Source organism: Coffea arabica, chromosome 3e, assembly GCF_036785885.1.
Source record: "Coffea arabica cultivar ET-39 chromosome 3e, Coffea Arabica ET-39 HiFi, whole genome shotgun sequence".
NCBI classification, from domain to species: domain Eukaryota; kingdom Viridiplantae; phylum Streptophyta; class Magnoliopsida; order Gentianales; family Rubiaceae; genus Coffea; species Coffea arabica.
The window spans coordinates 20,389,745-20,461,833 of NC_092315.1; the positions used below are offsets into that span (position 1 = coordinate 20,389,745).

Sequence of the window (72,089 nt, forward strand, 5' to 3'; positions counted from 1 at the left end):
GAGCTTTTGGTTACTATAGCCAACAAGTGATAATGGGCGACTTATGTCCTAGATTTGGAGAATAGGGATGAAATAGGTCCATTACATTTGAAGTTAACGCAATAACTAATTTGCCAAATCTACCCTTTAAAAGTACGTGGTGGGTCCATGGCTAATTCCAATTAGAATTGGTCAGAAAAGACGTCAGATGACCAAAATCAATCGCTTTTTCTGTGTGAGGAACTAAAATCGCTTGTTTTTATTTTGAGGGGCTAAATTTTAACATTTGTAATATATGAGGAATGATTTATGCAATTTTTCCAAAAAAAAAATGTACGAAATGAATTGAGCATTGAAAGAATTTCTCTCTCTATTAGAGCTCCTTCTCATTCTAGTAGTGAGACTTTTCCCTTTAAGCGGGCGAATGCAACTTTCAAAATTTTTTAAAAAAAAATCTTTTCAAAATTTTGATTTTTTAAAAAAATAAATTATCAATTGTCTAGATCCCACGTATATTTTAGTATCTAGAATGCTTATTTCCAATTATGGGTAGAATCTTGAAGATTGAGCCCCTGTTTGATAACCCAATTCAGCACTTAAACTTTATGAATTCAGATCTTAACATATTCAAACTATTTGATAACCAAAAATTTAACATATGAATTAATTAACTAGCACTGAATTTCTTAGGCAAAACTTGCTCCCAAAATTAAGTGATAAGCTATTTATTTATCACTGAATATGATATGCATTCAAATGTATTAGATTTAATACTTAATAATTTAATAACTTAAAAGATTTCAACTTCAAATTTCAGATTTCAAACTTCAATTTTATCAAACGCACCCTGAGTCTGATTTCCCTATTACTACCATTCTATTCACCAGTTGACACCTCAACATCAACATTGATTGTTCCAAGACACTTGCTTTCAAGATTGGTACTTCAACATCAATATTGTTTTCATTTTCAATTGAGACTAATGATTTCACAAACACATGGAGAATGAGGTGCCAATCTAGCTAGACAGAAACCTATCGCAAGGCAAGTAGCAAATGTATTTACCAAACTCGTAGGTTTAACCATTACAAAGAAATTACAAACACGGTACATTTATTACTTTCATTATTAATACAATGAGTTGAATCTACAGAGCCTACATTTGCTGACTACAACTGGTTTGATCACTCGGATGAATGCTATTGCCTAAGAAGAAGAAATTGAAAGACTCCTATCCATCAATGTTGTTTAACTGCAAAAGGTTGATAATCAAGTATACTCTACATACAAAGTCAGATCCATTGACAATTATCTATAATTGCTAATATCTATCCATCTCACATGAACAAAACATGTATTTGTTCCACCACATAACTCAGGCTATTCAAGACAAGAAATTGCTTTGTTACGTAAAAAAAATGCCCACGTGAAAAAGTAATCAAAGTAATAACTCATACTATAGTTACAAGTTACACCACTGAAGAGCTTGCAATACCATTTTTTGACTTTTCAATTCTTTTACTTTTTTCTTTTCCTGTCCCAGTTTCTTATTTTATTTTTAGGAAAATATCGCAAGATGAATTTGTGACATGATTAATGATTATTAATTGGAATTTGCAACACAAGGCATCATACAAAAAGATCGAAATTAGTTTTTGATACCTATCAAAGTTTCACTTATAAACCCAATTACAATCTCCAGATAAAGTTTCTACTGAGATGAAGTTTTTTGTTAAGAAAGACGGAAGAGAGAAGAAAGAAGAAATAGATAAAGAAGTAAACGAGAGAAAAAAAGGGAAAGAAAAAAGAAAAAAGAAAATTCAAACTAATGGAAGGGTAATTTTGTCGTATTGGGGTTTGAGTGATAAAAATTAAATGTCAGGAGGTAAAGTGAGAAATGGGGTATATTTTAAGAGAATTAATTGTAATTAACCCTTAAAAAATTATCGACAAATTTTCTCCTTTTCCCCCATTTTTCAAATTAATTTCCATTAGGGAAATAATCAAATCGAGTTGAACTTGAATATCACCATACTCAAGCTCGACTCGACATGCAGAAAGAACACTCGAGCTCGTGCGAGTAGCATTATTGGAGCTCGAGTTCGAGTTCAATGCATTGCTCATAGAACTCGAGATCAACTTGCATGGAGTTCGAGTCAATGCTCAAGTAATGCTCGAACTCAATCCCGTGACCTACTACAATTTCTTGTTCAAACCTACAAAAATATCCCTGTCATCGAATCTAACAACCACGAAGTCAAGTAGAATTAATGTATATACCATAATAGAAATAGAAATGTGATGTGATGAGCACAATTATATACTTAAGAAGCTAAAACTACTGCCAAGTTGCCAAATTAACCAAGTTCAAGTTTGGAACAATAGCAATGAGCAAATCACTATTAAAAATTCACTAGGTTTCAAACAAGCTCACTGTTCCAACTACAAGTTGACTAGCCAAATACAACCAGTCCAGAACAAGTTCAATGAGCAGTCACAATCCAAATTTACAAATCAAACAAAGGAAAATGCACACAATAAATCATTGACAAAGTTCTCCATTCTCCAACAATCCAAGCCATCTATTTGCACCATGAGCAAGTCCTAACACCATAGACAAAATAGTATCAATTTTTAATCATTCAATGATGCGGATACGGGTGCGCAACAACTTCAACCTTGGGTCAAGGATCCTTTGGTCGACATTGGCAGTCCGATGACAAGATCAAGATCCAAGAGGGTGAAGGAAGCTTTACGATCCTTGATCATTCACCATACAAGCAAGGAGTAAGCTAAGTTTGAAGATTTGATGGACCATGAATTTACCTTGTTCACTTGTACGTTTGAAGTGAAAGAATGATCTCATACTTGTTAGCTTAGTTAGCAGTTGTTTTAAAGCTGTCTAGTTTAGTAGTTTGTTAATCACACAAAGGACATGTTGTCCTCTAGTTTTAATCCTTTTAGTAGATTTTATTAATTATTGGGCCTTATCGGGAAGCCATAAAGAGCTGGCTCTTTATGTGGGTCGAATTCCTATTTCCTAGTTTAGGTAGGTGAGTTGTCAATCTTTACTCCAAATGGATTTGCCCTCGTTCTAGCCTATAAAAAGGCACCTCTTGTATGAGTAAAGGGACAAAATATTACAACCAGAAATCGTGAGGAATTTTCCTTCAAGTTCTTAATCGAACTTACTCTTGAATTCTTGAGTTCATAGATTAGGATTCAAATCAGACTTTATCGATTAGTTTGTTCCCTAATCGTGGTGTCTCTTCATCCATCATTATTTGCTTAAGGTTGCTGATTACCTTTGTGTGTCAGAGGTCTTGAGTTCATGAGAACAATCGAGTTCAATTTTCATGAGGGAGAAAAGGTCCAACGCTGATATTACAAAGTTGGAAGGTTATAGGAGGGTTTTCCCCTAGGGTTGCTCATCATTCAAAGTAAGACCAAATTAGATCAATAAATAAATATAGTTACAGTAATAATGACCTGATCTTTAATTCTTGAATCACATTTGAATCGGCAATCAAATCTATGGAAGCTCAATTTCCTTGATTGTCCTCATTTGCTGCATACACCAAAGCAACATACACATACGATATATATAACTTAAAAAATATGAAATCTAGAAATGAAGTAGTAAACTTATCAAAAAATGGTAAAATTTAGCCATCTAAAACTTACCTTTGTTTTTTTTTTTATCTCATACATATTTCTACACCAATCTCCAGCACACAACAACACTTGGACCATTTTTGGTGCCAATGCAGCTTGATATAAATCAATCACTCTAGTTCTGACATTGAACATGGCTTCAGATGCTATTGTAGTTATCAAAATAGCCAAGATATCGTAGGCCATCTTAGATAAAATCAGGTATGCGATATTGTTGATTTTCCACCACTCTAAGCAGTCAAATAAATTGGGATATGAGCCAATTGGATGACAATGTTTATTTAGATAATCTAACAATTCAGATTTGCGGAGGGCCGACGTCTGTACTTCCACAATATATTTAGTAAAATCATCTCAATCCTAAGACTTCTGCTACCTTGAATCCCAGCCATCAAATGCCCCACCATGGGACTTAATTGTACTCCCACTTGAACTACTAGTTGCAGTAACATATTCCTCATACAAGTTAAAGAGTGCTTTCTAGACCTTGGTAAGATTTTCTTCTGACTCAAAAGGTGCATAAATCTTGGGAAAGGAAAACTCTATAAGGCACAATTTTTGCCTTAGATCCAAAATGGCACCAATTGCCATCAATAAGTTGCATTCATCCCAATATTTCTCAAATTTGGCTTTCATTTTCTAAACCATTGCCTGGATGAAATCATTTTCATAAAAGACTCTTGAATCCAAGAGTCTTTTCACCTTGACAACCTCTTGGAAGAATAAGTTGCTTGTGGGATAGTCACTATCAAAGATTACATGTGTGTGTGACGCCCCACTTCTCCCAAGGGCGAACCCAAGGGTATCCGCGGGACGCTTGCCCCGCTCTCGTCGAGACTCACTACAATCCATAATTCAAAACTAGAAATACTTCAAATAATTTCAATATATATATAAAGTACTGCAAAACATTTCATGCTTACAATTAGTTAACCTTCAAACTTAAATACAACACAACGGCATATGTATTATAGTCATCTACTATAATAAAACTTAAAGTCTCCAAAAGAAAACAACTGAATACTATTCACGAGCACTCTCAGTCTTGAACCCTGTTAAGGAAAACAAAAATGTAGAATGAGCTAAATAGCCCAGTGAGGTTCCAAGACCCTCTAGCAGTTCTAATAAATTAAGTAATTTGAGCATAACACATGTATGGTTCAAGATTGCACATTGACACATTAACATGAAACAGTTATCATTCTACAAAAATAAACACATATTGAAGGATACGGTGTTCCAGCGGAACCATTTCGATCAACTTCACCTTATAACTTCAGATCCCCTCGGTCTGTTTGGCCATCACCTTATCCCTCCAGTGGTAATACTTGAGTATACCGAAATAGTGTCCCAGGGTTCCAACCTACTCAACCGAGCCCAGTCCTGACTCAAGCAGGCTAGTAACCAAGGGCAGGATCCTATTCAATTTAGAGCTTACAACATGCGTAAGTAATCAAATAAATTTATAAACGGTAAGTAATCAAATAGATCGGTAAACGGTAAGTAGTTCACGGTTAACGGTAGAAATTTGTCATTTTAGTAGGTCGAGTGAGATAAAATACACACTCGCCTTAAAACAGTGGAAAAGTTCATAGGAGCAATTATCGGTAGCACTTAACAATTAAACACATAATGACCATGGAGTAAACATGTCGTAAAACTATTTAAGTCACGTACTCCTGTATGGAACACTCACCAATTCAAAATAGAGTATAAGTGCTCAAACAAACTTTTAGGCGTCCGCTTCGAGATCCTCTTGAAGGTCCTCTTGAGCACCTGAGATAATAATAATTGGCTATAACACACTATTGTTTATAAACCTCTCGTTAACAAGGAAGGTTGTACACTTGTACAATACTAAGAAAATATCATGAAAGAGAGCCTTAATTACTCATAAATCGAGACTCAAAAGTGGGGTTTAATAACACAAGGGAAACTGATTTTCTTCATGAAATCAAGTTTAAAACAGTCGTTCAATATCGAAGGGTAGCGAAAAGTTTCTAAAAACTCATTTCCCAACAAGTTCGAAAATTTCAGTTTTAAGGAGCAATCTTTGAAAAATCGGATCTTGCACTCAATAGGTCCAAAATTGAAAAACTTAGTACCGTTGGAAACTAGTTCCAAAGTACTAAAAATTCCTAGAAGACACTTTTCCAAGATTCTAAATGGAACGCATTCAATTTTCAGCTCAATGTAGCTGATCTAAGTCAGCAAAGCAGATTCAGTTTTAGTTTTCGGTAAATTTTGGAAATTCGGCAAAATTCACAGAACGTGAACTAGCCCATGAAATTTGTAACACAATATGAATTCCAATCAAGGTTTCAAACACAACAAAAGGAATGAATTCGGAGTTTTGAGCATCAGGATATAATAGCTCAAAATCGGCTGAAAATTACTCACTAACCAAGAGTTTCCAGATTTGAAAAACTATCTTTGAAGTATCATTTGGCCATTGAGATGGCATTAAAAATACACCAAATTTGATAAACTAAATCTTCCATATGCGAGCTATATCTCTACCAAAATTTAGGCAAAAACTCGTACGGAAAGATGGTTAACGAAATAACCAAAGTTTGTGAAACTCTTAAGGCTAATCTGCCTATTCGAGTTTCTCTTTCCTTTTAAAAGTTTTGTCCCACACAATCAACCTCAATTCACTCAAATGTTGAAATCAATGTTCCATAAACATCCAATGAGAAATTTAGGGGTAATTGACATCAAAGTTTTCGAAACAAAACATTACAAAACAAGTTTGACCATTCGGCTAAGAGAAAAAGAAAAGTTTTCCAAATTTGAAAAGCAAATTTTAGGACATCATTTGGGTATCGAAAGGTTGTTGAAATAACACCAAATTTTGTACACTTAAACCTCTATATGTGGACGACCCCTGTATCAAACTTCACGCAAAAAATTACGTGGAAGGCAGTTAACAAAACGACTGAATTTCGTAAAATGTTTCAAAGCAAATCTGTCTTCTTGCTTACCTTTCTTTTCAAAACATTTTGCACCATGAAATCAGTCTCATTTTGGTTCATTTTTGAAACCAAGGTCCAAGAAACATTTAACAAGTAATTGGTAGTCAATTGACATCAAAATTTACAAAGCAAAGCATCCCTCAATTAGCCTAACCATTCGGCCAACACAAGAATGGGGTTTCCAGCTCTGCTGCAGTTTACAAATTGTACCATATCTCACTCAATACAACTTGGAATTGAGAATGGTCAGTGGCGTTGGAAACTAGGTTCAATATACTTCATTTCATCAGAAGAAAACATTACGAAAATCAGTTCACAAGTAGTTTGAATTCAAGCCAAAAGTTATAGCTTCTCATGTCCATTCGAATGGGACTGGCAGAACAGAACAGCTGACTTTATCAGTTCACTGCAGTTCACACAAAACGAACTAGACAATGATTTTTATACCGTTTTAAACCTAAGAATGTCTAGTTTCAAATTTCGCAAATGGCACTCGATTTCGACTTTTGTACAAAAAGTTATGTTCAACCAAAGATACACTATTCAGGCCTTCGGATGACCATTTCCAGATTTCTTGCAGTTTCGAAAATTCTAGTTTTGATTAACCAAATGACATGATTTTCGGACAACACTTTGTACACACAATATACCACATATAACCATCAATTTCACAGCAAAATAAGTACCAAAAATTCGAAATGAAAACAAAGCAACAATGGACAGAATTTCGGCCATCTTGTTTCTCACGGTTTGCCAACATATCATATCTACTATCCAGATAAATCATTGTAACCCAATAGATTTATGCATTTTTCCTACAGTCAAAGATATGATTAAAAACTGGTTCAACTTCAAAGAGAAGTTTAGATCCAATAATAATAAATGGAAAAATTGCAAATTTTAGAAACTAGATCTACAAAATCTCAAATTTCACAGAAAATGACAAAAACTGAAAAAAAAAACCTCATAAGGAAAAAAACTTAGGAGAGAATAAAACTTTTATTAAAACAATTTAGGGAAGAAGAAACTCTCACTAGGAGATTTTATGAGAGAAGAATCTATCATTAGAAAATTCTACAAAAGAAACTAAAAAAATTAAAGAGAGGACTCCCTTTTATGGAAAAAGACCAAATTTGTCTGATCTCTCTTCCATGAAAAAGGCAGAGAAGATTTTGATTAGAGAAGTTTTAGAGAGAACAAGGAAAATAGTTCAATTTCCTTCAACTCTAATTCCCAAATCAACAACTTTCATGCATCAATGACTTGTACTATCATCATCATAGTTTATGGGAAGTGTATCCAATTTAGATGAATGTTTTCGATTAAAGCAAACTCACTGCTGAGCAATTTCAAAAAAAACTGTCAATAAGAAAGATGTATACTTACCGCTGCCGCCAAGTGTCCGTCCAGAGAGAGCGGGTTGGACTAAAATGATGGAAATTATCAAAAGCCAGAAGAAGATGAACATAGGAGAAGCAAAAGTCTTGCTCGTCATTGTTTATTTCTATGTGGCTGTCTCAAAACTTGTACAAGCTCTAGTGTTACATATATGATTGAGATTCGGAGAAAGATTTGAAAGGATAAGGCTACGTGAACCTTGTGAAAAAGTCTTGTGTAGCTGCTGTTTTATTTGACCCCATATATCAGAAATGAAATTAGACTTTAAAGACTTGCATGGGTCTTCTACTCTTTTCTGTGGCGTCCTTCTGTCACACCATATTAGACGCCTGTGGACTAGAAGTCCTAATTCCTTATTCTGGAGTCTTGTGCTTGAAAGAGACTTGAGTGAAAATTTTTGAGGTAAGCTCAATTCGTCATGAAATAAAAATTGTTGTCACTTCTCTTATAAACTTTGCAAGTGTCAAGTGTAATCTAAGAGGACGAGTGAATTAAGTTGTATAAAAACTAGATAAGTTATGGCAGATTTTATCTAATTTTAACTAACCAAATTTATCTAAATGATCACAAACTAAAGCGACTAAGTAGAAAACAATAAAGATGAGGCAAGTATAGCACCTAAATGAGCAAACAATGAGCAATATATTAAAATAAAGTAAACCAAATGAAATTGATACAAGCTTCTCCAAGATTGAAGTTGATCCATTAAAAAAGTTCTTCAAAATTGGTGAAACAATATGCCACTTTGTACAAATAAATGATTACCTTTACTCGCATTAATTTCTCCTTAGTTGAGTCAAAAGTTTTACACTTCCTATATATCTAACCTTTCCAAGGTAAAATTGAATTGCTCACAATTACAATGAAGAATTTTACAAGCTTTTCAACCTCATAAAAAACTACAAGTGAACAAGAAAGAGTATTTTTTTTTACCAAAATTACTCTAGAGAGCTTATAATTGATATAGACAAAATTTCTGAATAAGTTTAGACTTTATGGTATTTATAGGACCCCAAAAATTGGTCCAAAATGCCCTCTAATAATCAAGCATTTAATGCAGGAAAAACTAGCTGTTGAAACTATCACATTTCTGTTCGTTATGCTAGCGTTCGATACAATCGTTCAATCAAGGATGAGAAGCTTTGTTGTGTAGATGTTCGGATGGCCAATGCAAGTTCTCCTTTGTCCAAGAGTCCATCTGACGGATGACCAGAGTATAGCCCTTTGTCCGAGAGATTCGTTCAATCAATATTGATATTTGCTCTTCCATGTTTGGACAGCCGATCCTTGTTTCTTGTGTTCAAAAGTGTGTCCGAAGATGGATGTAGTTCCTTGAAAGGTTGCTTTGTACGTCCAATCCTCGAAGGTCTGTTTGAAGCTGCGTCCAACAGATTGCGACACCGTTCCTTTATTCTTGCTTTTGTTTTGTTTTCTTTTCTTTTTTCCCTAGTGATTGAGCACCTGTTCTATCAGAATTCTCATTGGAAAATATTAGTTCAAATCATCATTTTGACTTGTTAATCATCGTAACAAAGGATTGAGGGACTGAAGTCTTCAAAGTTATTGGGGATTTTGTATTCTTAATTTCTTAGTAGACATATATTTGGCTATTCGATGTAAACCCATTGGGTTGAAAAATAAGATGTGCTCCAGCATCCCGTATTTGTTCATGGTAATTAGGAGTTGTGGGATCATACCGGTGATGGTATTGAGGTATAAGACGTATTAAATATCTTTTACTTATTGTTTTAGACGTTTTATCTACTGTAATTCCTCAGTTGATAAAACTTGAACATTTCACTTAAAAAGACGCTTGGCTTCAATTCACTAGCACAAATTTTGGCCTAATTTCCAAGGATGATATACCTCCGAAATGGATAAATTAAGCGGTCCATTTAGTGAAAAACTCGTACGACTTTCATGACGTTCGTGGATGGCTAACCTTTCTAAATCCAAATCTAGCGCTTTCAACTAAATGAAACTTGTGCGGTCTCTGCCAAAATGAAGGTACCAATAATCTTTAAAGTGAGGCTGGGATCATTTTATTTTTCATTGGTTACTTAAAAAAAAAAAGAATTAAAGTTTGAAGTTTCGACTAGAGGATGGTTGTCCACTTTCCACTGCTAGTTTGTTTTAGACGTTTTATCTACTGTAATTCCTCAGTTGATAAAACTTGGATATTTCACTTAAAAAGACGCTTGGATTCAATTCGCTAGCACAAATTTTGGCATAATTTCCAAGGAAAGAACTAATCAAGTGTAAAGTTATAAGCTAAACAACATGATTAGAGGTTGGCTCTGATACCACATATAAAACTAATTATTTACACATGAATGTACTAGGCAGCAGAAATCTAAATAACCTTACCTCCAACGATTGTCATCAAGTACAAATTAATCCCGTATGCCTCCTTTTCTCCTTGCCTCCTTATCTATTTTAACAACATAAAATATGTAAAGAAGAATTTGGAATGAAGGAACTTCTAACCTATGTCTAATCAAAGAGACTGTATTGTAGATGGAATATCACGGGCTTTTTTTAGGTTAGGTTAGGAACCCTTATTGGTAAATATCAAATCCTTGGGGTTTCCTTCTATCAAGGAAATGTTACTATAAATCATAATTTTAGAATAATATATATGACTAATTGATGGATTTGATTAATTGCAATATTAATTAACATAAGATATTAATCAATCATCTTATATTACTAATCCCTTACAAGAAAAATGAAACAACGAGGCTACTGATTCTTCAAACTAAAACGAATGTAGAGGTAACAATACTAACCCCTTACTGGCTGACTTAAGTTACTAACATTATGGGCCGAATCCAATGTGGCCAACCTCACTAATTCACAATGCAACTTATTATACTAACCAATATATTAATGATGCATGGCCTCAACTAACATATAACCAAATAAACAAATTACTAAGTTTGGTTTATATTATCCCACAATGCCTCCCTTAAACCAAACTCCTATAATCTTGATATATCCAACATCTTCGTCAACTTGACAAAAGTCTCCATCTTCAACGCCTTGGTGAAAATGTCAGCCATTTGCTCTTTAGTTCTGCAATAATCAACTTGAAGCTCCTTTCGAACCAACTCACGCGTGATGTGATATTTGATATCTAAGTGTTTACTGTGCTCACGGAGAACCGAATTCTTAGACAATTCAACAGCCAACTTACTATCACAATAAATGTTCGTAGGACCAATTTGCTTTTGCTGTAGAATGCTAACTATGCGATGTAACCATAAAACTTGAGTTGCACTATTAGCTACTGCAATATACTCCGCCTCTGTAGCAGACAATGCAATTATCTGTTGTTTCTTAGAACTCCAAGAAAACACTCTTGAGTCAATAAAAATGCATGCCCTGAAGTACTCTTCCTCTCAACTGTATCACCTACCTAATTACTATCTGTATAGCCAAACAACTCAATTGGATCATTTCCTGAATAAAAATACTATCACTCTGAGTGCCTTCAATTCACCCCAAAATCCTCTTAGCCGCCTGCAAATATGATTGACTTGGATATTCCATGAATTTGCTAATTAATCAACCCAACAACAAAATTGGTCTTTGGTCTCGTAGATGTCAGATACCTCAAACTCCCTACCAAACTTTTAAAGTAGGTAGGATTCACATATCCACCAACATTCTTCTTGGTCAAGCTCATGGAGTTAGAATTGGCTTAACTGCATCCAACTTGAACTTCTTTATGATATCACTTGCATATTTCTTTTGAGAAATAAAAATCCCACTATTAGACTTAAAAACTTCAATTCCCAAGAAATATGACATAAGTCCCACTATTAGACTGAACTGTGCAATCGTTTTCAAATTATTTTTTGTAAAATCATAGCATTTACATATAAGCACATAATAAGAATATCACTACCGCAGAAGATTAAAAATATAAAATGTGCTCATGTAGACATTTCTAAAAATCACGAGCAAGAAAATAAGAGTCAATCCTCGTATACCATTGGATTTAAACTTTGTCTTGTATACCGACTTCACTCTAATGATTTTTTTACCAGTTGAAAGAAAAGTAAGTTTTCAAGTATCATTCCTCTTAATTACATGAATTTCTTTCTCCATTGCTTTCATCCAACGATCATCATGGGCTACCTCCTCATACATCATAGGATCACAATTTGCAAACAAAGCAAAATTAACTATATTTTCATCAGAAGGAATATCGTCTGGTATAATCACATAATCTTGCAAATGATCCGGCATCTGTAGCTGACACTGTGGAAGTCCAATTAACTCAGTCTTTGGACCCCGAGCAACTGGTAATGGCTGAATATCATTATTAACCTCCTCTTATTGATAATTTAGTGTTACTGTGACGCCTCCACTTCTGCCAAGAGCGAACCCATGGGTATCAATGGAACGCCTGCCTAGCTCTCGCTAGGACTCAATACGAATCCAATTCAAACTTAAGGATAACAACCAAAGAATAAAAGTCGAAATAAAGAAAGGTCACTTCTTTAAATAAACTTTCAAGTTTTACAACACAAGTTCTCAAAAGTACAACAGCTTTCCCAAAATACAACCATTATCAGTCGACTAGTCAATTACACCCCAAGATTTTTAATCAAAATAGTCAAGTCGGCTTCCTCAAAAATTCTTTCCAATACGAGCTCTTGCTTAGGAAAACAAAATTAATGGGGTGAGCGAAACGCTCAGTGAGGCCAAGAAAACATGCAAACACATAGTTCCAATAACAATAACACTTACATGGAAAGTAAATCAATAAAGTTCAAGTAATTCATAATTTAATAATAAACACATTTAATAAGGATACAGGAGTTCTCAGTAGCTATATTCCACTTGCTTTGCTGATACTCGATCTAATACCTCCACGTGATGACACTCCGTCAACCGGGTAGGTATTAAGTCCATAGAACTCCGCTTATTTCGTACGCCCGTTCACCGTTACACCCCCTGCTCCGGGCCTGCACTTCTTTTATATAAGGCGATACTACTCGAGTATGCCAAGCAAGATCTCTCAAATAGATCAAGCTTATGATTTTTTTCTCATGGCTCACCAAGTTTCACGACCAAACCCATGCCGGCTCGAGTCGTAAGATCGGCCAATGAGTTTGGGGGTCCCCCACTATTATAATATAAGTCGATGAGATTCACTTCAATCGACATATGCAAACATAGCATAATTCACTATTGTAACACTTCACTTAGCAAATTCACTTCATATAATTCAAATATAATTCACTTAAAAAAGAACGAGTGCGATAAAGTACAAACTCATCTCGATAATTCCAAAATACTCAATTAATGAGAAACAATTTATGCACTTAGCAATACTTCATATACTTGACACTCACCAATTCAAAACAAATGAGTAAAGAAAGTCTTTAGTGATCTACTCCGAGATTCTCCTCAAGACCCTCTTGATCGCCTGAAGAAAAATGACCAATAATCATTCTCATACATTCATAATCCCTTATCAAACAAGGAAGAATGTACACTTGCTTAAAATTAAGATAACGTCTTAAAAGAGCTTCACTCTACTGAAATTCAAGATTCAACTCTTAAGAAATCAGAAAATTTCAGCTTTCCGCGACAAAACTTAGAAAATCAGATCTCTTGTTTGGTATGTCCAAAAATGGAAAACTTTACACCGTTGAAAATTAGATCCAAACAACTAAAAGTTCGCAGAAGAAACTTTTCCAAGATTCCAAACAAAAAGCATTCATTTTTCAGCTCAAAGTTGCTGATTCATAAAGACAAGACAGAACCAGTCTTGGTTTTCAGTGGTGTTTGGAAATTCGGCAAAATTCACAGAAAGTGAATCAGCCTCTGAAATTTGTAACACAATAAGAGTCCCATACAAAGTTTCAAAACAAGCGGAACTAAATTCGGAGTTTTGAGTAACAAGATATAGCTGTTTGAAGTAGGTTGGTTTTTGTAATCTGATCAGTGAATTTTCAGATTTGAAGAGAAATCTTTGAGGCATTATTTGAGCATCGAAATGGTATTGGAATTACACCAAATTTTGCACACTTGAACTTCCATACATGGACTGCTTCTCTAAAAAAAATTTAGGTAAAAACTCACATGGGAAGGCAGTTAACGAAACGACCAAAATTTGTGAAATATTTCAAAGCTAATCTACCATCCTACTTCTCTTTCTTTTTCAAAAGTTTGGTCCAATGAAATCAGTCCCAATTCACTCCATTTTTTACAGAAAGATTCCAAAAACATTTAATAAGCAATTGACACTAAAATTTTTGAAGTATAACATCCCAAAACATATTTGACCATTCGGCCAACAAGGAAGAGAAAATTTTCCAGTTTCCAGCTTTGTCACATTTTTGAAATCAAACTATATCTAGCTCTATACAACTCCAAATTGGGAATGGTTTATGGTGTTGGAAACTAGATTCAAAATTTACAATTCATCAGAAGGCATCGTTTTGATAATCTTTTCACAAGTAGAACAAAATAGAGTTACAAGGTGCAGCTTCCCAGTTTCATTCGAATAAACAGTCAAAACAGAACAGCCAACTTTGCCGACTCGCTACGGTTCACTCAAAATGAACTAGCAGGGAATTTTTATACCGTTGAAAAGCTATGAATGTCTAGTTTTGAATGCTACCAATGGGACTCAATTTTTATTTTTGTATAGAGAGTTACGTTCAGACAAAGAAGCACTGTCTGAGTACCCCTGCTAGGCGTTTTCCAGATTTGAAACTTTTCCAAAACTGAAGTTTTGTGCAACCATTCGACACGATTTTTGAAAGGCACTTTGAACACACAATATACAACATATATCCATCAATTTAACAGTCAACTAAGCATCAAAATTTCGAAACTAAAACAGAACAACATGACCAGAATTTCGGCCAGCTTCCTTTCGCAATTTCCTCCAACTTTTTCTCCACTTTCTAACCGTAATCAAGCTATCTATCACATAAACAACCACAATCAAACAATCAAGCCTCAAGTCAGGTACCTAGAGTCCTCGTCAAGACAGCTAGCCTATCATTTAAAGCGGAAATAATTGGTTCCTCAAGTCCGCTAGCCTATGAGTGCAATTAGGGTTTCAAACCCATAAAGATTAACCATTAAACTTCTTATAATTTGAAAGAGAAAAGAGGTGGAATGGTTACCCTTTAAACCCTTAAAGAAAATCAGATTTTCCACCAAAATTTCCTTCGAGAAATTCCACAAGATTGCTTCTTACTCCAAGCTAGAATGAATCTCCAAGAAACTAGAAAGTTGGATGATGATTTGTAGACAAAATGGAAGCTAAAGGAAATGGAGATTTTCTTTCCTTTCTTTCTTGGTTGGTCGGCTGAATGGAGAGGAGAAAGATGAGGGTTTGAGTGTTTAGCTTGTGAGGGAAGAATGAAGGAAAGTTGCTTTAAGTTGGGTGCAAAAAGTCAACTTTGAATAGTTGTCGAAATAGTGTCGTGCACTACCGATTCCTCTCTTGTTTGGTACACTTATGCACTAATCTTCCAATGTAATTCCTCTAACATTGTAATTACTCACACTTACAAGTCTAGTATTAATTCCTCAAGTCTCTAATTAGTCACGCGATATGATTTTCGAGAAATTTGCGACGCGCGCGCGATAAGGCGAAAATTTAAAAGAAATTCATGCAACTAAAATATAATTAACTAACACTAGAGCAAATACTTATAAAATGACTAAATTGAGAAATAAAATATGAGTCTTCACAGTTACCTCTGCTATATTAGAATTTTCAGTAGACCAGTCCCAAACACCTCTTTCGTCAAAGGCCACATCTTTACTCACCCTCACTTTTTCTGTCACAAGATTATATAACCTATAAGCTTAGAAAACTTCACTGTAGCCAATAAATACACATTTCTTCCCCTTATCATCAAGTTTTTTCCTTAATTGATCATGAACAAGGGAATAGATAATACACCCAAAAACTTTGAGATGGCCAACAAAAGGTCTTCTACCATTCCATACTTCTTCAGGAGTTTTTTTTAGAACACTTTTGAAAGTTCACATGTTCAACAAATAAATTGTACCAAAAATTGCCTCTACCCAAAAAGAGTTTGGCATATTTTTCAGTTTCAACATAGATTTTACCATATTTATAACAGTTCTATTCTTCCTCTTTGTCACTCCATTTGTTGTGAAGTGTACCTAATAGTCAACTGATGCTATATTCCATTTTTCTCAAGAAAATCATCACACACCAAATATTCCTGATCCCTATCAGTTCTCAAAATTTTAATCTAATAGCCACTTTGCTTCTCAACAAAAGTCTTAATAATTTTAAAAGTGTCATGGGCTTCAGATTTTTGTTTCAAAAAATACACCCGGGCTTTTCTACTGAAATCATTCATAAAGGTAATAAAATGCCTACAATCACCATTAGAAGGAACTTTCACAGTGCACAAATATGAATGAATAATTTTCATTGGTCTTCTAACCCTTCAGGATTTGCCTATCTGAAAGACAACCCTGTGTTGTTTTTTCAAAACACACATATTACAAATTTTACCAGAATTTCTAATACTAGGCTGCCTACTAATCATTTTTCTATTAGCCAAAAATCTCAAACCGTCAAAACCAATTATTGTCATCTATCATCGTAATTAAACAAGAAAAATTGGAAGTACTCAATTTTAGTGAAAATAAGCGATTTGAAGTCATTAACACACTGGCAATCATTTTAATATTTTTTTTATTAAAAATGGTGTAAGTACCATTCCTAATACGAATATCATATATTTTTTTCTTAGACAATTGATCCATACTTAACAAATTATGATGCAACTCATGAACATAGAAAACATCAGAAATAAAATTAGAAGACCCATTTTTTAAACTGATAGGAATTTTTTCTCTGCCAAACACTAGTAAAATAATGTTATTTCCAAATTTAATTTCACCATCGACAGATTCGTCAATCTCAAAACATAATTCTTTCTTGCCAGATATATGATTGTTGTAACCCATATTTAAATTCCATTTTTTTTATCAACCACATCAACAATATTACAAGTTAATAATAAAATTTTAGATTTTTTATTATTATCCTAAACCTGATTGTCAGAAACATTAATCTAAAAATTTTTGTCTATAATTTTTCAAAATCTGTATTTAAACTGTCTATGGCTCAATTTTTCACAATTATAACATTAAATTCTCTGTCCAAAATTATTTTAAAATTATATTGATTAAAATTATTTTCTTTGCCAAAATTACCACCTCTGCCTCTACCATGACCACCTTTAAAATTAAATTATTACCTCTATCGCGTCCAAGATTTGATGTACCTCCTCTGCCTCTATTATTGTTGCCACGACCACCTCTGATATTTTAGCCACCTCTATTATTGTAGCTTGGATTCATCTGACTGAATTCACTTTGCTCATTTGCTTCATTATTACCTCTCAAATGTAACTGCATTTGTAATACCTTCTCTATTATATCCTTCTCCAGGGTATTTTCCAACTTTTTATTCATTCTTTGCTCATATAGAATTAATGATTCCTACAATTCTTCAATACTTAAAATTTTCCTAATCTTTATCTCCTGAATCACAGCTACTATATGATTAAAATTCATGGATAGGGTGTTGACAACTTTCACAATAAATGTTCTGGCAAGAACGTCATACTGATTAAGTGCGATCTCGTTTTTAATATCTGAAAAACGAGAAAAATATGATTCAATAGACAAGTTTAAATTTCCTTTTTAACATCATCAAATTATTTTGTTGGATCCTGTTAATCCTTTTGTATGTCTTTTCCAATATATCCCAACTCTCCTTGCTGAGTGAGCCGTAGTAATTTTTTCAAAAATTGATTCAATATATCAATTAATTTACATGCCTTGAGATGAGTTATCATCTGTTTTGGTCAAAAATTAAATTTTACCTTTGTTTTGAGTTTTTTGATAGAACAAATAATATTAAAATTAGGGTTTACCGTACTTCAATCTACCGTAACTTTGATACCACTCTGATGGATCCAAAATAATAATCAAACATAAATCCACAGGAACAATCAGAAAAAATTTGATATATGAGGCAAAGGAAATTTCTTGACTAATCATACGAGGCTACGGCTACTGTACAATACAAGAAAAAGGAAACAACCAGGCTACTGATTCTTCAAACGAAAACGGAGGCAACAATACTAATCCCTTACTGGCTCATTTCTATTACTAACAGTCTAACATTATGGGCCAAATCCAATGTAGCTAACTTTACTAATTTACAATGCAACGTATTGTACTAACCAATATATTAATAACACATGACCTCAACTAACATATAACCAAATAAACAAATTACTAAACTTGGTTTATATTGTCCTACAAAAACTCTATGTAAATAAAAGAGTTGTAAGTTGGGTCCATCACTTAAATGTGTTAGACAACCAAACAGTGAATTTATTGCTTCGTCTTTTATGTCTTAGTTCAATAAGGATGGGCTTCTGCTAAAATTGCAGCCACTTCTCTTTCTATCTTAAATTCTCTCTATTTTTTCACCTCTTCTCAAAAAGCCTTCTTCGGGAGAAAGACCAATCCATGGATTTTTTTTTTTGTTTTTCTAATAAAGTCTAATAAAGTTTTTCCTAAATTTTCTTAGTAAAAATTTTTTATTTCTCCTAAAAAATTTTAGTGAGAATTTTCGGTTCTTCTAAGGATTCCTATGAAGATTTTTGTATTTTTTCATTTTCTAGGGATTCCTTATTTCATTTTCATATTTTCCTTTGAGACTACATGAAAGTGGTGCAACTTAATCTTTCCCAACATTAGTATCTTGGCCAACGTAATTCAATTTCAATTGGCCATGAAAGCTGAAAAATGGAAATGTGCAATCACCCTTAAAGAATACGCAACTGACCTTATTAGAAAAGGTAAAAGAAATAAACAATTAATCCATGATTCCTTCAAAATAAAAATCATAAGTATATCATTTCAGGAATACTTTACTGCCAAAATTTGTCGGCAAAACTGCACTGGGCTTTTAAGGAATAATATATATTTCGGGAACGAGCAATTGAACTGCACCCTTGTATGTAAGGATTTGCTTGTACGCCTTGTGGTTTGCAAATATCAATTGCACCATAAGAAAAATATCTTGCGATTAATAGACAGAGCTCCCGTCCGGCTGCAGGGAAAATTTTTCGGGGTGGTGCTGCCCGAGTTAGGAGTACCTTCGCCGGTGGCAAAAGGGGCGGAAGACGAAGGACTTGGATGCAAACCAATTCGCTTTCTATCACTTGTTTTTTGATTGATTATTTTAACTGATTATAGATTCTAATTTTGGATAATTAGTTTTTGTAATATTTTCGATTACTTTTGTCTTCTGATCATGAATTTTCTAATCACTAAAAAAGTTAAAATTCATAATCACCCAAAAGAGTAGTTTTTGCTTATCATTAATTTCTGTAATCAGATTTTGTAAAGTCTAAAATAATCAAGAATAGTGCCATAGAAACTCAATTATTCAACTTCAATTTGTAAAGAAAACCGTGACATACAAACTAATGAAAAGGGCAAGTAGTACTTCTTCTTAATTTCTGCATGTTCTATGCTTTAAGTTAAATTGAATTACAAGGGTAATAAATATCCAAAATAAGAAAAAGATGGACATCACTATATTGATCTCTTCTTCTTCTATAACGAGTAGTTTCTTAGTTTTCAAAGCTACTTTAACTGAACGTAATGGACCATTACTGGAGAAACTAAAGAATATATTACCTGTGTACAACTTGGCATAGTAAATCAATTAAAGTGAGATTTTTTTTCTTTTCTTTTTTATTGGTATGAATATTTTCTGAACTCTTTACAAAGCACAGTTTTGGCAGTAAAGGTGCTGCCATGCAACCAGATATGCACATTAAAATTCCTTCACCAATAACAAAATACTCGTCCTGAACCAACATAAACAGTTTGCAAACTTGCACACTGAAAACTCAAATGGATGCCAATATACTCAATATTCTTGCATACTTTTCCATTTGCAGGACAAAGTATCTATCAAAGAGAAAAATTTGTGCAAATTTAATCCAAATGACCTAACTCCAAATTAACAAGAAGCCTAAGAGAGGGAGAGTCAAACCTACCTAACTCCAAATTCCCCTGTCATTTAGTCATAATAGTTCTTTAATTTGGTATAACATATAGTTATAAGTATAATAGATAGATAGTCTATGTGATTTGACTGTCATAGCTATTGCTGATAGCATGAATAAACATTAATGAAACTTTTACAAATTAAAACAGTCTACAAAAGAAAAAGGGAAAAAATAAAAATAAAAATAAAAAGCAGTACCAAAGTGAATCGTATGGTCAATAAGATGTACCCATGCAGAGATTTCATCCAGTTACCAACGTCAATTGGAATTTGTAACCAAACTTCACAAAGTTTAAGTTTGGACCAAACGAGAAATTTCATATTTTAGATAAAGCTATCTCCTCTTCTAGGTTGAGAATATAAACCCCTAAACTTGATTTATATCACCATTAGGTGTACTTATGACATACCAAACTACAAGAGCTCTTGTCAAAACACATTTTTATCCATTATAGATAGAAAAATGTGAAGGCCAAATATTATCATGAAGAATGATTTAGTAAAATAAGTAGTTTGAGAGCTTATGCATGTGTAAGAATTTACTAAATTACAATCAACACATATACAATCTCTTCATATATTTAATTTTTTACAAACACTTGAAATGTAGGTCTGTACGAATTTACCGTTTTTTCATAATTAAATATTTTAAATATAATATGACAGTAAGTTTTTCACACTATCTAATCATCTACATTAAAAGTTTTTCACACTATTGTAAACTTTTTTAAAAACATTCCCAAAACGTCTTATCCATACGTATATTTCCATTGCGTCGGCTCAGTATTATATGAGCTTAGCTGCGGTTGGAGCAGTATCAGTCCAACTTTATTAGTAGGGGTTGATCGGGTCGAGTCCACTTTGATTGGCAACTTTATTTTGGTGGGAGTGGGGGTCGGCAACGGTTATAATAACTACATCGTCTTTTTGGTGGGATGATGCAGCGACTGTAAAACGGTCTGTTGCAAATTGGAGGCCTGTGTAATGGCCTATAACCTATGGGTCCACGGCCTACAGCTTTAGGAGCAGAGTTAGTAGGAGAACTTGTACCAGTTGCCTTGGGAGCACGACCTGGATCGACTCCAATCATGCCGTCACCACCTGCCAAAATACAAAAAATTACTGCCACAATAAAATGAGATATTAATATCAAAAGGGCAACATCCACGTCAATTTCCTTGTATTCTTTTTTGATAGAAAGGATTATTCAATCTGCATTAATGGTAGAAATACATCAAATCAAATGTGACACAAATACATATAGGTATGAAATTAATAGATACAATAGATTTGAAAAATTAATATAAATAAATATAACATTGATGCTCCAATATATCATGTCTCCCATCTAGATAAATCATTTTAATCCAATAAATTTGTGCATTTTTCTTATAGCACGAGATATGATTAAATATTAGTTCAACTTCAACGAGAAGTTTAGATTCGATAATAATAAATGGAGAAATTGCAAATGTGAAAAATTAAATCTACAAAATCTCAAGTTTCACAGAAAATGAAAAAAATTGAAAAAAAAATCTCATAAGGAAAAAAATCAGGGGAAAAATAAAACTTTCATTAGAAGAAATTGGGGAAGAAGAAACTCTCACTAGGAGATCCTTTAAGAGAAGAATCTGTCATTAGAAAACTCTAGAAGAGAATTTATTACTATGACAAAAACTAAAATATTAAAGAGTGGACTCCCTTTTATGGGAAAAGACCAAATTTATCTGATCTCTCTTCCGTGAAAAAGGCAGAGGAGATTTTGATAGGAGAAGTTCTAGAGAGAACGAGGAAAATAGTTCAATTTCCTTCTAATCTAATTCCCAAATCAACAACTTTCATGCATCAATGATTTATACTACCATCATCATAGTTTATAGTAAGTGTATCAAATTTAGATGAATGTTTTCGATTAAAGCAAACTCACTGCTGAGCAATTTAAAAAAAAAACTGTCAATAAGAAAGATGTGTATACTTACCGCTGCTGCCAAGTGTCCGTCCAGAGAGAGCTGGTTGGACTAAAATGATGGAAATCATCAAAAGCCAAAAGAAGATGAACATAGGAGAAGCAAAAGTCTTGCTCGTCATTGTTTATTTCCATGTGGCTGTCTCATAACTTGTACAATCTCTAGTGTTATATCTATGATTGAGATTCGGAGAAAGATTTGAAAGGATAAGGCTACGTGAGCCTTATGAAAATGTCTTGTGTAGCTGCTGTTTTATTTGACCCCATATATCACAAATGAAATTAGACTTTAAAGACTTGCATGGGTCTTCTACTTTTTTCTGTGGCGTCCTTCTGTCACACCATATTAGACGCCTGTGGACTAGAAGGAATCTGTCCCAATTCCTTATTCTGAAGTCTTGTGCTTGAAAGAGACTTAAGTGAAAAATTTTGAGGTAAGCTCAATTCGTCATGAAATAAAAATTGTTGTCACTTCTCTTATAAACTTTGCAAGTGTCAAGTGTAACCTAAGAGGAGGAGTGAATTAAGTTATATAAAAACTAGATAAGTTATGGCAGATTTTATCTAATTTTAACTAACCAAATTTATCTAAATGATCACAAACTAAAGCGAGTAAGTAGAAAACAATAAAGATGAGGCAAGTATAGCACCTAAATGAGCAAACAATGAGCAATAGATTAAAATAAAGTAAACCAAATGAAATGGTACTCTCATGATACCAAGGTACACTTCCAAGCTTCTCCAAGATCGAAGTTGATCCATTAAAAAATTCTTCAATATTGATGAAACAATGCCACTTTGTACAAAGATATGATTACCTTTACTCACATTAATCTCTCCTTAGTTGAGTCAAAAGGTTTTACACTTCCTATATATCTAACCTTTCCAAGCTAAAATTGAATTGCTCACAATTACAATGAAGAATTTTACATGCTTTTCAACCTCATAAAAAACTACAAGTGAACAAGAGAGAGTATTTTTTTAACCAAAATTACTCTAGAGAGCTTATAATTGATATAGACAAAATTTCTGAATAAGTTTATAGACTTTATGGTATTTATAGGACCCCAAAAATTGGTTCAAAATGCCCTCTAATAGTCAAGCATTTAATGCAGGAAAAACTAGCCGTTGAAACTATCAGATTTCTGTTCGTTATGCTAGCGTTCGATACAATCGTTCAATCAAGGATGAGTAGCTTTGTTGTGTAGATGTTCGGATGGCCAATGCACGTTCTCCTTTGTCCAAGAGTCCATCTGACGGATGACCTGAGGATTCCAACTTGGCTTTTGAATTTTCGAATGGTCGATAGGGATGCCCATTGTCCGAGAGATTCATTCAATCAAGATTGATATTTGCTCTCCCATGTTTGGACAGCCGATCCTTGTTTCTTGTGTTCAAAAGTGTGTCCGAAAATGGATGTAGTTCCTTGAAAGGTTGCTTTGTACGTCCAATCCTCCAAGGAGTGTTTGAAGCTGCGTCCAACAGATTGCGACGCCGTTCATTTCTTCTTGCTTTTCTTTTCTTTTCTTTTTTCACTAGTGATTGAGCACCTGTGCTATCAGAACTTTCATTGGAAAATATTAGTTCAAATCATCATAACAAAGGATTGAGGGACTGAAGTCTTCAAAGTTATTGGGGATTTTGTATTCTTAATTTCTTAGTACACATACATTTGGCTATTAGATGTAAACCCATTGGGTTGCAAAAAAGATGTGCTCCATCATCCCGTATTTGTTCATGGTAATTGGGAGTAGTGGGATCATACCGGTGATGGTATTGAGGTATAAGATGTATTAAATATCTTTTACCTATTGTTTTAGACGTTTTATCTACTGTAATTCCTCAGTTGATAAAACTTGGACATTTCACTTAAAAAGACACTTGGATTCAATTCACTAGCACAAATTTTGGCCTAATTTCCAAGGATGATATACCTCCGAAATGGATAAATTAAACGGTCTATTTAGTGAAAAACTCGTACGACTTTCATGACGTTCGTGGATGGCTGACCTTTCTAAATCCAAATCTAGCGCTTTCAACTGAATGAAACTTGTGCGGTCTCTGCCAAAATGATGGTACCAATAATTGCTAAAGTGGGGCTGGGATCATTCTATTTTTCATTGGTTACTTAAAAAAAAAAAAGAATTGAAGTTTAAAGTTTTGACTAGAGGATGGTTGTCCACTTTCCACTGCTAGTTTGTTTTAGACATTTTATCTACTGTAATTCCTCAGTTGATAAAACTTGGACATTTCACTTAAAAAGACGCTTGGATTCAATTCACTAGCACAAATTTTGGCCTAATTTCCAAGGATGATATACCTCCGAAATGGATAAATTAAGCGGTCCATTTAGTGAAAAACTCGGACGACTTTCATGACGTTCGTGGATGGCTGACTTTCTAAATCCAAATCTAGCACTTTCAACTGAATGAAACTTGTGCGGTCTCTGCCAAAATGAAGGTACCAATAATCGTTAAAGAGGGGCTGGGATTATTCTATTTTTCATTGGTTACTTAAAAAAAAAGAATTGAATTTTGAAGTTTCAACTAGAGGATGGTTGTCCACTTTCCACTGCTAGTTTGTTTTAGACGTTTTATCTACTGTAATTCCTCAGTTGATAAAACTTGGACATTTCACTTAAAAAGATGCTTGGATTCAATTCACTAGCACAAATTTTGGCCTAATTTCCAAGGATGATATACCTCCGAAATGGATAAATTAAACGGTCTATTTAGTGAAAAACTCGTACGACTTTCATGACGTTCGTGGATGGCTGACCTTTCTAAATCCAAATCTAGCGCTTTCAACTGAATGAAACTTGTGCGGTCTCTGCCAAAATGATGGTACCAATAATTGCTAAAGTGGGGCTGGGATCATTCTATTTTTCATTGGTTACTTAAAAAAAAAAAAGAATTGAAGTTTAAAGTTTTGACTAGAGGATGGTTGTCCACTTTCCACTGCTAGTTTGTTTTAGATGTTTTATCTACTGTAATTCCTCAGTTGATAAAACTTGGACATTTCACTTAAAAAGACGCTTGGATTCAATTCGCTAGCACAAATTTTGGCCTAATTTCCAAGGATGATATACCTCCAAAATGGATAAATTAAGCGGTCCATTTATTGAAAAACTCGAACGACTTTCATGACGTTCGTGGATGGCAGACTTTTCTAAATCCAAATCTAGCACATTCAAAGTGGGGCTGGGATCATTCTATTTTTCATTGGTTACTTAAAAAAAAAAGAATTGAAGTTTGATGTTTCGACTAGAGGATGGTTGTCCACTTTCCACTACTAATTTGTTTTAGACGTTTTATCTATGGTAATTTCTCAGTTGATAAAACTTGGACATTTCACATAAAAAGACGCTTGGATTCAATTCACTAGCACAAATTTTGGCCTAATTTCGAAGGATGATATACCTTCGAAATGGATAAATTAAGCTGTCCATTTAGTGAAAAACTCGGACGACTTTCATGACGTTCGTGGATGGCAGACTTTTCTAAATCCAAATCTAGCGTTTTCAACTGAATGAAACTTGTGCGCTCTCTACTAAAATGAAGGTACCAATAATCGTTAAAGTGGGGCTGGGATCATTCTATTTTTCATTGGTTACTTAAAAAAAAAAATCTTGAGGATGGTTGTCCACTTTCCACTGTTAGTTTGATTTAGACGTTTTATCTACTGCAATTCCTCAGTTGATAAAACTTGGACATTTCACTTAAAAAGACGCTTGGATTCAATTCACTAGCACAAATTTTGGCCTAATTTCCAAGGATGATAAACCTCCGAAATGGATAAATTAAGCGGTCCATTTAGTGAAGAACTCGGACGACTTTCATGACGTTCGTGGATGGTTGACTTTTCTAAATCCAAATCTAGCACTTTCAATTGAATAAAACTTGTGCGATCTTTGCTAAAATGAAGGTACCAATAATCGCTAAAAGTGGGGCTGGGATCATTCTATTTTTCATTGGTTACTTAAAAAAAAAAAGAATTGAAGTTTGAAGTTTCGACTAGAGGATGGTTTTCCACTGCTAGTTTTAGGGTTTGAATTTTGAATCTGACACTTGAGTTTGGAAAGGGTATAAGAAGGAGTGGAAGGTAAGAAAGAGAGAGAGAGAGAGAGAGAGAGAGGAGAGGGGGGGAGTGGTCCACAAAAACAGAAGATACGTTTTAGATACTTCGGTGGTAATAATCTTTGGCTAATTGGCATTCCTTTGATAAACTCGGTCTAGCCAAAAGTCATAGTTGCAAGCTAATGCTACGCTGCATGTTCAAAGTAGCAAGGATTCTTAATTCAGCCCTCCAAGCTCAAAAGTTCTGTAATTTAGGGGCAAAATCAAATTGCATCCATCATCTATTTGCTGACTAGTCAATTAGAGTCTTTATTCTTAAATGCATGTTCGAAAGGATTACAAGGATATTATACAGACACCAAAAAGTAAAGTGATAGGAATTTAAAGGATTACAAGGATACCATCATTATTTGCAGCTTGATGAATTGACCAACAAAACCAAATCCAAAACTAATCAGATTACCTCAGCCGGGATTAGAATCGCCTGCCAATTAATTCTATAACAAAACAAGTCATAGTCCACTAAACTTACTAACTGGATAATGTTTGTGAACTGGCTCCAACCTGCTTCTTTGTCCTGAACCGTCTGTTGGCTTTGGGAACACCTCTGGACATTTTTCACGGATATTGAAGGAAAGAAATTACAAGATTGGGGGTGTCAGACTTGAAAAAAAATGATCTTTTGGGAAAATTAATTTACTGTAGTTGTATCTCTATTTGTTTTCTTAACATTTCAAACCTTAATCAGAGCTACAACTTGTAAGTATGTGCTATATCATCTAAAATATGTACAATTTTAGAATTTTATTTATTAATTCATGATGATACTAATATTTTCGCAGAGAAACTAACAAAAAAAAAATCCATTATAGTTTCTTTATTTCTTGTTGCTGTACCAGACTCCCCTCGAAGACCGCATTTGGCTAGGCCGGATGCACTGTAAAATTGGAGAAAGAAGCTGTAACTTTGTCTCCGTTGTGATCTATGTTGCTGTCTGAAAAGTTGTGCAAGCTCAAGTGTTATATATATATATATATATATATATATATATATATATATATATATATATCATTAGGGGTGTATTCGAACTGACTCGAGTTCGAGTAGTGTCATACTCGAAATTGAACTCGATCATTGTTAGTGTTATTTGAGGTCAAGCTCAAACTCAAATGAGTAAAGATTCTTAAGTTCAAACTCCACTTGAACAAACAGTATATAAGTTCAAGCTCAATTCAATTGAGTTCGAAGATCCTTCCGAGCCATTCGAACTTGAACTCAATTTTTTAGTAGAAAATTTCACAACTTTTATACTTATAAGTGTAACACACACACACACATATATATTATTTTTAAATTTAAAAAACCTAATTTCTTGAATAAGTTCGTCAAGCACTTGAGCCTCCTTCTCTAAGGCTTTTGCTCAACTCGATTTGACAAAATGAGTTACTCAAACTCGAGTCAAACCATTGATCGAGCTGCTCCCGAGTAGCTCACTTGTAGTTTGAATCTCTAGCAGACTACATATGATTGAGAACATTGAGGGTTTGTGATTCTATTGGGACAAAGACTAAAAAGGATAAGGCTACGTAAACTGTATGAAAAAGTCTTTTGTAGCTGCTGTTTTATTGACCCCATATATCATAAATTAAACTAGACTTGAAAGACTTGCATGGGTCATCCACTCTTTTCTGTGGCGTCCTTTTGTCACACCATATTAGATGCTTGTAGACTGAAGGAATCTATCCTAATTTCTTTTTCTGGAGTCTTGTGCTTGAAAGTCAGTGAAGTGAAAGCTTTTGAGGTTAGCTCAAATCGTCATGAAACAAAAATTGTAATGTCACTTCTCTTATGAAGTTATTGGGGATTTTGTATTCTTAATTTCTTAGTACACATATATTTGGCTATTAGATGTAAAAGCATGGGGTTAAAAAGAAGGAAAAAAAAAGGCTCCATCAGCCCATTTGTGTTCATGATAAATTGACAGATGTGGGATCATATTGATGATGGTATTAAGATGTAAGATCTATTAAATATCTTCAACCGATTGTTTTAGAAGTATTGTCTGCTGCAATTCCGCAGTTGATAAAACTTGGACATTTCACCTAGAAAGACGCTTGGATTGGATTCACTAGCTCAGATTTCGACCTAATTTCCAAAAATGATACACCTCCGAAATGGATAAATTAAGCGGTTCATTTAGTGAAAGACTCAGACGACTTTCATGGCGTTCACGGATGGCTGACTTTTCTAATTCCGAATCTAGCGCTTTCAACTGAATGAAACTTGTGCGGTCTTTGCTAAAATGAAGGTACCAATAATTGCTGAAGTGGGGCTGGGATTATTCTATTTATCATTGGTTACTTACAAAAAGAAAAAATAAAAATTGAAATTTGAAGTTTCAACTAGAGGACGGCTGTCCACTTCCCACTATCAGATATAGAGTTCGAATCTTGGGTGTGACAATTTAGAGGAGATGGAAGAGTATGGGGTGGGGGTGGAAGTTAAAATAAGAAAAAAAGAGAGCGAGAGGTTTGTCAATCGGCAATATCTACACTATTCCTACTCTAATCTATTTAAGAAAGGAACCAACTTGACCAAAAGGAGTTAAAGGAAGTAGTTCGCACTTTTATACAAAAAGAGGATCAATTTCTACATTACCCAGATTCTAACCTATCTAGGGACCAACTGGACTAAGAGAGGTTAGATGGACTAATTCTCGCATGTAGACAAAAGATGTGCACTGCAGCACTTAGGGGCGAAGCTATGTTAAATTGTGGGTGGGCAATTGTCCCCCTTCAATTTTATAAAATACCCTTAGAGAGTTCGGTAATATTTCGTCTAAATTCCAATAATTACCCTCCTCCTGAAATAAAAGAAATTGGGAGTAAATATGTAAAGAATCTTTACTTGCATTTAATGGATGGGATAATAAAGTGGTTTACTTTCAATATTATACTAAGAAGGTAATCCGAAATCATTGACTCATGTGATCATGTAACTTATTTCTAGGAGAAAATCAACAAATAATTAAGAGAACAAAAAGCAATGTCTTGTGAATTATAATTTCTAATTCGGATTCAAACTATCAAAGATAGATTAAATTACAAGGAGTTAAAACCAAACCAAAGACTTCTCCTAGAAAATCAACAAATAAGCCTTTCAAGATACATCATTATTATTCTTCTTTTTAGGCCTTTCATTTTATTAGTTGATTTAAAAATGAATTAGTTGTACTTTAATTACTGGTAATTTATTATATTCAATTAATTAAAACATGCATACTTTTTTTTATAATATGCTTTTATGAGTTAATTTGCATAACAATTTACTCTTTTGAAAATATGAGTACTCGTCAACGACAATTGTAAATATTATTTATTAATGCCAAAATTGAAGATTACTTGAAAAAATTGTTTAGAATAACACTATAGTATTTTTTTATGTGATGTGTGTGAATTAAAAAGGTGAAATGTTGAGACTCTAGAAATTAGAGATCTTGACTTGTAATCTCCCTGTCCCCACCTGACTTTTTAAATCTCACTTCTCTCATGCTAGAAAAAATTTTAAAAAATAATAATTAAAAAAAGATGGTTAAAAAATATATTTATTACATGAGTAAAATAATGTTTGAAAAATATTGGTATCCAAATAATATGTGTAGAAATATTTTAGCACACAAATTTTGCTCTCCTAAGGCCAAGGTCCTAGTTTCGTCACTAGCTACTGCACTGGCTTTTAATTTACTGTAGGTGCAGAAATTTGAACCCCTAACATGCAACCAGATTGCACTTTAACTTTTACCTAGTGGCCAACTACCCTAAGGCGAGTTTGTGAAACCCACGAATGCAGCACCAATTTTATTTCCTTATTTTTATTTAGTTTTTTTTAGCTTATTTTATTTGCTCAACTAATTAAAAGAATAAAGTTACTAAGTAAAAAGGGAAAAAAAATAAAATGAGGTAACTTTAGGATAGGGCAAGGGATACTAATATAAGTAGTGCTAGGTTTAGGGTTTTATTGAAACCTTAGACAGAAAAATAAGCCCAACCTTACCTTCTTTCGTCTGCCTCCCTAGAGCAAGAGCCGTCAGAGAGGAGAGAAGGAGAAGCGGGCAACATCATCAATCAATCCGACGACTAGGCATCTAAACCTGTAAGTTTCGAGTTTACGCAAGAAAACCCCTCTTTTATATTTCAGTAGATGTATTAAATCGTTCTAGGAATTTTATGAACATGTATTGTTGCTATGTGGGTGTAGATATATATGTTTTGATAAGGTTCGTACCTGGGTTAATAGAAATAGGGGGGATTGATTTAATCTTGAGATTATAGGGTGTTGAATCTGTTAAAAAAAAAAAAAAGGGAAAGGAAAGAACAGCAGCGGCTGCCGCTACTCTATCTTGGCTGGACGTTGCAGAGGCAATGCCGCACTTAAGTGAAAAGAATTTCAAGGGGGCTAAAAAAAAAAAAAAAAACGTGACATGATGTCGCCAGCACTTGCTGGCGACAAATTGAGGGAATTGGGTCTCCAGACTCTCTGGCGAGTCTGGCGACCATGGTCAGACATGGTTGGCCTTTGGCCAACCATGGGCCCCACCCAAAATATATTAAAAAAAAAGATAATAATAATACTAATAATAATAATGATAACAATAAACAAAAATAAATAAGTAGAAAGGGAGGCAATTTAAACTCGGACCAAGCTATAGTATAAAAATTATTGGTAAATGTTTAATAAATAAATTTTAAATATAACTAAGCCATTCTTATAGTAAATCGTGAGTATTAAAATGCAAGACCCAATTTAAGCCAATTGTTAGGATGGAAAGGTTAGTCATGTAAAATTATACTTAGTTAATTACGTATAAGATATTATAATGGAAATCTAAGACACCGTAATTTAGCCGTATAAAGCCAAATTAGACACGGTAAGATAAGTTCTAAATTGTTAAACGAAATGCTTAAAATAATAATAATAACAATAATGCTAATAATAGTACAAATAATAACACTAATAATAATAATCATAGCGGTAAATAATAATGTGGATGATAACGCTAATAATAACGATAATACTAATAAGGAATAATTATAAATTACAAATTGATATAGTAAGATAGTAGTTAAGATAGTAAGCATGGTTATGAATAATTATTTTCTGTTAAATTGGGAAACTTTACAAAATGCACACTTTCCAAATTAAGAAACTTTCTAAAAATAGAAACTTTCCAAATTAGGAAACTTTCCAAAAATAGAAATCATCCGATTTGAGGGGAATGCGATTAGGGTCCATAAAATGGTCTAGATATGAATCTTGTACTTACTTAGGGGTTGTGTATTTATGCATTTATAGGAAGTAGCAACTAATTAGGGAACCTATGCATTTGATAGGTGCAATACAAGGACCTAAGGTAGTTTTACTCGAGCAGCCAAACAAAGGTAGGTGGTACTTACCCTTCTGAGATTTCAAATGTGCAAAATGAAATTCTTGTTTACAATCACATTTTGTTGTGTTGACTAGAAAGGTGTTTGATTAAATGCTTTACTTGGATATTTATGAAAGCTATATTTTACTATACAAAAATGGACCATGTGATTATTTGAAATGTTTTGATATGTTCTTATATACAAAATGAGCTGAATCTTTTATGAAAGCAAAGAATTATGTATATGATATATGAAATGAATTTTGACAAGTAAAACTCAGAGCAGTCATGGAATAGACGGTAGGGGCTAGAGTCCTGTCTAATCACCATGGTAGCCTGGTATAAAGTCCGGCTGATTGGTAAGGTCATGGTAGCCTGGTATAGATTCCGGCCGATTGACAAAGCCATGGTAGCCTGGTATAAAGTCCGACCGATTGGCAAAGCCATGATAGCCTGGTATAAAGTCCGGCCGATTGGCAAGGTCATGGTAGCCTGGAATAAAGTCCGGCTGATTGACCCAAGAATGAAATGAGATCAATCGATAGTCATGAAATCTATTAGTCGCTCACCTAGAAGGGGTCTAATCTCTAGACTGAGTACTCAGTAGCCGGTCATTGCATGTACTTGTTTTGAACTGATCTGATGGAATGATTTATGAACTGGTTTGAAATGGGACTTATGAACTGATATGAGTTGATTTGCGAATAGATATGAAGGGATTTGTGACTTGAGATGAAATGATTTATGACATTGTGATTTCTCATGTATGGTTGTCAACAAAGAGCTTTTAAATTGCATGTCATTCTTTACTACTGATTGCTTTATAAATAACGGTACTTTCAAAATTACGGATGTGAATGATATGCAACGATTTGAGTTGTACTTATATATGTATGTATCTCTAAAACTAAGAGTGTATGGTCCAATAGAGGGGTAAATATTACCTACTGAGCGATGTGTCGCTCAACCCACTTCTTACCATTTTTGCAGATTCTGAAGAGTATGAATTGGTTTATGTAGAAGACCCTGAGAATGACTTTTATTAGTTTTAAATGAATAGAAGTTGGCAGGCTGGCTACTTCTAGTTGTTAGTCTTATTTACTTTTGTTTCCACTGTTTCAATTGGAGAATAAATATACGAACGTCTTGAATATTCGTAGACTTTCTCTTATATGTAATCCGTACCGCACTTTATTTAGTTGAATTATTTAGTACTGTTAAAGTTAAATTAGTTAATGTAGCCTTGTATTCTTGAGTGAGACTTGGGAGTACGGCGAATGTCATGTGACGGGCACGTGCGGACTCGGGACGTGACATTTTTAGTGGTATCTGAGCCTAGGTTCGAGATAAGACCATAAGATAGAATAATTCATGAAATAAGTAGTGTAGACACCAAATTTTTGGTTTCGAATCTTATTTTTAAAATTAGTTTAATTTTGGATTTATTTGTTCAATTTTAGATTTATTTTGGTTGATTCCTGTCTCGTGTCTCTTATTGTATTTTAATTAGTTGTTTTTATTCAAATTCAATGTTTTCTTGAAAAAAAAGGAAAAAGAGGAAAATGACGAAAAATGAAAAATGAAGAAAAGAAAATGAAAAGAAAAATGAAAAATTGCAATTTTGCTGTTTATTATTTCTAGTTTATTCATTTTATCCGATGTTAATTAAATTGTTGGTTTTCATTTAATTTTATTACCATTTTGTTAAATTACTTTTAAAAAAAAAAAAAAAAAAGAGGACCCGCAGCTTGCAAGGACAGGCACATACCATCGGATGGCTGGAATTTTCATGTGAGAAAACCTTTCATCCTCACCATTCGGGTGAGGGTTTATGGATTAGGGAGGCCTATAAAAGGGAAGGAAAACAGCAGCCGCAGAGGTTTTAGAGAGAGTGGACGGCTAAGGAAAAACTGAGAAGCGAGAGAGAGCGAGAGAAAGCAAGGTTGGAAGGGGCAGTTGACGGCTGTAGAAAGAAAAGGCTACGGAGGTTCTAAGTTGACGGCAGAGAGAAAAAAAATCAGGGAGGCAAACAGGAGAGAAACAAACTGCGAGAGGGTAGCGGCCGAGGGTAGAAGAGAGGAAGCAACGAAAAAAAGGAAAACCTGGTTCGAGGTTGCGAGAGGACGGCTGAGCCATCTTCATCGTTGTCCATTTGTGTTCCATTGAAGCTCCGGCAGAACCATTTGAGCCTTCCTTTAGTCATCCTACGCTTCATTTCCTTTGTTTAAGGTAAGACCTTTAACTCCTTTTGGTAGAAAGCTGTTCCTTTTAGATGTCATTTGCTTCCTTTTACTGTCTACCAGTTCTGCTTTACTTTCCATGATTAGTCGTTGGTCCTCCGCTGTTAAGGATATGATATTTGGGGGTTTATGTGATGAATCAGCAGGACTCATTGGAATCATATTGCACGATAGTGTTTTGGCCAAACAAAATTGCAGAAAAGTTTGCAGCTTTGGTCGTTCTATGCTTACAATTTTGGGACTGGGTTTTAAGAGACAGAAACTTAAGAATTTTTGGGGTTGATTGCTTGCATTTTTGCTGTCTTTTGTGTCGGATTATGACTTAGTATATGCCTATCATGTAAGGTTGCTAAAAACTCAAGGCTTCAGGGGTTGAAAAGTTTTTTTTGTTGCGAGAAAAGCTTGCCGTCAATGCTTCCTGTATGTCGGTTTCTCTGCTTTTTTTGGTTGTGTGTAAATTTAGAGCTGGGGAAGGCCTTGTTAGCCTGTCATCTTGATTACCATTAGGAAGAGCTGCACTAGTTCTTATGTTTGCTGTTTTTGCCTTCTCGCAACAACTCACTAAACGGGGTTTTGTCATTCAATTTGCTGTTTAATCTCATGTTGAAAAGAATGCAGGATGCTTGATGTTTCTGTTGTTGCTTTCTTAGATTTTTGTCCAGCTGAGATTCGATGCATAATTTTCTGCTGCAACAAGCTCGAAGCTCTCGGTTTGTTGCAGCAGCGTGGACAGACCTTTTCTTTTTCCTTGGTTTGTTGAAGTTTCGGTTTGCTTGAAATGTCTGATCTGTTTGCTATTTGCCTGAGATGTCGTGGGAGTGTTGGGAGCTTAGCAGTAGAGGCTAGCAGTTTGCTTGGTCTGTGATTGCCGAAAGCTTCATAGCTTGCTGAAATTTTGTTGCAGCACGTTACGTTGCTTGGCATGAATATTTCCTTGATTTTGCATCATTTCTTTCTGCGTTTTACTGGTTTGAATGTCAAAGTTGTGTGTTGTGTTGTTTAATTCAAAGTTTGAGTTAGTTTCTGAAATCTATGGTTGAAGATAAAAATGCATCCGGCATTCACTCTAGTTGCAGAAACCTGCGCATAAAATCTGCTGCAATGAGCTCAAAGCTCTTGGTCCTGTTGTAGCAGCATGCGCGAATACCTTTTCTTTTCCTTAGATGGCCGAAGCTTTGGCTTTGTTTCAAACACTTGATTTGGTTTGTAGCCTGACTGAAATGTCCTATGCGTGATTGGGAACTTGGTGTCAAAGGTCATCAGTAATTTCTGGTTGGATAAATCTGTTTGCATGATGAAATTGCCGCAAGCTTGGAAACCAAAAATGCAGCAGGCTTCACTTTCGGTTGCTGAAATTTTTGATTGTTTAAACTACTTAATTTGCTTGTTATTTGAAATATTTGAGAGATTGTGAGTGGAGTTGATTCGAAGCTTTACATGAACTTGGTGTTGCTGGAAGTTTACATGTACGGATAGAAGGTCATGGCTAAAAAATTGCAGAAGCAAAGTTTCTTCGTAGATTGCATGCCTTGCATGAAAACATTTTCCAGAAATTGCATTCTAAGCCCTTAAGTTGTGTTTAGTGCTATTATGGCCCAACTAATTGGATAACTTAATCAATTTTGTCCCCCTTAACATGTTTTTTTCCTTAATATGTCTTAACATGATTTTTGTATAGATTCTTAATGATTTTTAGGATGAATTTGAAGGGTTTAATAACTTGTTCTAGATTTGTAGTTTTGATTTGAATTACTTTGGTGAATTTTGGAAATTTTATTGTTTAATCATAGCAAATTAGTTTTCATTTATTTTTTGTATCATTTGGTTTGGGATAGGTTTTACCTAAAGTTCTAATTTCAAGTTATTTCCTTTTAGCCCCTTAACTTTTGTAATAATACGTTGATCCCTTGAAACTTCTTCGATTCTTTCAAATGGGTATTTGTTTGTTTCAATTTGATGAATAGGGGTCGTTCACTTTCATTTGAAGGTTTTGTTTGAAATTTCATGTTTATTTCCATTTCATATAATTTTGTTAATTAAAGTGGTACCTTGACCTTTTTTATTATTTTGAAGGGTAAATTAGTAATTTCACTTCGTTAGGGCATCGATTCAAAGGAGGTACACTCTACCCTTTTATTTGCACTTTATTTGACCCTATGTGATCCAACGTGCTAAGTGAGAATTGCATGTCTACGTTGCTTTCCTTGCCTTTCTTTAATTCCTTTCATTTATTTCATTTACTTTTGCTTTTTATTTAAGTTATTCATTATGGGGTATGTGTACACCTCTTGGCTTGTAATAGATAGGGCTCGGAGAGCATTTTGTCCATTTCCCCTTCCCCTTTTGCTTTAGTTTAGCAAATGTAATAGGTTCGTTGCTTGCTTTTGTTGCTACGTGTTAATTTGCTCTATTAGGCTCTTGCATCTAGTCGAGCATACTAAGTGTTATGTGCTACGTGTTTGTCGATGATTTGCATGTCTACTTACTTTTTATAGTCATGGATGAATGTAATGGATGAATGCACGTCACCACACTAGTCCAACGCTAGTTGTGGCTCATTGTCCCGCTTTCCACTAGTCCAACGCTAGTAGGAATTCATAGATGGGTTAGTCCAACGTTAGACCCTTAGGGATTCCCTCGCTAGTTCATATTTGCATGTTTCACTACATTTCATGCATTTTTCTTAGCTTTTAGCATTTGGCATGCCCCTCCAACCCTTTCCCCTTCATCTTAGGTTTTTGCATCCTCATGCTAGGTATAGGGTACATTTGCCTGAGAGTTCCCTTTCGATAAGGGAAACGAGCGAGTGTGGCTACAAAATAGCCTTAGCACGCTAGTTCTTCCTTCTAATCAAAAGAAAAATTAAAGTCGTGAAATTAGGAGTCATTCCCGCACCCGACTTGATGCATTCCTCTAGGTTCATGCACTCTCATTCTTATCATATCACTTCCTCACTCTTTTATCCACATTTTCTCACTACTTATATTTTTCTCAATCCAAATGCCATGTTCACACACTTTTCTTCTTGTCACTTGTTTTTCTACTTCGCAAATTGCATCCAAACGCACTTATATGTATCTACTATTATATTTTCATCCACTCGCACACAAACACTTTCATTTTCTTCATTGGCACACATTACACTTTTCTTACAATTGCACACTCGCACTCGCCTTCGTATTTTCACATTATTTTGCATTCCCTTACATTTTCACACGTGCACTCATATTTGAGTCTTCATTTGTATCATTCGCGACCTCTATGAGGGCTTCCCTTATTGGCCACCACAACTCATGTGGTTGGGATCAAAAAGTCTCGTAAGAGACATTTTTAGATTTAGGATTGCATTTCTTTTTCATATCCATTAGTCATATCCGACATGCGAAACATACTTTGGGTAGAAAAACTAGGAAAAGAAGGGCTAAGTCACGCAACTAGTTTTTTGCTAGGGTAAGGGAGTGCCTTAAGCTTTGCCTTTGCCTTCTCCCTTATCAAATGTGACCCCCGATCCCTTTCTTTGGTTACGTAGAGCTAAAAGTTCTTAAAAGGGGTTTGTTCACTTGCTTTTCAAAAAATCACTTTTTGGGTGACTTGGTACACCCTAACTCTATACCAAGTGGCGACTCCATTTTTCAATAAAAAACCCTTTTTGAACTTTGTTTGGCCAAATCGTCGCATTTTCAAGTCCCATGGCCTTTTATTTTCACTTTCACACGTTCACATACATATCTCACACACCACACACACACGCCAATATCAAAAAGTGGGGCGCGACAAGTAGTGTAAGTAGTAAAGTAGGTTTGAAAAGATCTGTGTACTGTAAAGAGGAGGGAGGCATGGCTGATGGTGTTCCATTCGGTGTTATAGGAGATGGCCGAACCAATGCAAGGGGAGCAGGAGAATTGCGACTGCCCAGTCCATTTGACGGGATGTGACGTGGCTCGCCTTAGGAATAGACAAAGCTTTTATAGGGACAGGTTCCTCGAGGAGTTAGAGAGAGCCACGGACGGAGGTAGGAAGGCTTATGCGTTGAGTGACCGAGTAGCTGACCAAAGGCAAGAGATCTCGTCGCTGATAGTGTCGAGGGAGCACATGAGATAGGACATGGAAGGCTGGAGTGGAGAGGCCCTCCGTCTGCGAGAAGAGGTTATTAAGTTGAAAACAGATATGAAAGTACAGAAAGGACTAGCCGATATGTATAATGAGGGGTTTGAAGAAGTAGCTTCCCTACTCCAGAATCGACAGGTGGAGTACGAAACCCTAGCGGTGAAGTATGAAGAGAAAAGTCAACGCGTGATGAACTGGATAGCTGACTACCAGCCCCTTGCACCTCAGATGCTCGGGTGGAATCACCTGTGGCCTAATAGTGATACGGAGATAGAGGATGATCCCGAGAAGGACTCTGGGAACATGCCCATGGAAAATCAAGTGGGAGAAGATGGATTTGAGGACCAGGACGGTGCTGGAGAGGACATAGGAGATGGAGCTATTGTGGATGCGGATCCACCAGTTGATGAGTAGTGGAGTTGGTCTAAGAGAGGTTTCATTTGACGAATCACCCATTTTATTAGTTTCATGGAATATTATTCCAAAAACTTTGGTAGGTTGATTAGTGGTTGCTTGCGTAGATTAGTCCTGTAGCTAGTCGAAGGCTATAATTAGACAGTTTGGACGCTAGGTTGTTAGACATTTTCTTTTTGGGAAATAGTTGGATTATTGGCCGATGTGTAAGGGGGTCGATTGTTCTTCTCGTTCGGAGTTAGCAAATGAAACCTCCTACTTAAACATTTTTGTTTTTAGTATTTATTATCATTATAATTTGTTTAATGTAATTTTCACCCATATTGTTTTAAGGGTAGTATGCGTAAGGTATGCAAGTAGGCAACTCTAGTTGGACCGTCTTAACAGCGTTAAAAGCGTGTTTTCTTATGTACTATATATATGTATACCTGTATGCATAATAATAAATAGAGGTAAAAGTCTCACTTAGTATGGGGCTCATTTGTGTGACTTAGGAAATGACACCAAGAACTAGGCGCGGCGGGAATCGCAATGGCAGCTCTAATGGCGAGAACGTCCAGTGTAGTCGCAGCCAAGAACCGTATCAAGGAAATAATGATCAAGATACGGGTTACCAGGGGCTGGTTCAAGCGGGCATCAACCCTACATGATGTTACCAACGGAATTAGTGACTGTCCTAACTGGAGTACCCCAAGCACTACAATCCCAATCCCAATTAGCGCAATTCCAGGCTATCCAAACCCAGGGTCATGGACAAGGGGGAACCCAATCCTACTATGAGAAAATGAAAATGGTCCATGTCCCTACCTTTGATGGAACTCCTGACCCGGATTTGGCAGAAAAATGGTTAGATGAGACAGAAAATAATTTCGCACTTTTGCAAGTGCCGGAGGAGATGAAGCACCTAATTGTCAAACCCTTTTTGGTAGGAGAGGCTAACAAGTGGTGGGCAACTCTGGAACCTACCGTTGCCCCACCAGTAAGTTGGACAAAATTTAGAGAGAAATTCCTGAAATACTTTTTCCTACCTGCCGTGAGGATGCAAAAAATAGATTAATCTGAAAATTTGAGGCAAACATCGGGTATATCTGTGGTACAATATTCAAATAAGTTTACGGCGCTGGGAAGGTTCGTACCGTCGACCATGGCGGATGTCGAGTTGAAGAAATATAAGTTTGTACGGGGGTTGGCAAGTAGAATTTAAACTAGGGTGAACACCGCGTACGCCCCAACATTTAATGATGTACTGAATGCTAGCGTGAAGGCTGAGGCTGACTGCAAAAGATTGGATGAAGAGGGTAGGAATAAAAGGCCTAGACTAGGGAATGAATTGGCAGTGCCAGGAACACTGAAACCTGGCGGACGGTTCCGCTTAATTAAGAAAAGTCGTGGGCGACCACCGAAGGTAACCGGAGGAAACACCTTTCCTACGTGCAAAATTTGTGGAAAGATGCATCGAGTAGAATGCCGACTTAAGACAACCCCTACGTGTAAGACTTGTGGGAGGATGCATCGATGGGAGTACTAATCTGGAACAGGGGCTTGTTTTGAATGTGGACAGTTGGGGCATAGGGCTATGAATTGTCCAAATAGGAAGTCGGAAGGAGATAAGAATGGCAAGCCCGCCGATATGAAGCCAAAGGTTAACGCGAGGGTACATGCAATGACCGACGTTGAGGCGGAGGTGTCAGGCAACGTGGTCACAGGTACTCTTCTAATTAATTCTACGCCTGCATATGTGCTGTTTGATTGTGGAACTAGTCACTCTTTTATTACTAGGAAATTTGCAAAGTACTTGTGCATGCCTCCTGAATGGATGGACCACCCCTACCGAGTAGCTGTTCCAGGAAATAAAATCTTAGTGTCTCATACTAGGTATCCAAACTGTAGTGTGGAATCGGAGGATAGGAAATTAGAAGTGGATTTAGTGCAAATAAATATGAGTGACTTTGATGTTTATCTTAGGAATGGATTGGCTACCTAGACATTTTGCCCAAATTGATTGTAGAAGGAAGAGGGTGTTTTCATGAGACCGGGCGAGGATGAGTTCTCCTATCAAGGAAATATGGGTAATAGGAAAGTTCGTCGGTTAGCCCTTCTATCTGCTATGTAGGCGTATAGGGCAATAAGAAAAGAATGCGAGGCATATTTGGCTTACGTTGTAGATATGGAGAAGGAAGAGACATCCTTAGAAAAGATTCCAGTGGTGAAGGATTTTCCCAACGTGTTTCCGGAGGACCTTCCTGGCCTACCTCCGGATAGGGAAATAAAATTTGAAATAAATGTTATACCTGAGGCGAATCCCATATCCAAGGCCCCCTATAGGATGGCACTTGCGGAACTAAAGGAACTCAAGGAGCAATTACAAGAATTGTTGGACAAGAAATTCATTAGACCTAGTGTTTCTCCGTGGGGTGCGCCGGTACTCTTTGTAAGGAAAAAGGACGGTAGTCTAAGATTGTGTATCGATTATAGAGAATTGAATCGAATTACAATAAAGAACAGATACCCCCTTCCAAGGATAGATGATCTTTTTGACCAACTGAAGGGAGCTAAGGTATTCTCTAAGATAGATCTAAGGTCAGGATACCATCAATTGAAGATAAAAGTCGAGGACATCCAGAAGAGTGCATTTCGTACAAGGTACGGGCACTATGAGTTTTTGGTAATGCCTTTCGGATAAACCAATGCCCCGGCAGCCTTTATGGATTTGATGAATCGGATATTTAAACCGCTACTAGACCGTTTTGTGATAATGTTTATTGACGACATTCTAGTGTACTCTCCAGATGAAGAAACTCATGCTGCCCACCTTAGGATGGTCCTAGAGGTACTCAGAAGAGAAAAACTGTATGCTAAGTTCAGTAAATGTGAATTTTGGTTGAAGAGCTTGGCATTTTTAGGACATGTAATATCAGGTCAAGGGGTGTCTGTTGATCCAAAGAAGGTAGAGGCAATTGTGGACTGGCCACGGCCCACTAATGTCACTGAGGTGAGGAGTTTCTTAGGATTGGTTGGATATTATCGAAAATTTGTGAAAGGATTCTCCACCATTGCTACGCCTCTCACTAGGTTAACTCAAAAGAGAGCAAAGTTTGAATGGACAGATAAATGTGAATCAAGTTTTCAGAAGTTAAAGGAGAAATTAGTGTCAGCCTCAGTACTTACCCTACCCTCTGGAACGGAAGGATTTGTGATCTATAGTGATGCCTCTAAAAATGGTTTAGGATGCGTGTTGATGCAAAATGGAAAAGTTATTGCTTATGCCTCCCGTCAACTGAAATCTTATGAACAGAATTATCCAACGTATGATTTGGAGTTGGCGGCAGTAGTGTTCGCATTAAAGATATGGAGGCATTACTTGTATGGTGTACAATGTGAGGTATTTACCGATCACAAGAGTCTCAAATATTTGTTCACTCAAAGGGAGTTGAACATGAGGCAGAGGAGGTGGTTGGAATTAATTAAGGACTATGATCTAACAATCAGTTACCATCCGGGTAAGGCAAATAAGGTAGCCGATGCCCTTAGTAGGAAATCAAGGGTATTAACAGAACCCACGATAAAGGATCAGATGGAGAATTTTGAGGTGAAAATAGTGGATTCCACTACTCAAATGCTAGCTGCCCAGGTGGTCGCACCGACCTTGATAGATAGGATTAAGGAAATGCAGCGCTCGGATGACGGGTTTGCAAAAATTAGGGAAAAACTTGAATTGGAACCCTTTGATGGATTTGAATTGAAGGATGATGGGAGTTTGTGGAAAGATGGTAGGTTATGTATGCCAAAGAATGAAGGACTGAAACAGGAATTGCTAAAGGAGGCACACAATTCAAGGTTCTCGATCCATCTTGGGGGAACCAAAATGTATCGGAATCTAAGGAGGAACTATTGGTGGAATGGAATGAAACGAGAGATAGCCAAACATGTGGCGAAGTGTTTGGTGTGCCAACAAGTAAAGGCTGAGCATCAAAGGCCTGCTGGCTTATTGCAACCCCTAGAGATTCCCCAATGGAAATGGGAACATGTGACAATGGATTTTGTGGTTGGGTTACCTAGAACCATTAGGAATAATGATACCATTTGGGTTATAGTCGACCGATTAACCAAATCAGCCCACTTCCTACCAATGTCGAACGGAATATCAATGGAGAGGCTAGTAGAAATGTATATGGAGGAAATTGTATGCCTTCATGGTGTTTCAATGAGTATAGTGTCTGATCGAGACTCTAGGTTCACGTCTAGATTTTGGTCGACCTATCAAGAAGTCATGGGGACTGATATGAGATTAAGTACCGCCTTCCATCCCCAAACGGATGGACAATCGAAAAGAACCATACAGACTTTGGAAAACCTACTCAGAGCTTGTGCGCTAGACTTTACGGATAGTTGGGACAGGTTGGTGAAACTAATGGAGTTCTCGTACAATAATAGCTATCATAGCAGTATAGGCATGGCACCATTTGAGGCATTGTATGGACGAAAATGTAGATTCACCTTATATTGGGATGAAGTAGGCGAGAAACTGATCACTGGCCCTGATTTGGTAGAACGAACTTTGGAGAAAATTAAGATCATACGAGAGAGATTAAAATTAGCCCAGGACCGTAACAAGAGTTGGGCGGATTCAAAAAGGAGACCTTTGGAGTTTCAACCGGGAGAAAAGGTATATTTGAAGGTGTCCCCTACCAGGGGGGTGATGAGATTTGGACTAAGTGGTAAGTTAAGTCCGAGATATGTGGGACCTTACGAGGTACTGGACAGAGTTGGACCTCTGGCGTATCGACTGGCCCTCCCACCTGCTTTGTCAAGGATACATAATGTGTTCCATGTCTCCCAATTGAGAAAGTACGTATCAAACCCGAGTCATATTTTGGAGGACCAACCCATCGAGGTGAAGGAGAACCTATCAGTGGAGGAAGTTCCTCTAAGAATCGTAGATTGAAAGGATCAAGTTCTAAGGAGAAGAACCATACCCTACGTCAAAGTACAATGGACGAACCATACACCACGAGAGGCAACTTAGGAATTAGAAGAGGACATGCGGAATAGGTACTCATATCTCTTTGATCAAGTTACGCAAGTTTCGGGGACGAAACTTTTTGTAAGAGGGGTAGAATGTGAAACCCACGAATGTGGCACCAATTTTATTTCCTTATTTTTATTTAGTTTTTTTTAGCTTATTTTATTTGCTCAACTAATTAAAAGAATAAAGTTACTAAGTAAAAAGGGAAAAAAATAAAATGAGGTAACTTTAGGATAGGGCAAGGGGTACTAATATAAGTAGTGCTAGGTTCAGGATTTTATTGAAACCCTAGACAGAAAAATAAGCCCAACCTTACCTTCTTTCGTCTGCCTCCCTAGAGCAAGAGCCGTCAGAGAGGAGAGAAGGAGAAGCAGGCAACATCGTCAATCGATCCGATGACTAGGCATCTAAACCTGTAAGTCTCGAGTTTACGCAAGAAAACCCCTCTTTTATATTTCAGTAGATGTATTAAATCATTCTAGGAATTTTATGAACATGTATTGTTGCTATGTGGGTGTAGATATATATGTTTTGATAAGATTCGTACCTGGGTTAATAGAAATAGGGGGGATTGATTTAATCTTGAGATTATAGGGTGTTGAATCTGTTAAAAAAAAAAAGGGAAAGGGAAGAACAGCGGCGGCTGCCGCTGCTCTGTCTTGGCTGGACGTTGCAGAGGCAACGCCGCACTCAAGTGAAAAGAATTTCAAGGGTTGGCCAAGGCTAAAAAAAAAAAAAAAAAACGTGAGATGATGTCGCCAGCACTTGCTGGCGACAATGGAGCAATTATGGTTGGCCGTTGAGGGAATTGGGTCGCCAGAGAGTCTGGCGACCATGGTCAAACATGGTTGGCCTTTGGCCAACCATGGGCCCCACCCAAAATATATATAAAAAAAGATAATAATAATAATACTAATAATAATAATGATAACAATAAACAAAAATAAATAAGTAGAAAGGGAGGCAATTTAAACTCGGACCAAGCTATAGTATAAAAATTATTGGTAAATGTTTAATAAATAAATTTTAAATATAACTAAGCCATTCTTATAGTATATCGTGACTATTAAAATGCAAGACCCAATTTAAGCCAATTGTTAGGATGGAAGGGTTAGTCATGTAAAATTATACTTAGTTAATTACGTATAAGATATTATAATGGAAATCTAAGACACCATAATTTAGCCGTATTAAGCCAAATTAGACAAGGTAAGATAAGTTCTAAATTGTTAAACGAAATGCTTAAAATAATAATAATAACAATAATGCTAATAATAGTACAAATAATAACACTAATAATAATAATCATAGCGGTAAATAATAATGTGGATGATAATGCTAATAATAACGATAATAATAATAAGGAATAATTAATTACAAATTGACATAGTAAAATAGTAGTCAAGATAGTAAGCATGCTTATGAATAATTATTTTCTGTTAAATTGGGAAACTTTACAAAATGCACACTTTCCAAATTAAGAAACTTTCAAAAAATAGAAACTTTCCAAATTAGAAAACTTTCCAAAAATAGAAATTGTCCGATTTGAGGGGAATGCTATTAGGGTCCATAAAATGGTCTAGATATGAATCTTGTACTTACTTAGGGGTTGTGTATTTATGCATTTATAGGAAGTAGCAACTAATTAGGGAACCTATGCATTTGATAGGTGCAATACAAGGACCTAAGGTAGTTCCACTCGAGCAGCCAAACAGAGGTAGGTGGTAATTACCCTTCTGAGATTTCAAATGTGCAAAATGAAATTCTTGTTTTCAATCACATTTTGTTGTGTTGACTTGAAAGGTGTTTGATTAAATGCTTTACTTGGATATTTATGAAAGCTATATTTTACTATACAAAAATAGACCATGTGACTATTTGAAATGTTTTGATATGTTCTTATATACAAAATGAGCTGAATCTTTTATGAAAGCAAAGAATTATATATATGATATATGAAATAAATTTTGACAAGTAAAGCTCAGAGCAATCATGGAATAGATGGTAGGGGCTATAGTCCTGTCTAATCACCATGGTAGCCTGGTATAAAGTCCGACCGATTGGTAAGGTCATGGTAACCTGGTATAGAGTCCGGCCGATTGGCAAGGCCATGGTAGCCTGGTATAAAGTCGGGCCGATTGACCTAAGAATGAAATGAGATGAATCGATAGTCATGAAATCTATTGGTCGCCTACCTAGAAGGGGTCTAATCTCTAGGCTGAGTACTCAGTAGCCGGTCATTGCATGTACTTGTTACGAGCTGATCTAATGGAATGATTTATGAACTGGTTTGAAATGGGACTTATGAACTGATATGAGTTGATTTGCGAATAGATATGAAGAGATTTATGACTTGAGACGAAATGATTTATGACATTGTGATTTCTCATGTATGGTGGTCAACAAAGTGCTTTTAAATTGCTTGTCATTCTTTACTACTGATTGCTTTATAAATAACGTTACTTTCAAAATTACTGATGTGAATGATATGCAACGATTTGAGTTGTACTTATATATGTATGTATCTCTAAAACTAAGAGTGCATGGTCCAACAGAGGGGTAAATATTACCTACTGAGCGATGTGTCGCTCAACCCATTTCTTACCATTTTTGCAGATTCTGAAGAGTATGAATTGGTTTATGTAGAAGACCCTGAGAATGACTTTTATTAATTTTAAATGAATAGAAGTTGGCAGGCTGGCTACTTCTAGTTGTTAATCTTATTTACTTTTGCTGCCGTTATTTCAATTGGAGAATAAATGTACGAACGTCTTGAATATTCGTAGACTTTCTTTTATATGTAATCCGTACCGCACTTTATTTAGTTGAATTATTTAGTACTGTTAAAGTTAAATTAGTTAATGTAACCTTGTATTCTTGAGTGAGACTTGGGAGTACGGCGAATGTCATGTGACGGGCACGTGCGGGTTCGGGGCGTGACAGAGTTGGTTTTTTTTTTCGATACGATAGATTATCCTACACTAAGGGGGGGGAGAGGACCTGAAGAGATCCCAAGGTAACTCAGGGAGGATTGAACTACCACCGAATCAGACGGGTGCACTATACACTCGCCTGGATTTTTTTGAATAAAGCCACTTTAATGTGATGAATTGGTGGAAGGCAAGGTTCGTTAAGGCGAGGTGGTTCACAAAAATAGAAGAAACATTTTATATACTTTGGTTGTAATCTTTGCCTGATTGGTATTCCTTTGATAAACACGGTCTTGCCAAAAGTCATATTTGCAAGCTAATGCTACGTTGTCCGTCCAAAGAAACAAGAATTCTTAATTCAGCCCTCCAAGCTTGAAAGTTCTGTAATTTAGGGCCATAATCAAATTGCAACCATCATCCATTTGCTGACTAGTCGATTGGAGTCTTTATTCTTGAATGCATGTTTGAAATGATTACAAGGATATTACACAGACACCAAAAAGTAAAGTGGCAGGTATTTAAGTCATGAATATGCCATCATTTTTTGTATCTCGATGATCAATTGACCAACAAAACCAAATCCAAAACTAATTAGATTAGAACCCCCTGCCTATTAATTCTGTAACAAAACAAGTCATAGCCCACCAAATTTACTAGCTAGATAATGTTTGTGAACTGTTTCCAACATGCTTCTTCGTTCTCAACTATCTGTTGGCTTTGGGAACTCCTCTAGACGTTTTCCACGAACACTGACGCAAGGAAATTACAGGGTTGAGGGTGTCAAACTTTAAAAAAATGATCCTTTGGAGAAATTAATTTATTCTAGTTATATCTCTATTTGTTTCCTTAAAGTCCACTATCGTTGGGAAGGAGAGGTGGGTTGGGTGATACGAGGGGAGGAAGTGTAAGTGAGAAGTTTAGGATTCGAGCCCTTCTATTTAAAACAAGATAAAAAGCCACTATCGTTGCATTTTAAACCTTTAATCAGCATTACAACTTGGTAGTATGTGCCATATCATCTAGAATATATACAATATTAGAATTCTGTTTATTAATTCATGATAATGCATAAATATATTCGTAGAGAAACTAATAAAAAACTAATCTATTGTGGTTTCATTATTCCTCGTTCCTATACTAGACTCCCCTCGAAGACCGCATTTTGCAGAGGTGGATGCACTGTAAAATTGGAAAAAGAAGCTGTAAACTTGTCTTCTTTGTGATCTATGTGTTAGGAAATTGGCTTAACTTCTTTTAGGTAGAATTCTTGTTTTGTGTGAAAGTAATTAGTTTCCTAATTGGTTTTAGTTACTTGAAGTAGTTGCCAAGAAATATTCTATTTAATTTAGGATTAGAAATTATTTCCTATTCTATGTTAGCCTAGGAATTAGAATTGCTTTCCTATTATTATTTGGGTTTGGCCAAATAATGTTATCTATAAATAGGTGGGTTGGCATACTACACAAAAGACACAAGGAGACACAAGAGACATCATGTAGCCTTATACATGGGGTGTGAGAGAGGGTTCTTGGGAGATGAGAGATGGTATACAAGGGTTGGGCTTGGGTTCAAGTTGTATTCTTATATAGGATTTTTCTCTCATAATAAAAAACAGGTTTCTCTCCGTGGACGTAGGCTCAATGGTGGAATCGAACTACGTTAAATATTGTGTGTCGTTTATCTTTCATACTTGTGGTTTATTTGCCATTAAATTGTTGTGCACTTGATATCTCAATAGTTGTTTATTCCGCGTTTGGATCCTAACAAGTGGTATCAGAACTTGGTTCTGAGGTTGGGCTGCTCAAGGTTCGTAGTTGGATCCTAGTTAACTATTGAAATCAAATGGATTGGTAGCTGTTACCAATTGAACAATTTAATGAGTGGTATCCTTGTTTCAATGGCTTGGCAAAAAGCATTGACGGTGAAGGATGGGAAGTCAAAAAGCACGAAAATACTTGACGGTGAATCTAGGTAGATGATTCAAGGGTCAAGGAAAAGGTGAAGTCCAATTTTGATTTTGGACGTGAATCGGTGGAAACTTTCTCACACTTCCAACGGTTGATACTTCATCTCAGTAGATTTTAGATTTTGGTTATGTTCTTTGGGTGGTATGGCACGTGTCCCAAAGAAACAAAGAAATCTAATTTTCATGCGCCAGAAAACTCTGACAGTTACGAGTTTTTCGTTTTAGGTGGAGTCTTGAAAACCACACATTGCGAGATAGTCCTAAGGATGGGAAGAAGTATGGTGATTTTACCACTTGGTTGCCTCAATGGTTAGGGTTAGAACTCACAGAAGGGGATTTCGGATTGCAAGTGGTGGTGAGAAGAAATCCTACAAAGGGAGATGGTGAATTGAGGCACTTTCTCATGAGTCAACTGGAGATTGGACTCGGGGTAACTACACATGTTCATTTGCCGATTGAATCAATTTGGTGTCAGGACTGTATTAATTCGGGTGTGTAGTTTGGTACCATATTTTTGGTAGTTGAAGGCAAATGGTTGCTAAAAGAAATTTTTGCCAAGGTGAAAATTTGTTAGGAAATTGGCTTAATTTCTTTTTACGTAGAATTATTGTTTTGTGTGGAAGTAACTAGTTTCCTAATTAGTTTTAGTTATTTGAAATAGTAGCCAAGAAATATTCTATTTAGTTTAGGATTAGAAGTTATTTCCTATTCTATGTAAGTTTAGGAATTAGAATTGCTTTCCTATTGTTATTTAGGTTTGGCCAAATAATGTTATCTATAAATAGGTGGGTTGGCATACTACACAAGAGACACAAGGAGACACAAGGGGCATTATGTAGCTTTATACATGGGGTGTGAAAGAGGGTTCTTGGAAGATGAGAGATGGTATACAAGGGTTGGGCTTGGGTTCAAGTTGTATTCTTGTATAGGGTTTTCTTCTCATAATAAAGAACAGGTTTCTCTCCGTGGACGTAGGCTCAATGGTGGAGTCGAACCACGTTAAATATTGTGTGTCGTTTATCTTTCATGCTTGTGGCTTATTTGCCATTAAATTGTTGTGCACTTGATATTTCAATAGTTGTTTATTCCGCGTTTGGATCCTAATACTATGTGGCTGTCTAAAACCTTGTACAAGTTCTAGTGTTATATATTTAATTAGAGGTGCACTCAAACCGACTCGAGTTCGATTAGTGTCATGCTCGAGATTGAACTCAATCATTGTTAGTGTTATTTGAGTTCAAACTCAAACTCGATCGAGTAATGAATTTTAAACTCAAACTCGACTTGAGCAAGTTGTATAAGAGTTTAACTCAATTCGATTGAGTTCGAAGATCCTTGGGAGGCACTCGAGCTCGAAGTTGATTTTTTAGTGGTGAATTTCACAACTTCCATACTTATAAGTTTAATTTCACACACACACACATATATAATAAGCTAGTCAAGCACTCGAGCCTCCTTCTCGAAGGTTTGTGCTCAACTTGATTTGACAAAATGAGCTACTCGAGTTTGAGTTGAGCCATTGACCGTACTGCTCCCAGCAACTTGAATCTCTAGCAACCTACCTATGATTGAGAAAAATTGAGGGATTGTGATTCTATACGGACAAAAACTTAAAAGGATAAGGCTATGTGAACCGTATGAAAAAGTCTTTTGTAGCTGCTGTTTTATTGGCCCCATATATCATAAATTAAATTAGACTTGAAAGACTTGCATGGGTCATCCACTCTTTTCTGTGGCGTCCTTTTGTTGCACCACATTAGACACTTGTAGACTGAAGGAATCTGTCTTAATTTCTTATTCTGGAATCTTGTGCTTGAAAGAGAGTTAACTGAAAGCTTTTGAGGTTAGCTCAAATCGTCATGAAACAAAAATTGTAATGTCACTTCTCTTATGACGTTATTTGGGATTTTGTATTCTTAATTTCTTAGTACACATATATATTTGGCTATTAGATGTAAAACCATGGGGTTGAGGGAAAAAAAAAGAGCTCCATCAGCCCGTTTGTGTTCATGACAATTGGGAGATTTGGGATCACATTGGTGATGGCATTGAGGTATAAGATATATTAAATAACTTCGACCGATTGTTTTAGAAGTATTATCTGCTGTAATACCTCAGTTGATAAAACTTAGACATTTCACCTAGAAAGATGCATGGATTCTATTCACTGGCTAGATTTCAGCTTAATTTCCGAAGATGATACACCGTCTAAATGGATAAATTAAGCGGTCCATTTAGTGAAAGGCTCTAACGACTTTCATGGTGTTCGCGGATGGCTAACATTTCTAAATCCGAATTTGGCACTTTCAATTGAATGAAACTTGTTAGGCGTCTACTAAAATGAAGGTACCAATAATTGCTAAAGTGGGGCTGGAATCATTCTATTTTTCATTGGTTACTTGAATCTTGGATCTGACAGTTGAGATTGGAAAGCATATGGAGCAGGGTGGGAGGTGAGGGAGAGAGAGAGAGGTGGGGGATGGCGATATTTTGGTGGTAGTCTTTGGCTAATTGGTATCCTATGATAAACTCGGTCTGTTCAAAAGTCATTGTTGCAAGCTAACGCTACATTGGCGTCCAAAGCAGCAAGAACTCCTAATTAAGTCCTCCAAGCTCAAAAATTCTGTAATTTGGGGCCATAATCAAATTTCATCGATCATCTATTTGCTGACTAGTCAATAAAAGTCTTTATTCTTGAATGCATGTTTGAAAGGAGTACAAGGATATCATACAGATATTAAACAGACACCAAAAAGTTAAGTGATAAGTATTTAAGTGAATACTAGTATTTTGACTGTGGTGCTACGCACGGGGGTTATATCAAAGATGATGATGACAATAATAAATTAATTATTTATAATATTTACATGAAAAAAATTAAAAACATAAAAGAGTATTATTTGAGTATCTAATTTTCATTGCATTTATTTATCTTAATTAAAACCTTAAAGTATGCTAAAAAAATGGAAAAAGATAAAAATAAATGAATTAAAAGGTACACCAAACACAACATTACTACCACTCTATCCTATATTCTCCACATTTGCATCACTTCCCTCCCTCTCCCTCTTCAGAACCCCTTCTCCTCATACTTCCTCTATTCTCTCCTACCCTTTTCCTCACCTTCTTAACCCAATTTTCTCTACAACCTTTTCCCATTTCCCCAAATCCTACTTTCTCGTTACTTTACCTTACTCCCCAATTATCCTATCTCTTACCCAATTTTGTAGCCCACTTGTCTCTTATCCTACTATTATTTCCATCTATTTATAGTTGTAAATGGTCTATTTACTTGGCCCGTCCATCAATAAATGATTGCGGATATAATTTAATTGGAAGTGTAGGCCTGTTTGCAGGTCAGGGGCTCAAATCTCTGCACTTGTAGTAAAATTGAAAAAGTGTGCAGTAGTGCACTGTTTTGATCTTGAGGTGGGATCTTGTTCCTCTAACCACCCCATTAGCTACTTTTGGACTTTCACCTATCATAGGTTAGAGTAGAAGTAGAAGTAAGAGTTGCTAATTGACAAAAAAAAATGTATATAATTTAAATGAAGTCAAACAGGTGACCCAATTAAATTCATTAATTTTAGTGGGTATTAAATTGACAGATTTGGATCACTTATTTTGACCTAATTAAATTAGACGTAAATCCAATCTCAATCATTAATGGTAAATCTAATTCACTCCAATAATTATATTCTAATATTTACAAAAATTTTATCATTTTTCCTCTTTTTTAATTTTTATTCTTTATTTTTTAATTTTATCCTACTTCCTTCCTTCCTTTCGTAAAAGTCTAATAAATTTCGTGAGTGTTAATTGATTTTTTGCATTAATACCTAAATTATTTTTAGATTCTTGTAGAGTGGCAAAATTTTAAACTCATTATGATCACCATTTTAGGTTCCTCTTTGCAAATTTTTATTTTTTTTCTCGTTCTTGGGGTAAAAATTGATTTACTAACTTGATATGCTGCTATTTCTTTATTACAATAATATATTATTTTGTTGCTAAACAAAATGTGGAAGGTAAAAAATTAAAATTTAGTAGTGGGCCATGAATAGATAATTGGATAACCCAAACGCAGCTAAAACTATATTCATTGATGGCTCATCTATTTTGAACCATTAACTAAGTCGTTATATACATATAGGTTAACCCACTTATAACTTGTCCAATATAAAAAAAATAAAATTATAATTTGTCCAAACTCACATGAATCATCCAATTTGGTAGCTCTTCCCCAAGCTCTATCCTCCCTAACCCTATAGTCCTATATTTCCACTCCTTTCACTATTTAGAATTTGGTTACCTCACTTTTTAAATGTTTCTGGGCATATAAAAAGGTAGAATTATCTTTCCATTCCTTTCACAACCTAGGGATTTGTTGCCTCATTTTTTAATTATTTTTCGTCAAATAAAAAGGTTGAATTGCAATCATCGAGAAAAAGTAAGCTTTTGGGTATAAGTTTAGTGAAATACCACCACTTCATCAAAATTTTGCTAATATACCACCAAAAACAACCATCTAAATACATCTTTATTTATTTAGAATTCATACATAAATTTTCTCTTATATGCACTTTTTGATGTACATGTGCTATATGAAAAATCATCTAAATACTTGCACGATATTAATATTGAGTTTATTTTGAGTAAAAATAAATTGTCATAACTATTATTTACATACACCAAATTTAATGTTAGAGTATAAATTTCAATGTTAAAAATTTAAAACTTTGAAAAATAACCTACTAAATAAAGTCCAACATACAAAAATATGAAACTTAGAAAAAGCAAACCTATTAAAGTGCCCTAAGCTCATTGAATACAAAAAAAATAATAATAAAGTTTAAGTCCACAAGAAAATTGATTTAGTGATTATAAGATAAATCATTAAAAAATATGAATAATCAAATATATCATTAGAAGACTTTGACAAATGATTATTTTACCTAGAAGGAAAGTGATAAAGATATAATTGGGTGAATGATTAAAAATAGGACTAATCACATTATCCCTGAGAATCTAGCTAGACAAATCAATCTTCATTGATGAAGGAGTAAAAAGGGATAAAGTGATAGAAGTACTAGCATTCTCATCCATGCAGGTTATATCTTCAAGAAAATAATAAAAATTTATATGATAAGTAAAAGATAAAAAGCTCAACAGAGTGTTAATGTAATATTAATTTATCTTGAAATGTATCATTATAAACAAAGCATAGAAAAAAATTGGATAAAGTATGTTACTTTGCATATGCTATATGTTTTGTTTTGTTATTTCTATAAAGAAAAATTACAAGCTACTTGTTAAGAACAAAAAAGAAAATAAAAAAAATGCAAAAAATTACCATGAGTGGATAAGATGAATCTTATTGTTTTATTATTATGGATAATTTCAAGTATGTGTGTGTTCATGGTAAATATCTGGTACTTGTGATAATAAAATACTGTTATTATTGCAACATTAGCAAGTCAATTTAATAAGTAAAATAGATGAAAATATTATCTTTAAGTAAAATTAACCTCATAAAATGATAATAAAATGTAAATTTATATTTATGTGAAATAAATTTAATATTGTTAAGCAAATTTATCCCTCTGCGACTCTTCCCAACCGTCATTCCTATCCTACCACCTAGGGGTGGTAATGGGTCGTGTCATGTTTGTGTCGAAAAATCTTAATCTTAACCCAAACCCAACCCATTAGATTTTAGTGTCGTGTCATGTCATGACTTGCTTATTAACGGGTTGACACGACCCAACCTGTTCAATCCGTTAAATAATTTATGTCATAATAATCATTTGTAACATGAGCTAACCTATTTATAAGATTAAATCATTAACCTCAAATTAAAGTTTTCAATTTCTTTAAACATAATACATAAAAGGTTTTTAAAGTGAAAAGTCAAGTTGAACTTATAGTTTTCAACTGAGAAAAGTCTAATAACTATGCAAAATTAAATATGAGTTTTCAAACCTTCTAGCTGCAATCTTCAAGCCAAACTTATAAGCCTTTGCAACCATCTAGCTAACAGGCCTCCATTTCTTCAACCACTGATTCAATCCACCAAAGTAGCATAATGAAAAAAAAATATTTAATCTTTAGATACAAATTACAAATGCATAAATACATAAAAAATGAAAATGTTAAAAGTCTAGTTACCTCATATAATGTTACTAGTTGTGTTAGAAGCCTGAATTGACTCAGAAGTTTGTGAATTGATGTACAATGTCATGATGTTTTCTGTGAGATCTTCCAAATTCAATTGTGTAGTATCTAACAACGATATCACAAATACTTTGTTATTAACCCTTCAGAGAAATAGTAAATAAAAATGTAAGACTAAAGAAAGAAGGTTTGTAATCGTTACTGTAATTGTTACCTCCATATCCACATAGCCAATCTCGAGTACAAAATTAAAGCTTCCACAACATCCGATTTAAGACAACTACGATACTGATCAAGCATTCATCTGATTTAGTTTGTTTGTAGGTTTTTAGATTTTAGTAATTACCAAAAGGGAAAATCGTTCAAAACATCCCTCACATTTTGCAAAATAATTTTTTTCGTCCCTCACTTTTAAAAGTACACTTTTACGTCCCTTACAAATTCATATTGGTCAATTTTGGTCCCTATTTAGGTTTCCGACTAATTTTTGGTCGTAATCTACCACGTGCTTTGCATGTGATCATTTTTTAAGGGCAAAATTATTAAATCAAAATTTACATAATCCAATCTATAATCTCTCACATTTCACAAAATGAATTTTTTTGTCCCTCACATTTCACAAAATGAATTGTTTCACCCCTTACATTTTACAAAATGATTTTTTTCATCCTTCATATTTTACAAAATAAATTTTTCATCCCTTATTGATCATGTGTACGAATAACTTTTTTTTTTAAACTCATGTATATATCTATTTGATTTCACTTGAATAATACGAATAGCATGCAATATATCTCTATTTGATTTCGTCTGAACGTACTATTTAGGTAAAATTAAAATAGATATGTACAGGGGTTTAAAAAAATTGTTAGTTTTTCACTCATGTTCATTTCTTTTTACTCGAAAATTAAAAACTAAAAAAAAATTAATGCTAAACATTTTCAAGTGTTTATATCGTATCAAATTTGGGTAGAAAAAATAAACAAAGGAAAAGCATGACAAAAAGAAGTAAATGATTGACACTTTCAAATTTTAAAATAATCACAAGATAAAAAATTTAACTGTTGGTCTTAAAGGTTGCCAGTAAAAATTTTAGATTTAAACTGCAATTTGTTAACATGACTATGGAATTCAAGTTAGGACCGATTAATTAGATAGTTTTATTACACAACTCAATAAATGAATTATTACCAAAATAGAAAAGGCTACAAATATTGAATAGATTCACATGCTGAAATCGAATATATATATACACATATATATGGGTTTAAAAAAATTGTTAGATTTAAACCCTTGCATATATCTATTGAATAGCATATTTATAACTACAATTAGTGTGTTTAGGTGAAATCAAATAAAGATACATTACATGCTATTCGTATTATTCAGGTGAAATCAAATAGATATATACATGGATTTAAAAAAATAAACTATTTGTACACATGGTCAATTAGGGATGAAAAAAATCATTTTGTGAGATGTGAGGGATGCAAAATTTTTTTTTGTGAAATATGAGAGACGAAACAATTTATTTTGTGAAATGTAATCATTATATAAATTTTGATTTGACAATTTTGCCCATAAAAAATGATCACCTGCAAGGCACGTCATGAATTCCGGCTAAAAATTAGTTGGAAACCTAAGCAGGGACCAAAATTGACCAATGTGAATTTGTAAGAGACGTAAAATTACACTTTTAAAAATGAGGAATGAAAAAAGTCATTTTACAAAATATGAGGGACGTTTTGAACGATTTTTCCTTACCAAAATTGCCTCTATAATTTATAATATTCTTAAAAACATTTTTTATCCGGTTAATGTGTCAACCTGCGGTTTGACCCAACTCGACCCGCTTTTAGTCGTATCATTAATAGGTTAACCCAATAATGGCCCACTTGAATTCAGGTCGTGTTAATACTTGTTAATTCTAGGTTGTATTCAAGTCGTGATATCATGTCTTGCCAAAAATTGCCACTCCTACCACCACCTTCCTACTTCTTACTATTCATTCCCAACTATCTTTACCTATCCCTGTAGCCCCCCAATACAGATCACCCTTACTCTAAATGCCATGATACCCTCTCTTTCCTTACTCTCCCTTCCATGTCATAGTTCATGACTCATTTTGCTACTTGCCTATTTTCAAATTATCCTTTCCAAACTAATTTTATTAATATCAATATGTCTTTAGTTTAAATTAAAAACTTTAAGTAGTTACAAAATTTCCTTTTCTATTTCTTTAGTCATATCTATAACATAATTTTAGTTTCGATTGCTTAACATAAGAATAGGTAAAAATATTATGTTTCTTTTGTATGCTTGAACAAAATTTAACAATTTTAATAGTATGAGTAAGGTTTGGTTATATATTTAGATCTAGGTTTGGCCCTAGATTTAAACCTATTTTTTATTTTCTGTGCATGATGACTCTAATAATTGAAGCATCCGATAAACACATTTCATTTTTTATTGCAGGTATGATTTGTAAATTTTAGTTAGGATTTCCATACAAAAGGTTGAAATTTTTGTTCTTTTCTTTTTGTATTTGTTAGTGAATTTTGCAAATTTGCAAAATCATTCAACTTTTATGCTTTAGAATACTAGTTTTTCAGCCTTGACGCCATGTGTCAGGTAGTTGAGACTCGTTATTTTGCTGTTATGTTTGTGTGTTTTTTTTTGTTAGATATAGTAGTCATGTGTGTGAGTGCGTGTTTTTCCTAATTGTACAGATAAACATGACCTTGAAATCAGGTTATCTAACATTCTTAAGGTAGCATTAACCAGTAAGTAATGCCTAAAATTAGGTAGAACTAAAAGGTATGGTTATCTAACATTCTTAATGTAGCATTAATCAATAAGTAATGCCTAAAATTTGGTAGAACTAAAAGGCATATGGCTATACATGTAATGTGTAGCCTTGCTTATAGTCACGTTACTTCTTTAAGATAAGCAATTTGACAAATTCCATTTTTTTTTTGACAATTTCTGTTTGCTAGTACTTCACATTTAACAATTGATAGAAGAAAGACAAGTATAAAACGGGATTATCATTTTCTTTTGTTTGCTAGACTTGAATAAGCATTCAAACATATTTAAAAATATTTTCAAACCAACATAAAGTTGAATTAATCTTTTTTTGTATATTCCATGGCTTTTTATTTTACATTAATAGGTCTAGATGTATGACACATAATTTTTATTCAACTGTAGCCCCATCATGACTTCGGTTTATATATACTACAATTTCTCCTAATCAAGATTTCATATTGGATCCTATTTTTTTTTTTTGTTGCAATTCAGATGATTGTTTGATCAATGGTTTCTTTGGACAGGACATCACCTATTGAAAATAAGCCTCGGGCTCTCAATATTGACCAACTTCAACTTGCAAGGGTAAATATACATATTTTCTTGTTTTTCTTTCTTTCTTCCCTTTGTTTGGTGGTCTATCTCTTTGTTTTTTTTTTTGGGAGATTTTGGTGATTTAGGTTATGATAATTTGTATAGGAGGCAACACTTTATGTGGTGAGTATGAGGAGTATGGAAGAAACTCTTTGAATTTTCACTAAGATAATGGCTTAGATATATAACAATATCTAACGATTTCTCGAGCTTAAAATTTTTCTTTTCTATTTTCTAGGTTCTTTGGATTTATAATTCTTACTTATTTGATGATTCTTTCTGTTACTTGGTTGATGATTTTTTTTTTTGGCAATCTGTATCATAAACTGCCTGGTTGTTTTTTGAGTTAGAATGGTTAGAGGATCCTTCTGTTTTGCCAAAAAAATATATATATAAAGGGATCTCCATGTAAACATTTTTTTTGGCATAAAAAAAATATGCAATTTAAGAAATGGATTATAGTTTTTGAACATGTACAGTAGGCCCAACTTTTTTCTTCTGAACATGGAAACATGATTTAATAAATATGTATTTTTTAACATTGAACACGAGTTTGTGATCCTATTAGTAGAATAGCTCCATTGGTTATTTCTTAGCATTTTATTCTAACATATCCTTGAACACAAGTCGATTTGGAATTCACCATTTAAAGATCCAACTATCTTGATTTTGAATACTACTTTTATTTTAAAAAAAGTGGAAATTTTTTTTGCTCTTTTATTCACCATTTTTGCTCTTTTATATTTGTTAAGTGGAGAAAATGTAGAAATTTTTTTTTGGTAGCTAGCAATAAGAGAAAGAATTATACATATGTGTGTGTGTGTCTCTATATATATATGGTTTAAATAAAGATTAGACAATATAACTTAGCAGCTCTCATGAGACGATCTCCTCTGTGGCTAATTAAAGACATCACAAAAAATATATAAATATTGAAAAAGCAATCACAACAAACAATGGAAGGGAGGACAATTTTCAGAGAAGATAATTAATTAGTCTCCAAAATATAAGGGCTTTTAGGTCGATATATCTTGTTGTGACATCTGCGGAAGAGTAGACAACACTGATTGCTCCAATCCTTGCAGCATAAACCCCTTAAGTTTTTGCTAAAAGACTGAGCAACTAATTAAAAGTTCCAAGCCACAAGCAGCAAAGAGTCACACAGATGATGCATCTGCATCAGGGCTACCACATGCAAACCCTTGCAGCAAAACATCATCTGAAAAATGGGTCATATTGTTAAATTTAACCACGAAAGAAAAATTGGTCATCTAAAACATCATCTTGTTAATACTTTCCATGGAAACTGAATGAGCATTCTGCATATTTCATGACTTTTTAACCATCATTGTGAGATTAATCTACAATAGATGATGTACATCCAATCATTTAGTTCACGTACACAAAGAAAGCAATCAATTACCTGTACTTGAACCGTTTGGGTTTTACTAAATTTAATGTTCATTAGATTACAAAGGAGATTGATCAAATCCAATCCTAATTAATTAAATTGGTCAATTTTCTTGTTGTAATGAAGCACATCACATATTGGTGTAGAAAACTCATGGGTCAGGATCCAACGCATATTTATTTAACAGTTCAATATATTTTTGTACATGCAGGCCACATACAACTCATAACTTACAACATGCCATATGCCAAAATGCATTCAATTAATAATTATGATTACTAGTAATAATGAACTAAAGCATAGTGGCTTGCCAATAACTATTAAAGAGAAAAAAAAGAATCTCAAAAGTATAATATTCACAAAAAAAGAAGAAGCATTTTTAAGTATGAAAGAAGAGAATATAGTCTCTACTGGAACTTGAAACTTGAGCTCAATAGATTTCATGCTGAAATTTGAGCCTGATTCTAAATAGATGGAGGTCAATCCAGACAAGGCTTAATTGAAGTGCTATTTTTCCAACATTACATTTGCTGTTTGTTTATTAAATCTAAATGCAACAAATTCTAGGGCAAATTCCACTTTACCCCCTGTGGTTTAGCATTTTTTTACATAACCCTTGTATGGTTTCAAAAACTATACATAACCCCCTCATAGTTTGGATTAAAGTGTCAAAGTAACGGAAATGATCATTCGTAACGGAGTCACCTAAAATGTCAAAAATACCCTTATGTAAAGTTGAAAATTATTTATCAACCAAGGGGGGTTATGTGTATATTTTGAAAATCATAAAGGGGTTATATGGTAAAATATAAAAATCATATGGGGTTAGTGTGTCATGTATTTATAAGGGTAATTTGAACATTTTTAGAAGTTCCGTTACAAATGACTATTTCCGTCACTTTGACATTTTAATCCAAATCATGAGGGGGTTATGTATAGTTTTTGAAACTATAGGGGGGTTATGTGAAAAATGCTAAACTACAGGGGGTAAAATATAATTTGTCCTAAATTCTATTCATTCAAATTAAAGAACTCCTATTGTTTCAGCATACTTTCATCAGGCACAAAGCAAAATAAAAATGGAACAACTGCTTAGAGTAAAGCAAACAAAATCTCAAGCAGCCAGAAAGATATAATTGATAAATAACATCAAAATAGGGAATATGGTTTGTATCCTGGATGACATCACCGATGATTTCCCATTGCTCAGGGGTTGTATCAATGCCTATTGGATTATGGGCATGGCACAACCATGAAGCAGCACAAATGATCCTTCCAGGACTGCATGGTAAAGTGGAGTAGAAATAGCTTAGGACTGAAGTGTTTAGCAAGAAAAGGAAAGATATAAGCCAAATACATTGTACGCATTTTCTTTATCAGTCAGAAACAAAAATGAGAAAGAGCAGGCACCAAATGGTGGTTGTTAGAAGTCCACAAGTTGGTGAAATGAGCTCCTTTGTGCATTTGAGGAAAAAGTGTAGCTAATCGATGAGGAGAAGGAAGCAAAATAGTTTGAAAAGTTAAATATGCTAAGTGCTGTGATTCTGCTAGCTATATCATAAGGATACAATGCAATAATCTAAACTGCTTTTCAATCAACTTCTTACTTTTTTTTAAAGCTTAAAAGATCCAAAATCAGAAGCTAAAAAAGACCTGCTTTTGGTATTCTGACTATGAGCTTTTCTAAAATCAACATTTCAAAATACGAATATCAAATTAGAACATGCCCAGGCCCAATCAATAGTATTCTTGAAAATTAAGAGCCTAAGACAGTCCTAGAGGGAAAAGGATAGAAACAGGCAAACAATGAGGAATATGACGAATTCAGTCCTAAGGAAATGAAAAGCAAGTTGAGGCACTCATTGCTAAGATAGTAATAAATTAGAATCCTTTGCCAAGCTCTGATACAATGAGTAAATGAGGTTTTGTATAGTCTAGTACAAATTTAATGGGCTATCCCAATCTCAGAGGAACTATAAGATGAATACAAGCACTGAACAATGACTTCCAGAAATAGTGGCCTACTCGTTTAAAGCACCGGGATGGAAAATTGTTTTATTGGAAACAAAACCTACACATTCATCTTGATGGATGCTACAAACATACTTTCACATGTTTCTGTTTCCTCCAGGATTATAGAAAGTAGCTTTTATGTTATAACTCAAGTAGACTCCACGCAAAAGGAGCAATTAGGCGTTTAACTATATCCCATCTAAATCCACTACTACCTCTGCTGAACAGAAGCTTGCCCTCTGATTCAGACAAAAAAATCCAATTGCTTTTCTAATGATAGATCAACTTTAACACCAATAGTTTATAATGAACCTCACACAAAATCTGATTACAAATGAACAGATTTAACAGTAGGTAATCTGCAAGTGGCAAGAAAACAGCAATGCGGCAGACAAAATAAGATCAAGGCAGAAGTAGAGTAAGGAGTTCACCTTACAAAAGGACCAGGCCTAAGGTTTCATGAATGCTTATTACAATCATAATTGAATAGAAATGAGTACCCTCAATTACTTATGTTAAATATAGACCTTGATTATGAACAGGAAACCATGAAGAGCTGAACAAGAAAATCACTTCGCAAATCCACCAAGACTAAGCTTTCATCAATATCTATCACAATCGTAACTAACCACAATCCACTAAGCTCTTTTACTTATATAAAAAGAAAAATAAAGCCCTTAATTGTAAACGAAAGGCATCAACACCAAAACAAGCAAACCACGTGAATGCAACCTTCAATTATGACCAGCAAATTGATAAATGCAAACAAACCGCTGGCCTCAGAATTGAAGCAAGAAACAAAAGATTCAAACTCTGTCTGATGCTAATCAATCAACTGCCTGTGGTCTCACAATTGAAGAAAGGAGAAAAAGCTCTACCTGAACCTTATAAGTTATACAACCTGAATTTAATCAATGGTACATGTAAATTCATACATGGAAAGTAAACAGACTTGCATTCTCACCACAAAGGTCAAGTGTCCACTTAAATCTTCAGCAGCTCTAACTGACGTAAATCTTTAGAAGCCGAAATTCGCAGACAGCTTAGAAGCTCTGTTGGAAACTTTTCAAAAATTGTATGACTTACATACATGTAATTAATGTATATTCATTAATTTTTGGTACATGTATAGTATTGTGAATGTTTCTAAAATGTACATTCATTTATGAATGTATTCATATATATGGGAATTATTGAATGAAAGGATAGATTCATGTTTTGATCTAAATGATCATGAGATGCATGAATTAAAGTGCATGAATATGTACACAATACTTTGAATCTATTCATACAAGTGTTTAATGAGTTCTTTTGTTTCCCAAACAGTCTTCCTATATAAAGAGGTCAAGTAGATGATGGTTTGCTGCAGAAAATCAGTTTCCTTCTACTGTGTACTCTCTCAAAGCACTCCTTAGTTCACAAAAGGTTTGTCTTACTTTGTGCAAGAGTTTAAGACAAACAAACTTCATCTTATCCTAAAGGATATTTGTCCAAGATTATTGCACTTTATATCGGACAAATAAAGGTTAAAGGAAAGTGATTTCTATCACGATTTGAAACCAATTCTTGTCACAATATTTACTAATTCTTTGCATTTTACCCAACAATCTTTAGGCTTTATTTGATACTCTACAATGGCTGGTACCCTGAAAGATTTGGCATCCAACATTGTCAAACTCGAGAGGTTTGATGGAGCAAATTTCATTCGTTGGCAAAAACGTGTTCGTTTCCTTCTCACTGCACTCAAAGTGGTTTATGTTTTGACCACACCAAAACCATTGATCAATCCCGATGAAGAAACTCTTGAAGACATCCGAAAACGTCAGAAATGGGAGAACGACGATGAAATTTGTCGTGGTCACATCCTTAATACCATGAGTGACAGCCTGTTTGATGTCTACCATTCAATTACTACTGCCAAGGAACTTTGGGATCGTTTGGAGTCCAAATACATGCAAGAAGATACTACAAGTAAGAAGTTTCTTGTCTTATCTTTTAATAATTATAAAATGGTAGATAGTAAGTCTGTTATAGAGCAATTTAGTGAGATTGAAAGGCTTCTTAATCACTTCACACAACACAATCTACACATGGATGAAGCCATTATTGTTTGCTCTATAATAGATAAGTTACCACCTTCTTGGAAAGATTTCAAAAGAGACCTCAAACATAAGAAAGAGGATATCTCTCTTGAAATTCTTGCTAAATCTCTTCGCATAGACGAGGAAATTCGCATGCAAGAAAAGAAGGATACTCAAATCCTTGAAGAGAACAAAGATTCTCCTTCTAAAGTGCATGTGATTGAAGAGAGACAAACTGAAAAGTCTCAAGGTTGCAAGAAGGGTCAATAACCCAAGAATCAGTCCAAGAAAAGAAAGAAGGGACAATGCTTCTATTGCAAGAAAGAAGGACATTACAAGTCTGAGTGCAAAATTCTTCAAAACAAGAAGAAGAAGCAAGAGTCTTCCCAAAATACAAGTAAAAATCTTGTGGCAATGCTATCTGAAATCAATATGATTGAAAATGATTTTGCTTGGTGGGTTGATTCTGGAGCTACGCGACACGTGTGCAACAATAGAACGTTCTTCAAATCCATAAAACTGGTGGATGAAAGCACCGTTGTATACATGGAAAATTCTGCTACAATTCCGGTTCAAGACATTGGAGAAGTAGAATTAAAATTTACTTCCGGCAATATTGTAACCTTGACAAATGTGTTTTATGTACTGGAAGTTAGGAAGAACTTGGTGTCGGCTGGTTTGTTAAATAAATTTGGCTTTAGACTTGTGTTTGAGTCTGACAAATTTATTTTGTCTAAAAGTGGTATGTTTGTAGGTAAGGGTTATCTTTGCAATGGGATGTTTAAGTTGAATGTACTTGCTATTAGAAATAATAAGAGTGATATTATTTCTGCGTATTTGGTTGAGTCTTCTTTTGAATTGTGGCATAATAGGATTGGTCATATTAATTACAAAAGAATGCATGAAGTGATGAGACTTGATTTGCTGCCATATTGTGATAAGATTGAAGGAAAATGCAAAACATGCATGCTAACGAAAATCACAAGAAATTCGTTTCCTAAAGTTGAAAAATCATCTAAAATCATGGATCTTATTCATAGTGATGTATGTGATTTGCATGGTACTCCTATTTTGGGTGGTAAAAAGTACTTTGTGACTTTTATTGATGATTATAGTAGATACTATCATGTTTTCTTGTTACACTCAAAAGGTGAAGCTTTGCAAAAATTTAAGGCGTACAAATCAGAAGTTGAACTTCATTGTGAATCCTTTATCAAATGTCTAAGGACAGATAGAGGTGGGAATATTATGATATTACCTATTTTGAGTTTGTTGGGATAAAACATAAGGTGACTGTTCCTTACACACCACAACAAAATGGTGTAGCCGAAAGGAAAAATCGTATATTGACAGAAATGGTTAATGCACTTTTGTCAAAGTCTGGACTAAGTCAAGGATTTTGGGGTGAAGCCTTGTTAACGGCTTGTCATATCCTAAATAGAGTTCCTAATAAAAGGAGTTCTATAACCCCTTATGAATTTTGGAATAAAAGAAAGCCCAACCTAAACTATTTGAAAGTTTGGGATTGTAGAGCTGTTGTAAAATTTCCAAAACCTATAAAAAGGAAATTGGAAGAAAGAGGTGTGGAGTGTATATTCTTAGGATATGCACAAAATAGCAAAGCATATAGATTCATGGTAATTGAACCGAATGATTCAATTTTGGTTAATACCATAATTGAGTCTAGAGATGCTATCTTTGAAGAGAATAGATTCATCTCTATAAAAGATGTTATTCCAAAACCAAGTGAATTGACAAAAGATGGTGAAAATGAAACCATTGAATTGAGAAGGAGCAAAAGTGCTAGAAAGTCAAAGGACTTCGGTTTGGACTTTTATATGTATCTAGTTGAAGGAACTAGAGATACAGTAAGCAACCAAATTTCATATTGCTTCAATACTGAGGCTGATCCCAAGACCTATGAAGAAGCAATGAACTCACAAGATGCTCCCTTTTGGAAGGAAGCTATTAATGATGAGATGGACTCAATCATGGGTAATAAAACCTGAAAATTAGTAGACTTACCACCTGGTTCAAAACCAATTAGTTGTAAGTGGATCTTCAAGAAGAAAATGAAAATCGACGGAACTATTGATAAGTTCAAGACCAGGTTGGTTGCCAAAGGGTTCACACAAAAGTATGGTGTGGACTATTTTGACACATATTCACCAGTAGCTAGAATTGCTACAATTAGAGTGCTACTTACTATAGTTTCTATCCAAAATCTAGTCATTCACCAAATGGATGTTAAAACAGCATTCTTGAATGGTGATTTGGATGAAGAAGTATATATGGAGCAACCCGAAAGGTTTGTGATACCTGGTCAAGAGCATAAGGTGTGTAAACTTGTAAAGTCTTTATATGGACTAAAACAAGCACCGAAGCAATGGCATCAGAAATTTGACCAAGTTATTCTTGCTAGTGGATTCAAAATAAATGAATCTGATAAATGTATTTATAGCAAATTTGATGATGGCAAAGGTGTCATAATTTGTTTATATGTTGACGACATGTTGATTTTTAGGACTGATTTGGAACAAGTTGAAGTCACAAAAACTTTGGTTTCAAGCAAATTTGACATGAAAGACATGGGTGAGGCAGATGTCATTCTTAGTATGAGAATCTTCAAACATGATAACAATATAATGTTGTCTCAAACACATTATATTGAAAAGATTCTTAACAAATTCAATCAAAGTGATTGTATTCCAGCCTCAACACCATTGGATCCCAAAATAAATTTTGTGAAAAATGAGGGGGATCCCCCTCATTTTTTAAAAATCGCAGAGGCGCAGAGCTGCGATAAAAATCGAGCAAGGAAGGTTAGTCCGAAGAGTTGCCGGAACCACCAGTCTGCATCCGCTGCTGCTCGCCACCACAACGTCGGACTCCACCACTGCCGCCCGTGAATTGCCACTATAAGAGGCCATTGTCCAGTAATTTCTTCATCTACGCTTCAGTTTTCCTTTAGAGTAGAGTATGACTTCCGTGAAAACTTCTGTGAAATTGGTATTTCACTTTTCATGCTGATTGTTCATGAATCTTTAAATACATGTGCTTTATATGATGCCTGGAATCGAAATCCTTTTTTGTTCTGTTAATTTTGGGGCTGATTAACTTCGATTGGGCAAAGATTGGCGAGATTTTTTAATGCCCCTGACCTGTTCGATGAAATGCCTGACTGAGATTTTCTAATTGAAAGATAACTTGTCTGCATTTTATTGCGTATGAAGAAACGGGATAAGTTAGCAAGTTCAATTCTTTGCATTTGAGAAAATCTGATGAATTGGTGTTTGCATTTTCCATTTTTTCTGTTCCATTCCGAATTAATCTTAGGAGATGGAGTCTTCGCGAGTAAATTTTGTTGTCTGTTGGGAATGATTGCATTTGAAACTAAGTCTCTGGTATTGCTAATTGAAAAGAACGGAAACGCCAATTGATGTTGGATCGGTGAAGAAGATGATGACTTCTCCAAACATTACATTTTAGACCCTTTATTTTCCCCTCTTCGTAATCTAACCCCAAAGTCTTAGAACTTCATAATTTGACTTCAAAGTTTTTATAAATCCTTCAGATGGGTCCTTATATGAATTGTATTTTGAACCGCAAATTTGGAAAAGTTGAATTTATTTTGTCCTTGTAAATGTTAATCATCTTTTAATCTTTTAAACTAGTCTTGCATGTAGATTAATTCTTGATTTTAGATCATAATTATGGTTTATTAATTTTAGATGATTTTTCCATGTTGGGTATTAGTGAAATAAGTGATTTGGGGTTTGAGAGTTTATTTTGCTTGGGTTTAAGAGAGTGGGTTTAGTTTATTTTTGTTGGGTTTTTGGCTTGGGCTTAGGAGGTAAAAGCCCACTCTTTGGGGTTGGGTTTGTTTGTTGGAAAGTGAAGACTAGCCCATCTATTGTCTTGGGGGTTTTTCGGTTGGGCTAGGGAAGTTTCAGCCCAAACAAATAAAAAAAAGGGCCCAATAGCCTGTTAAGTTAAGAAGCCTGATGACAAAATTTCGTTCCAGTCCCCTAACTTTTGGATTTTTCACTATGGCCCTACAAACTTTCAATTTCATTCAATTGGGTCCTTACTTTAATTGTAAATGAGTCCTTGAACTTTATTTTTCTTTAATTTTGGCCCCAAAATTTTGTCAATCTTTGCAATCAAGTCCTTTCTTCTTTTGACTTCTTGAATGTGAGTTGTCTACATGATTTAATTGATTCAATTTCATGTTTACTTTTATCTCTTGTGATTATTTCTTGATTAAAGTGGTGCCTTCACCCTTTTATTGTTTTGAAGCTAATATTCCCTTCATTTCACAACTCAAGGGAGGTAACATCTATCTCTTTGATTTTATTTTTCCTACGTGCTCCTACGTGTTTTGTGTGAATATGCATGCTTTAATTTGCTTTTCATTTTCTTAATGTTTAATTGCATGTTTTCGCTTTCTTTTATTTCGCCTTCTTTAATTAAGCAAGTTATTCGAGGGCATTTGAACCCCAATTTGTAATAGTTAGGTATTTCTTTTAATCATTTATTTAATTATTTCCCCTTTAGATTGTAGTAGGCTTCCCCCCGAATGTAATAGTTAGGACTTTATTTGTTTTACTTGCTTTATGTGTGTTACATGCCTATGTGCTATGTGTTACCGCTTTTTTTTAGGACGTGCATCTAGATATCATGCCTATATGTTATTTGTCTTATGTGATTTATGTGCTTATTTGCTTTGTTATGCTTTATCTGATTTTCTTAGACTATAATAAATGCATGTCGCTAGTCCAACGCTAGTCGAGACCCTTTTTTATAATTTCTCGCTAGTCCAACGCTAGTCGAGACCCTTTTTTTGATTTTCCACTAGTCCAATGCTAGTTGGAATTCATAGACATGGGCTAGTCCAACGCTAGGCCCTTAGGAGCCCTTCGCGTGTTAGATCATGATTGCATGATAAAATCACTCCATCTCATGCATGTTTTCACTTTTTAGGGCGTTACCATGTTGCATGACACTTTCTTATATGTGTACATCCTTTACCCCATATTCCTTTCTATTTATATCCCCTATTCCCTAATCTCCCTATTTATATATGCCCCTTTGTATGTTACATAACATTAGACTTGCATTTCATTTTAGATTTAGGATTAGGGTAGTGCATTTGCTTGATTAGACTAGAGATAACCCCTTGAGTATGGGAAATGGACGAGTTTGGCTTTTCTAGCCTTAGCACGCTCGTATTCCCTCTGTCAAAAGGAAAATTGAGTCACGAGTATTAGTTTTCCCCGTACCCGATATGATGCATTCCTTTAAGACATGTATATTTCTATAATTATTTTTATTCTTTTCCTTTTCTTTGAGTCTCATATTTGTGCATCATTCGTGACCTCTCCAAAGAGTCATTATTGGGCGTCACAACTAATGTGATTGGCACCACTCAAGTTTTGAAGAGAAATTTTGCCCCCCGATGCCCTCCTAGGTCTAGGGTTTGCATTCATATAGTACATCCAAATATGATAAATATTTTGGTTAAAAATAAGAAAATCCTTGACTAAATCACGCAACTAGCCTTGGCTTTCATCCTTGCCTTCCCCTTCGTCAAATGTGACTCCCGAACCTTTTTCGTTGGTTTACGTAGACTAGAAGTCATTTAAAAGAGGTTTCTTTTTATCTTTTTCCTTTAAAAAATTCATTTTTGGTGACTTGGTACACCTTAACTCTATACCAAGTGGCGACTCCGATTTTTATTTCAAAAACCCTTTTTAAACTATATTTTGGGTCAAATCGTCGCATTTTCAAGTCCCATTTAGACCCACTTTCTTTGTAGATCAAAAATCATTTTTCAAATCAAAAAATTCACTTTCAAACCATTTTAATTTATTTATTTTTCTTATAAAAATGGGGCGTGACAGCTGGCGACTCCACTGGGGACTTAGAGAGTCCGAACATTTGATTTAGTCGATTAATTTCTTCTTTTAACCTTCTTATATATTACATTTGGATGTTTAGGATTGCATTTTTCCTTTTTTAGGATTTTTGCATTTCGCGCGTATCAACTCACTTCCTCACACATTCGCCTACGATTGTTTTGATGGATGGATGGTTTATTTATGTGATTCCGCGCTTTGCACTGCATTTGGATGGGGGGACGTTACCTTAGAGCCTCGCGTTGGTTCTTGATCCCTCCCCTCCAAACGAGCACTAGCATACGTGCATACGCTTTAATTATTTACCCCTCATTTATTTTTCTTTTAGTGGCTTGTCACGCCACTCCACCCTATTAGGATTTTAGGCGACTCACTTGGACGTGTGATCGCGACACGACGTGTGCGTAGCAAGATCCAAGGGGTCACTCAATCTTCAGCTTTAAGCTTTGGGTTGATAGCCTTTAGCTTTTAGTCGAAAGTTGAGGATTTTTGATAGATTCACTCAGACATGTAGCCGTGACACGACGTGTGCGTAGCAATGTCTGGGGAATCGCCCGAGCCACCGATAAAGAACCTTGGGATTGATGACCCTTGGTTTCTAAGTCTGAAGGTCCGGGGACCTAAAACCTATCGAGTCTAGATGCATTAGTGAGCCAATACCTCATGCATCTATGATAGTTTACCTAGGGTAGAGTCTGCCTTACCCTAGTAGGGACACTATTCACGAGGGGAGGGATCCAACCCCTTTTTCCCTTTTATTGCTTTATTTCTTTGTATTGATTTTATTGCTTTATCTCGTTGCTACAATGTGTTATGTGTATTTATCTGGCTGAACTAACTCTTCTTGGTTTTGTCCCCATTGTGAGAACCTTGAATTTTGCAGATAAATACCAATGCATACTTCAATTTCATTTTTATCTAGTAGTCATATTCTTTAATCCCTTCTAGCATTACTTTCACTTGCTTTCAAATATTATTGCATATTTTATTTGCATTTATTATTCTTTAATAAATTTTAGCACCATTTCCTTTTACTTTATTTATTTATCTACTTGCTCTCAAATAAGTGCGTGACCATAATTTTAAGTGAAAAATAATACAATCCCGCTAAGCTAATAAACTACTTGGTCTTGTTATGCTAAAATTAATACTTCGAAGGTAAATTATTTCATTGATTTAACAATTAATTTCTTTAAATCCCGATGGCTAAACTTAAATCGTTAATAACGATTAAATGTTAATAGAAACTTTCACGTTAAGACAAAGTCGATAAATTTTAGATAAAAATAATACAAGTATACTAAATACGCGTGGGACGTAAATAATACGATAATTGAAGCCTTGCAAGATTAGTGTATTAGTAGGAGCTTAATTTATACTCAGGACAGATTTTGGAGTTAAGTAAAATTAAGGAACTCAAGTGGATATTAGGAAGAGATGTGAAAAGACTAAAATGCCCTCCATACAATCTTAAAATTTCCATGCAAACCAAACACCCTCTCGGACAACATCATCACCCACCACCCCATCCGGCCAATGCAGCTTCTACCACTTCTACACTCAACACTTCCAATTCCTGCCGGTTCCAATTCCCACTTCACATTCCAACACCTTCCATCTCTATGCCGACTTATAACCACTAATGCACTCCACTATATCACACACTAGTATATCAACTACCATCCACCACAATATATCCATTTCAATTGCTTTTCAGCCGTGAGTGAGCAAAGCTTCCTTGGCCAACTTTAAAACACAAACATCTCCAATTCCGCCGGATTACATTTCAGTCTCCATTCACACCCCATTTCCCTTCATCCGCGACTTGTTTCCCATTTCAGCAACTCCAACATTCCACAACACCATACCATTTCACTTCATCTCCTGCCTTGGTATCATCAAAGAGAGGAAATCAGAGAGAGAGAGTTGCGGACGGCAATTTCTGGACAGCCGAGAGGAGGGAAACATTTTTTTTGCAGCTAGCCGAGGGTGTTGAGCCAAACTGAGGTAATTTCTGGACCTAGACTAGATGTTTATAGGTTGATGAAGTTGTTTAAGGGCATGCATGTGAGGTTGTGCGGTTGGATGACAAAAGTAAGTAGCAAGAAATCTGGTTGTGAAGAAATTGGAATTGCCGAGAGCTTGAGCTGGAATTTCAGCTTTAACTTGCTAAGTTGTGACGATCTGAGCTTAGTTGTTTGTTTAACTAATGAATAGCTGGACGATTGAGTTTTGCATGAGGTTAATCAACCTTGTTTAAACAAGAAAATTGAGGGAATATGAAATCTGTTTACATGCATGACAACCGAGAGAGAGGTTGGATGAATTTATGGTAAGATGGTAATTTTTTATGGCATTCGAACTTAGTTATGGACCCAATTTGATAGATAGCCTTTCGTTTGGTGTTGCATGTGAACCTTATGGCCAGGAATTCGGTTGCATGGCTGGAAATTTTTACTGGAAGTTGTTGGACTGCTGAATCAATTTTCCAGCTCAGCCGATGGAGTTGTTTTGGGAATTGTATGGGTAGTTTAGCATGAAATCTGCTGGAAAGTGTTTGATTTGCACTTGGTTTGGATCAAGACCTAACAGATAGTTAATTATTTTGATCAAGCATGAAGCTGATATGAGTCGTGGATTTTGATTCCCAGCTTGATCTGTAACTTCACTCTTGGTGAGTGTCCCTGCTTGTTCTATGCTTATTTGGTTAAAGTGCTTTCTTGACTCGATATGTGATAATTTGGAAAAATGATTTCTGATCCATCGAAGTGAGCACTGTGTACTTTATCACA

At 34.9% G+C, this 72,089-nt stretch overlaps 4 long non-coding RNA genes across 4 annotated transcripts; 1 reads left to right on the plus strand and 3 right to left on the minus strand.

Annotated features, from left to right (window-relative positions):
- Positions 1-4,522: 4,522 nt before the first annotated feature.
- On the minus strand, positions 4,523-8,320 carry LOC140038232 (uncharacterized). The gene is made up of 3 exons (XR_011842041.1): positions 8,016-8,320; positions 5,351-5,430; positions 4,523-4,706 (listed from the first exon to the last, which is right to left on the minus strand). It is a non-coding gene; the product is annotated as an uncharacterized lncRNA (long non-coding RNA).
- Positions 8,321-11,994: 3,674 nt separating this feature from the next.
- LOC140038693 (uncharacterized) lies at positions 11,995-15,386 on the minus strand. Its single transcript, XR_011842257.1, has 2 exons — positions 15,182-15,386; positions 11,995-13,467 (listed from the first exon to the last, which is right to left on the minus strand). It is a non-coding gene; the product is annotated as an uncharacterized lncRNA (long non-coding RNA).
- A 5,309-nt stretch (positions 15,387-20,695) lies between these two features.
- Positions 20,696-22,269, minus strand: LOC113737108 (uncharacterized). The gene is made up of 2 exons (XR_011842042.1): positions 22,128-22,269; positions 20,696-21,249 (listed from the first exon to the last, which is right to left on the minus strand). It is a non-coding gene; the product is annotated as an uncharacterized lncRNA (long non-coding RNA).
- Positions 22,270-33,518: 11,249 nt separating this feature from the next.
- LOC140038694 (uncharacterized) lies at positions 33,519-46,226 on the plus strand. Its single transcript, XR_011842258.1, has 3 exons — positions 33,519-33,844; positions 35,929-35,973; positions 46,019-46,226. It is a non-coding gene; the product is annotated as an uncharacterized lncRNA (long non-coding RNA).
- The last annotated feature ends 25,863 nt before the right edge of the window (positions 46,227-72,089 follow it).